The sequence below is a fragment of the Mustela putorius genome, unplaced genomic scaffold (assembly GCF_011764305.1).
Source record: "Mustela putorius furo isolate JIRA1106 unplaced genomic scaffold, ASM1176430v1.1 tig00003845_pilon_pilon_pilon, whole genome shotgun sequence".
Classification (NCBI taxonomy): domain Eukaryota; kingdom Metazoa; phylum Chordata; class Mammalia; order Carnivora; family Mustelidae; genus Mustela; species Mustela putorius.
In genome coordinates, this window is record NW_025421998.1 from 49,494,451 (window position 1) to 49,566,539 (window position 72,089).

A 72,089-nucleotide genomic window follows, 5' to 3' on the forward strand; every position below is an offset into this window, starting at 1 on the left:
TCACAGAATTTCTGCATAATGAAAATAGTCCTGAAGTCAAGCAGAAAATTACAGTATGGAAGCAGGACAGAATAAGAGAATGATTATGCCAAGCAACTAATAACTTTAAAAAGGGTAGACATTTTGTAAAAACACTAAATTAATATCAGTTCATGGGATTTAGTACATTTCATTTATCTCTTTTCTAAAAGAAGCTTTAAGCTACACAATAAATAAATTAAATTTCAATATGCATTTTTACCCCTGAGGTTCTTATGCTAGGAGGAAATTATTTATTCACACTTCATACATTTTAGATAGAATGGTGATGGACAGGAATACAAGGATGAAGGAAAAAAAAAAAAAGGTAAAATAGAGACATCAAATTTCCCTGTATGCACTGTCATCTTTGGTTCCCTCCTTTGCCTTAAACTGAAAGTTAGGCTGAGGCTATTATCTTCAGAACGGTGCCTAATTATTTTCTTTCATCACACATCCAGGATATAGGGTTGACGTCCACCGAGTTCCCTGTTGCCATTTTCCAAATTACTTTTTACTTCCTAGACTTGTAAAATTAAAACAAAAACTATCAACCACACAACATACCTGGCTTGTTTGTAGATCCTGCTAGAATACCAGCCTCATCACATCTCCTTCATCTTTCTGATCAAAAATGACCAGCCTACTACATTTCCCCCACTGTCCTCCTTTCCCCCAGCTTCTGTGGAGTAGTGGTTCTCAAATTTTATGTACACTTAAATTACCTGAGAGAACTTGTTCAATTCAGATTCAGACTCAGTAAGAACAGTAAGGACAGCCAGAGAGTCTGCCTTTCTTATAACTCTCTAACAAGCTGTGAACTTTACTATGAAGAGTAAAGCACTGGAAGAGCTATTTCCACTATTACCTAATCTTCTATATACTCCTAATTCCCCTATTCTGCTGTGGCACTCATTCCTTTCGTCTTTACTATCTTTTTTTAAAAGATTTTATTTATTTATTTGTTAGAGAGAGAGAGCACAGGCAGAGGCAGAGGGAGAAGCCGGCTCCCTGCTGAGCAAGGAGCCCGAGGTGGGACTCGATCCCAGGACGCTGGGATCATGACCTGAGCAGAAGGCAGACGCTTAACCAACTGAGCCACTCAGGCGTCCCTGGCTTTACTATTTTTAATATCTTCCATTGCTCCTTATCTTTCTTATACAGTCAATCTCAATCTCTCCTCTCTCTCAGTCACTTGAGTATCTCCCATTAACTAACACACGCACACACACACATTTTACTCCTGTCCTAGCTACCATCCTAGGTCTCTCCCTTTCACAGCCAAACTTAAAAAAAAAAAAAAAATTGTCTGTGTTTGCTTATGCCTTTTTTCATCACAAATCCAATTCTGTGTCCACCAACATAATGCTCACTACCAACATAATGTTCACTAAAGTCATCAATGACTCCATACTGAGAAGCCAACAGACATTTTCGGTTCTCATCTTATGTGACCCTATCAACATCATTCAATACTGTGAACCACTCCTGACATTTTTCCACTTTGTTCTCCATGACACAGTGATCTGCTTATTTTCCTGTTACCATTCTAGTGATTCTTTCAGTTGGTTTTTTAGGTCCATCATCTTCTATTTAGCTATAAGATATTAAATAGAAATTCTTTAGAGACTAGTCCTTCTTTCCTAGCATATATTTGTATCCTAAAACCTCCATGCTCTGTCAACTAAATGCAAACAACTTCTAAATTTATGTCTCCAGCTTAAATGACTGATTTGAGTCACAAACTTGTATATTCTATGGCCTACCTGACATCTTCCTTAGATATCTCAAAGGTACCTCAGACATGAGAGATCCATGCTAAATTAATAATTTCCAAAAAATACATGCCATGTAACATAGCCAGATACATAGTCCAGAAAACTATTAAGGTTTTGATATTTCCTCTTCCCTCACTGTCATATGCCCACTCTATCCTCCAAGACCTCTCAAATATCTATGGAATCTATTCAATTTTCTTCATCTCCACCATCCTCTCCCCTAGTGTCAATAATTGACATCTCCGGGGTAGTCTACAGCAAATGGTTTCTTAAGGAGTATTACTCGCATCCATGCTATTCTGCTCCTCCCTCTTTAATCTGTTCTATACCCTGTAGATATGATGATACTTTTAAAAAATATATATATATTTAAAAATAAACATATAATGTATTTTTATCTCCAGGGGTACAGGTCTGTGAATCACCAGGTTTATACATTTCACCATTGATGCCCTGATATTTCATTAGTCTCTCACACCTGCCAAGCTCCTTCTGACTAAAGGGATGTTGCTTGTACTGTTGCATTGGCTTGGAATGCTCTTGCCCTATTTTCTCCTAGGTAACCCTGTTTCTCCTTCAGATCTCAATTACCATTTTTTGGAAAAGCCTATCTTTGCCTTAATGAATAGGTCAAATTCCCTAAAAGATTACAATATTACAATGTTTCTGGAAAGCAAGGTACATTTCTGTTTTTTTTGTTTTTGCTTTTTTTTTTTTTAAAGATTTTATTTATTTATTTGACACACAGAGAGAGAGAGATCACAAGTGGGCAGAGAGGCAGGCAGAGAGTGGGGTAAGCAGGCTCCCTGCTGAGCAGAGAGCCTGATGTGGGACTTGATCCCAGGCCCCTGAGATCATGACCTGAGCTCAAGGCAGAGACTTTACCCATGAGCCACCCAGGCGCCCCTACATTTCTATTTTTGTTCACCATTATGTCCCCAGTACTAGCACAATTCCTGACACAAATTTGTTACCCTCAAAATAGCTCTTGATGAATTAAGGTGTGGAGAGATTAATATCAGTTTAAGAATCCCAAATAGTATGCCATTTGAGTTGGGCACTCTATTTCTGTGGAATAAAGTGGAGGGAGATGAATTAGGGATATTGCAAAGAATAAAACACAATAGCATTTGCTGTAATAATTAGAACTGGAAGGGAAGTTGGCAATATTTCATAGGTGATCTACAGAATGGCAGAGCCAATGATAAAGCAGTTTCAGCTAAACCAAACGATAAGTTCAGTTTATTGATGCACCGAATTTGAGGTTACAAACTCACCAGGTGGAAAAGGCTTGAGGACATACAAACTGTAGGAATGGATATGGCGGGAGATATCATCTTGACATATTAGTCTGGATATCCTTCTGTCCCTGACAGGTAAACATATTTCTCTCTTTGTGTTCACTATCCTGGTCATCAGCACAGACTCAGAAATCTTGGAGACATTTGAGATCGATGTCTTCTATTTCCTTCTTCCTTTCTATCATCATCTATTTGTTCCTTCTTCTTTCTGTCCTACTGCCACTTCCCTGGACTTTGACCTGGACTGTTTCAGCAACTCTCTTACTACTCCCCCTGCGTCCAGGCTTGCTCTCCTGGAATGGAGTTTGCACGTTCCTCCCAGAGTGACTTGGCCAGACACCACACGGTCACTTCCTGCTGAGTATCTTTAAAAGGTTTCCACTGACTACAGGACAAAATCTAGAGTCTTCATGAAGGCTTTGTGATTTGGTCCCAGAATTCCTGAACTTCACTTCCGGCTCCTCTGTCCAATCTACCAGATTGCTTCTTATCTCCAAATGCTGCGCGATGTCCTTCTTCCTGGCTTCCTTTCCGTCCCACTGAAATCTGACTGTAGAATAATGGAAGTTTTTCTGGCTGGGGAAAAGATACTATATTGTCTAGCATGGGGGCAAAACAAAACTAAAGGCCAGGGAAACTCTCAGCCTTCAAGTTCAACGGGTACGTGGCCTCCTGAATGAAGTCTTGCCCTCTAGGAAAATATTTAGAGCCCCATTGGTTATCTGCCAACTCGCTCTAATTCTTAGCCATAAGTTTGCTGAGTCACTCTCACGTAGGTGAAGTTAAGCTCACTATTTGGTCTGTGTGTGTTGCGCTACTCAAGCTACAAAGAGTTTGGCTACTGCATAATCTGTTGTCACACCTCTTTTCGGGACTGCAAATGTTTCCACAGAGCCCACCCCCTCGACCTCAAGAAGATGGCTACTGGAAGGGAGGGCGGGGGCGCGTCGTTACGTCTTCCGTCATCACACGCAGGGAGGGTGGGGACCTCAAGGGAATGGGCTAGAGGGGTGGGGCCAATAGGATGGGGCGGGGCTACGAAGTGCTGGGCGGAGCCCGAGAGGGGTCGGGGGCGCGTCTGCTATTCAGCCGGTGTGTGCCGCGGCGAGAGGCGTCGCAGGGGGAGTCCACTCGACGCTCGGTCCCGAGAACGTGACCAGGACCAGAGACAGCCGCGTAGCCGAGCGGAAGCTGGTGGCACCAGAGTGCGGCCAGAGTCCGAGTTCGGCAGGCGGGAAGCACCCGGCATAGGGGAAGCCCCAGGAGCAGCGCGGCGGCGCCTCCCTTACCCAAGGGGCCGCGGCGACGGTCACGGGGCGCGGCGCCAGAGCGCGCGACCCAGGCCAGGACTCCAAACAAGCGGGCCAGGCTCCTCCTCCCCCCGGGCCGCCTCACCTGCGGTCGGCGCAGCGCCGCCTCCTCCCGTGCAGACGGCACCTGCGCCGCTTCGCTCACGGGTCTCCGCCCCTCGCCCTCCGCTCCAGACCCGGGTAACGCACCTGGCCGCGCGGGGCTGCTGGAGCCCCGGTTCGGGGCGCGCGGCGTCTGAGCCACCGCCTGGGGAGGACGCAGGTGGAGCGGGCGTGACTTCGTGGAAGCCGGCGCCGGCTGCTGCAGTCGTCCGGGTTGCTGCCGGATCCCGGGCACCGGGCAGTGTCGCCCGCTCCCGGGAAGGAGCCGCCGCCGGCTGGGCACCATGAACAGTAGCAGCGCCCACATCACCTATGCCAGTCGCAAGCGGCGGAAGCCGGTGCAGAAAACGTGAGTGTCGGGAGCGCGTCCCCTGTGCTGGTGCGGGGTGGGGGTGGGGGGCGCTACCCCGCCCCCAAATCCTCGCCGTCTAGAGATTAGGTTCATTCCTGATACAGGCTGTGGAATCGAGATTTGGAGGCCAGCGGGGAGACCCAGGCCTTGGATTTTTCAATTTTTAATTACTGCATTTAAAAAATTGCGCGCCTCCCCCGTCCCAGACGCGCACGCACCCTCTCGCACCCCCATCCTTCTGCACCCTTGTTCTCTTTTCTGTGTTCCTAATTTGTTGACAGGTCTAGCCTGCCCTATGGGGCTGGTGGATTAGTTAACATAAAACCGCCTTGAAATCCCCTTCCACTTTTAATATCCTCATGGGTTAGGTTAAAGTACGGTTATTATTCCCATTCCTTGGTAGGGCCAGATGTTTTAAAGAGCTAAACACGTGCCGTCTGTAAGAAAGGCTCTGAGTTCCTGTGAAGATATTTTTCGGTCCCTGCAACTGGGTTTCTGCTGCGCTTCTATATACTTATTTGGCAGTAATTTTGTAGCGCTCAGCGTGATCTATCGGTAAAATATATAGAGGTGGTAGCGGGGATGAGTGAGTGTGGTGGACAGGATATAGTGGGGGATTTGTATGTTCAGCCACCCTTTGGGGGAACTTCCTTACACTTTAGAGGTGGTTTTAGGGTGTGTGAATTGAAAGATTTGGAGCTGGAATTATTGAGACAGACGTTTGCATTCCTAGCATCTTTTTTTAATTACCTTTTCCTCCTGCTTCCAAGTTTGTCAATTCTAATTGAGCTATTAGAAACTTAGATATTTTGTTTGTTTTGGTGAGATATTTGTGTAAGATGGTAAATACTTTAAGATAACGTTTCAGAAAAAAAATCTGTGCTTGACACAGATTGACTGCTGGGAGTTGGCTGTATTCATGTGTTTATTATTAATGATGATCTTTGGAGTTACTTAACATTTTTCAAATTTTCATAAACCATTTTAAGAACACAAAGGTTTACTCAGCACAAATCAGAAGTGTGCATTTTGCTTAAAACTTAATTTAGGTCATTAATCCAGCTCAGAAAAGTAACAGTTTAAAATTTTGATTTGGAACCAGTAGCTTGATTTTTCATTATTTTCATTATGTTTCATTATTCTGGAGTTTTAATTTCCTTTTAGAATTTCAGTTATCATAGTTCTTCAGATTTAGGGTTGGCATTAACAGAGGACATTAACCTATAAATATACTGATTAAAATTCAAAGTCTTATCCTGCAGTGGGGCTGACATTAGGAATACTGCCTAGTCAGCAGTTTTGTGTCTTGGAAGTTCTGTGACATGTGTTTTGTGGAGTGGTTTCTTATATAAAAATGTATTCGCCTAACTTAACCTTGTCTTTGATGGTTATTTAAAATTGAGAGGTATCCCAAATGCCTGTTCTATGTATTTATTAATACAGTAGTACACTTAGCATAATATAAAATAGAGACATCATGGATTTTATATGTATGGTTAGAAAACTTGAACATCTTCCTGGTGAATTTTTAGGTTTCAGTCATTGTTGTAACAAAGTATCTAGATGACTTTAAAAAAAATCAAAAGCCTTAGTATTGTATTCATTATAAAGTTTAACAACTTTGGCTTTAATTAACATTTTATTAAAGATCTTCCCTTTAAATATATTACATTTTTTATTTGTATAAGATGTACCTTTCATTATTTTATCTTAACATTTTAATAGACTTTCTAAAACCTTTTAATATATTTGTATTTAATAATCTCTTATAATACGGTGTAACTAAAGCATTTTCCACATTCACCTTCATTTTATTTTAGTTAGTATAGATGTTTATCAGATCTCTGTTGAGTGCCATGCATTGCTTCTAGTCATATAAATACATCAAAATGTCACTACATTGCTTCCTAAGAAAAGCCTACTACTGGCATTTACAGAATCAGGTGAAATTGATTATAACTTTTTACCTGAATGAAAAAATGGTTCACTCTAGAAGGCAATTAATCAAAGTTCATTTTAGGAATGTAGCCATAAAACCTAATATTAAATTTAATATTAATTTTTAGATACTAGTTTTTAGTTAATGAGGTCTAAAATAGGCCAGTATTGTCAGAAAAATAGATCGAGTCTGAGCTGAAAATGCTATAGAGATCTATTTAATTTTAATCCCTTAAGTGAGAGTCATTTTATTTTAATGAAAAAATGTGCTATTATAATTATAGGACTGTTACTTAGACAGTCATTTTAATATACAGTTCCAAAAATTTTGGTATTAAGTAGGTGATAACTTTAAGTTCTTCCAGTGCCATCTTCAGTTGAATTTATCAAACAAGATAAACTCCCTCTAGTGGCAAATCTCACATTGAAAATTATCTAATTGATAGGAAATATAACTTCTGTGTGTTCAATTTAATGCCACTAAAGTATCTTGTATATAGTGGATGCTCACTAAATGTTTCCCTTCTTTTTGGAGTAATTAAATTAGGAAATTAAAGCATATGAACCAACCTTGCACCAGACCCATGTTCTAAAAGCATTTTCATAAGATACCCTTAGCAATGGATTCTTTTGTAACTTTCCTTAAAGTGTTGCTCTATATGTAATAACCATGCTTGGAAGGCAGACAGTTTTTTTTGTTTTTTTTTTTAACTCAAATTTTTTCCCGTTTTATTTTCTTTGGAGATGAAAGTATTTTCATTTGCTTACTTTGGTTAGTTAACTTTCTTAATTTGTCTCATCAAAATAGGTTAAAAACACACTATTGAGTTAAACAATCTTTTTTCTTAATAATAACTTTATATATTTTTATAGTTTAAAAATTTTATTACTACAGAGAAAGTTTTAGTGGAACTTCAATTTACTGTATTTCTAGAAAGGTATTACTGATCGTTGGTAAATAATAGGTGTTGAGTAAATACTATCTATGCTTAAAAATGATAATCACAGTAATGGTGGTCAAATAGCCATCATGAAATGTCAGAACTGGTAATAACTTCTTAGTCTTGGATGATTCTTTTTCCTTATTAACATAATAATGTTATATAATACAAAAGAATGGTCTTTCCTGCAATATTTGCTAAATTGCTGTTCTGTTTAAGTCCAATGAGCCTCATTTATATAATACTTAGTAAAATTCTGTATTGTCTTACTAAAAATGTTTTATATAAATGTACTATGATACCATTCTAAATAGCTTTTAAAATAAAAAGATAAGTCTTTTGAATTACATAATTATTGCTTCACCATCATTTTTCTCTCAGATGGTTTAACTTAGTTTGTACATAGTGACCGTAGAGACTCTTACATATTGGAACTGTGAATTGAGTAAGTGAAAGTGTTCAGTTATCAGCATTTGTGGAAAATAAATAGCAAATAGAGGGAAAAGTGAGAAATAAATTGAAGGAGCTTTAGGTCTAAGTTAAAGAATAAGGTCTAGTTTCCTTGCTTTTGTAGATCTGAGCAAGTGATTGACCAAGAGAGCAGGACAGTCAGCACCTATACTACCACTTTCACAACTAAACTTAACAGAACAAAAGCTTGTTATACACTGTAAAGGTTGTTAATGATATAAATGAAACGGAAATGTTAAAGTCTATTCTTTAAAGAATTTCAGCTTACGTTATCATAGAACAATCAGTTCTCCTGTAAGAGGCAGTATATGATTATGTTCTCAGTTATGGTTAGACTGAAAGGTGCTACTCCACTGACAAATAAACTTACAGAGTACGTGCTTAGCATTGTATGTAGTTAGAACAAGTACTTAGAAATCAATACCATGCAAATCTCTAACGATAGTACATTTCTGCTTCCACAGTTCTTTGAAAGTGGATTTTTTTGCACAGTGGTTTAATTATCAAAAAGCTACTGTTTGTTAGGACTTATTGTAATATTTGTGTGCATGGTGCTTTATATACACTTTATTTTAAAATGGTAGTATGAAAGGTATTATTATTTGTTTTATAGATGGAAATCTGAGGTTCAGATTCGGCATTGTCGGGTAGTAAATGAAAAAACCTGAGTTTGAATATCAGATTTCAGGTTTTATGGCTCCAAAGCTTATGTTATTACCAACTTCACAGTATTGCTCATGTGAATAAGTTTAGTGATACATAAGGCACACCTGTATATTAGGGATTTCCTGAATGTCCAGTGTTTCTCCTTAGATACTTAGTGTTCTGAAATACATGACTTACCATTTCCCAGACTTTTGTTTAACTCCATACTTGCACTCATGCTCTTTCCTCTTAGTCTTTTCCTACAATCTTCTTAATTTACTCCCTCCCTCCCTCCCTCCCTTTAAAATACTGTTTTCAGTGGCTGCATAGTATTCCATCATGTGAATATTCCATAACTTAACTGTTTTTCCTTTGGGAGTAAATTCTGTTATTTCCAACCTTTTAATACTTTAGTATTTCAGAGAATACTCCTTAGATACATGAATTTCAGGCAAATCTTAGTTGTTTCCTTAGAAAAAATTCCTGTAAGTGGAATTTGGAAGTTCAAAGTTTTATATGTATACTTTCAAGGTGGAGCCAAATGTGCTCTGAAACATAGTGTCAAATTACTCTACAGAAGATTTATTCCTATTGGTTATATGTGAGAGTGTCTGTGCCCTTGCATTTTTGCTTTAAAATGTGGTTTGTCAATTTCATAGGCAAAAAAGACAGGAGGGATAGGTAATTGAACATAAATGTTGGAAATGTAAATGTGTATGTGTGTGGTATGTTGTAGTCATAGTAGTTACTAATAGTATAAATGGAGATTTTTCTTCTTGAGGTATCCTTTACATATTGCTTTGCTTTGTCTTATATTTTTCAGTTGTTTGTTGGCTTTCCTCCCTATTTTTGATTGAATTTTTTTTTTGGCAGCGTATTCCTATTAACACATGCACAGTTAAGAAAGTCAGTAAATTAAAAAAAAAAAGTCAGTAAATTGTGTATAATGCTTTCTTCTTTTTAGCCTATCAGGTATTATCTGTTGATCTTTTATTGTCATAATTAATTAGTGTTCTTTCATTTCGCCTTTGCCCTCATCTTTCTTCACCCTCCCAGTATAACTTTATCACTATTTTAAATACACTTTTGATGCTTCATTATTTTTTGACTGTAAATATTGTTTACTGCTGAGCTAAGTAATATGCTATGATTACATTTTCCTTCCTCCTGTTCTATGTTATCATTGATTTTGTTTCTATCTATTTTTCATCTTCTTATTAATATCTGGGTTTTAGTTCTCTGTTAGGTTTATTGTTTCTGTCTCATGTTTTCCCTGTCTGGCATGACTTGTTTGAAGAGAATGGTCTTTGTAGAGGGCTATATGCTTTGTGGTCATGAAGCTGGAAGTGAGTTACCTGTCTTTTAAGATCTGATTTACATGTCACATCTTCATGAAACCTGCCCTCATTACTCTACCTGCTCTTACTTTTCTCAACTCTTGGGCATCACTTTTGTGGCAACTGGATTATTGTATGATACATTGTGTTTGATTTTGCCTTATTACAGTGCATCTCCTTCTAGTAAAAAAGATAAATTCTTTAAGGTTAGGTCAGTCTTTTATTTGTCCTTGTGACAACAAGAGCTTCCTAGTATCATGCATATGGGTATTTGGGCATTGTTTACTAACTTAACGACTGACCACTTACAATTTTTGTTTTAGTGCTTTAGGTATGGTAGATATATTTTATGTGTGTTCCAATGGAAATATTTTTTAAAAAGTATATATATATTTTTTTAAAAATATATTTTATTTATTTGACAGACAGAGATCACAAGTAGGCAGAGAAGCAGGCAGAGATAGAGGAGGAAGCAGGCTCCCCGCTAAGCAGAGATCCCAGGACCCTGGGATCATGACCTGAGCCAAAGGCAGAGGCTTTAACCCACTGAGCCACCCAGGCGCCCCTTAAAGAAGTATATTAACATAAGAAGAGGTAAAAGGCAATATTTGCAGTAAGTTTTTTCAGGATTTTGGGAGTAACCAGGATTTCTAGGGCATATTTCATGGTCTGGTTTTCGCCTATAAGGTCCTAGAGACTGTAAAGTATTTGTACGTTATTGCCTCTTGCCTCAGAAGAAAGGACTTATCACAGCTATAGAGTGACAGCAAGAGAGTGACTGAAGAAATATGACTCATTAAAAGTGGCTTCCAGCTAGAATTCTCCAAAGTTTTTATAGATGTTTTTCTCCCCATCTAGGGAAATAAAATATTCACCTGTATTCAGCTTGCCAGTGAAATTTTACTTCATTTGTGTTAAAGATCACTTCTCCAACATTACATTAATCATATAATTTAAGACATCACACATTCAGCATTTACATTCAGAGATAAATAAGTGCACACTGAAGCCATGGGGTGGAAATGATGAATGAATGGCTTGAGTATAGTCACTAGGGTACAGAGATTTACTGAAGAATATTTCACTTGGCTGTTGGCTTGAGTGAAGATTATTACCATATCACATGGAGAGAAGGGGCTGCCTAAGTTCTGGAAAATATGAATGAGAGACACTGGAAGTAAAGACAAACAATTTATTAGTATATGGAATAAACATTTGGGAGAAATCACTGAGAGGAAAATGCTGATAGAGCAGACTCAGTACTGCAGTAGGTAATCTCTATTAGAAAATGTTGCTTTAATCTCAAAGGATTACTAAAGCTATATCTTTGCATGTCATTTGAGGTTTTATGATAAATGTATAAAAACAAACATTTACAGTTAAGGTGATTTTTATGACTAAACTGGGTTAAAATTTTAACTTTGCGTTCTGCACTGGGCACTAGAGATGCCCCTAAGACATTCTACACTGGGATATGAAAAAGGCTTTAAAGATGGCGCTCAAACTGGCATTGGATGTGCTGTTGGGCTTGTTAACAAGAGTACTAACAGCACACAGGGCTTTAAAACAGAAGCACGGCAGGCAGTCAACTAGAGTCTTGATTTCACAACAGTTCTGATTTGCAGGTTGGGACAAGGTTTCTGAGGTAAAGTTTAAAAAAACATAATAAATAGCTCCTTTGCTATATCAACATCAGTGGTCTCTATTTCAAGAGATAGCTACTTCAGATCTTTCAAATCTAATCTTATAGGGATGTTTGTTTGTATTTCAGATGTGGCTTTTTATTTAAATAGATGCTTGGCACTATATTTTGGCATAGATTTAAAGGCAGTAACAAAAGTAAAAGTACTAGTGTAACCAAAGTCGAGTGTAATGGATGTAAGTTTACTCTCTATATTTATTAAATGCATCTTTAAAATGTATAGATAAGGATGAAATAGTTTCACAAAATAGTTCTGAATATTTCTTACAAAATCAGTGAAAAAGCATGTCATGTCTATCACTTTAGCTTTTACAACAGTGTATTTGAAATGCCATGCCCTCTGGATACTTCTCAGCTCTGACCTTACTTCTTTTTCTGTACATTTGATTTTGTTATGTAACTTTTAAAATATTTTGCCTTGGATATTTTCCCTTTTTCTTATAATTCATCCTCTGTTGTCTTTGCCTGTGCCTCATCCTCAGCCTTATACCTAAATTTGGTATCATCAAGGTCTGTCCTCAGGTCTCTTTCTCTTTGGTGTACCATCTCTTAGGAATATAGTTATTACCTCAAGCTACAAATTTCAGTTTAGTAACCTCTCCTTCATTCAGTGTTTTCCTCTTCCATACTTTCTGTGCCCCATCAGCAAACATTTGTGTCTTGGTATACAGCAAACTTCGTGGTGGGCACAAAGTGCTATGTTTAAACATCTCATGCCAGGCCTTACTATGTGTACTGTCACTGCCTTTGGTGAGGCTCTGATTACTTTTTTTCTGGATGCTTCTGATCAGCAGACATTAATTGAAAGTTCACTCTATGTCAAGTACTGTGCTGAGCAATAGAGATACAAAAATGATAAAAGCTACATAGTAATAAGAACAACAAACAAGTATATGTAACACCGGTTATGTAACTTAGGAAATTTGATCGCATGCTAAACCTTCCATAATGTGCATAATAACACACGGGAGCTATGGGCAGTTTGACATCTTTCAGAGAAGTGTTTTGCCCTAGCTCAGGTTTGAAGTCCGCTGCGAGCCAGCATAAGATAGGCAGCAGTACCAGGTGGAGGAATATCTTGAATGCTCTTTTTCTTCTCTGTGTCCTATCAGTTTGTCTTGCCTCGAGGTTTGTTACTGTCTTCTCCCTGATGTTTTATAATCATTGCTGGAAAGCTACCAGGAGTGCAAGATTTCAGTTTCAGCTTGTTGGAAATGCTATCTGCACAGGATATTCCTTAATGGAGTGGTTGTGTAAGACATTTGCATCTGATGCCTAAGGTACAGAAGTAGTACAGGAGGGATGCGTTGTGAGTAGGGCAGGGAGGACTTCACAAAAGTGATCGAATTGAGCAGGGCTTTGAAGCTAATGGAAGAGAACAGGAGAATTCTGGAGAGTAGCATGTATGAAGCACCAAAATATATATTGGTAACAAAGTAATTTCTTCCCTCTGGCATATAATGGACAGGAAAGGATTTGGTTGGAGGAATGAGGCCAGACGACAGTGGACCGTAAAAGATCCAGAAGCATTTTTTTTTTTTTTTTTTTTTGCTAGGCTAAGGAACATGGGACTGTGCAGAGCCACTGACATGGATTTGATTTGAGGAGTGACATGGATTTGTATTTCAGAAAGCGGTGCTAGCTTGGGTGAGAGCTGCCCTGCATTTCATCCTCTCCATAGCCAGAGTCAGCTTAGTAAAATACAAGACTGGTCATTTAAATCCCAGCTGAAAGATGAGTCCTAGATACCAAAGTCTAACTTTATACCATTTCTGGGAGGAATTTTGCTGTTTGCTCGGTCTTCAACATTTTTTCATTAGATACCCACAGGGCTCACTCTTTGGCCATAGCTATGTCAGTACTGCAGCAGAACACCCGAGATCCTTCCCAGCTCTCAAAACCAGCACCCTTGTCACTCCTTAATTCCTTCTCTTGCTTCTTATTTTTCTTCTTAACACTTACCAGTCCACAAAGTCTTATGTTTGTTCATTCATTTATTTATTTGTGTCTTCCACTGAAATGTAAGCTTCATGAGAACAGGAACTTTAGTATGCATTGTTCTCTGCTGGGTCGTCTGTGATTGGCGCACGGTAGGCGGTCACTGTTGCCAGAATGTGGCCTAACTAGCTTCCCCCTTCTCCTCTCTCTTGCTCTTTAGGCTTCACACTCCACACAGGGAACTTATCACAGTTCATCATTTCTCGGTCCTCCCTCCTCCTGAAACTTCCTTCATCTTTAAAGGCCCATCTCAGATATCAACTTGTCTATAAAAATATTTTTTCAAACCTTTGCTCACATACTTTACTCCTATCATAATTTTTAAATATGTAGGAGAATGTCTTCCTTGACTACGCAGGACATGATAAGTACAAGGAAATATTTGTATTAACAAGTGATCAATCAGTAGAGAATTACTTAGTGAGGTCGGCATTCATTATAGGTAACATTTGGAATTCAGTTGAAATTAATTGAAGAAGTTTAAGATAATTTGAATTTGAGTATAAATGTAGTATGATTAGGGGAAAACACCTAGAGAAATAGTCACTAATTTCTGTTAAGTATGCACTGCAGTCTGGAGAAAGTACCTGATTTATTTTGTATTTATGCCATATACTTTATCAATTTTTTAACTCTTATTTTTGTGGAAATAAAGTAAATGGTAATAAAAATAGAAACAGATAAGTTCTAGAAATTATTTGTTAGGGACAATATTAAAACATTTAAATTTTATATTGACTTATTAATATATAAAGTATTCACCATATATGACATTGAAAACAAAGTATCTAGAAATATTTGTGATTAAATCAAATTAATAGCACTATATTCAAGCCAGTTTCTATTTTTAAGATACTATAATTTGAATTGTTGAAAATGTCTTTGTTTTCTCAATAAAAACTAGGGTGGGGGAGTCTTTGTTGTAAGAATACCCTGCATACATTTTTATTTTATGGCAAATGGAAAGGTGCAGAAGCATGATCTACTTTGCTTTATAATATCTTCTCTATATTTCAGTATGGATGTCTGATGATCTGTAAATTCATTTTAAATAGTGGATATCTGCTGTGAAAACCTGGCTAAGCCCTTTGTGTGAAGTTACCCAGTTTCTCATTTCTAAGCTCAAGTTCTACTGCTAACCATAAATATCTTTTCTGTCTTATGAAAATCATGCTAAGTGTTGGAGTTTCATTGAATTTTCTAATTGAGATATTAACTATGAGAGCTAATATTTATTTGTAATTATTGACCAGTCCTAAAAGCAAAATTTGTGAGTAATCACAGTTAACATCTGATATCTGTTAATCAATGAGTATAAATAAACAAAGTCAATTTTTTTTTTTTTCAATGTTGAGGACCCCATTAGATGCTGGATGACCATCTGGAGGTACCAGAGGGCTTTGAATACTTTTCACTTGACACTGATGAAAGTGTTAAATAGAGGAAGTTGGGGGTGATAAAGATAAGCTTTTTATTTAGGGTAGCTCTTATCTATCTACATCACAAATTGTTCCAAGATGCTTCTTGTAGAAGATAGCAAAAGAAGCATAATTTTTACATAATTTATTACAGATTTCTTTTTTTTTCTTTCCATAACAATGGCTGGGTTTGAAGAAAAATACACTAGGATTTGTTATTGGGAATCATGATACCACAAATGTATGAAGTAGAGGAAGTATAAGGTATGTAAGATGTACTCAGCATTTTCTTAAGATTCCATAAGGTTTTAATAAAACATTATGAAGAATTTTACCCACCCCCTTGTTTATCTTAATTAAAATATGAAAGGAGTATTTTGAGAGGATTTATGTTAACTTGAAGTAGATTTTAGGTGTTTGTTTTATTAGAGAAATATTTAGGAGCTATAATACAACAGAAATTTTTGCTCTATGTAGTTTAAAGTATTTTGTGGTATTTTGTTTGTTTTTCAGTGTCAAGCCAATCCCAGCTGAAGGAATCAAGTCAAATCCTTCCAAGCGACATAGAGACCGACTTAATACAGAGTTGGACCGTTTGGCCAGTCTGCTCCCTTTTCCCCAAGATGTTATTAATAAGCTGGACAAACTTTCAGTTCTCAGGCTTAGTGTCAGTTACCTAAGAGCCAAGAGCTTCTTTGATGGTAAGAAGTTTTGTTTATTAATGTATGGTAAAATTTAAGTAACAAAGCCAAAATTTTAGTATTTCTAAAAATAAGTGTTCCAGATTCATTCATCAAAAAGATGCTGCCACTTAAAGGACATGTGGTGTCATCCTTTGAAAATCGTATATTTGAATGTTATGCCCCTATTAATTTGTCAGATTCCAGTTCTCTTTCTTCCAGTTCAAATTTTGAAAGTTTCTTTCTCTCTTTTTTTTAATGGACCAAAACACATATACTATAACATATTTTTGCTGATTTCTTTCAATATGTTTTGTGTAGATATTTCATTCTTTGAAAATTAGGTATACTTCTACTTTATGTTAACTGTGTAATTTACTCCAGGAAAATGTCCTTAAATTTTTTTCCACCGGAAAGAACATGTTATTATAGGAGTCAGTAGAATTGGATTTCACTTTCCATTGTGCCAATGACAAACTATTCAATTTTAATCAAACCACTTAGCTTCCCTATCCTTCATTTTACTTAGCCCTGAAGTTAGTAATTTGAGCTAGGTGGTTACCTTTTAACCATATGTTATTTCATAGTATTTTAAATGAAGTTTTTGTTTGAAGGCAATATTTCAGTGTATCTTCTCATGTAAAATAATTCCTCAGTTTCTCCTTTTATCTGTTTATAAGTAAGACATAGTTTTTTTTTTTTTTTTTCTTTCAGGAAATGTTCAGTCTTTTAAATATATCATGTTATTTTACAAACAGCAGTAAAGAATTAATGGTAGAAATCTCAGTGGCCTGTCAGGGCTTCTCAGACTTTAATGTGCTTACAAATCACATAGGGATCTTGTTAAGATGAAAGTTCTAATTCTGTAGGTAATTTCTGGTGGTAGCCAGAAATTTTGCATTTCTAACAAGCTCTCAGATGCTGCTGCTACTGTTGCCCTAGACACATTTACAGATGCTTGAATTTATAATTTGTGTTTAGAATATTGCAAAACAGTTAATTCCCTTTAGGTTTATATTTAAATGGTTTGAGTGCTTAGTCTGGACATTTTTTTCCTTTGCTTGCTGTGTATGTTCTTTATCTTGGATCAAAGCCATGTTGTTTAACAGTTGTGGTTTGGGCAATATACATTGATATGAGAATGATCCTTTCAGGGAAGATTATGCGGTTCAGGGTTTTATAGTGACACTTAATTTTTTTCTGACTTATCAAGTCTTTGAGTTTTCCGTTTTCATCTACACCAGATTCTTCATCTTGGAGATGGATTATGTGGTATTCAGTGGTGTGCGTGTGTATGTTTATCAACTAAATAGTCATTTTGTGATAGCTCTGGGACTAGAACCCTGGTTTCTAGATGTCCTGTGTTGTTTTTCCGAACCATAGGACAGTTACTTCTCTTTTCTAGGAATCATTTATATAATGAGTCCTGAAGACTTTCCCCTGATCTGTGGCTCTCAAAGTGCCGTCCCCAAACAAGCAGCAGTAGTGTCACCTGGGAACTTGTTAGAAATGCCAGGTCTTGGGCACCACCCTAGACCTGCAGAGTCAAACTCTGGTCGAGTGGTGGGTTAGATGCATGTGGCAGTTTGGGAGCCCCTGTTGTAGACTGTAACCTTGAGGCATTCCTGGCTTTGTGGAATGCTATCCTAACCCTCAGCATTTCTTCATGTGCGGTGCTCATGGCTTGATCTTTGGGTGGAGGGGTTCCATGACATGTAGGATGTGGTCCCTGCCCTTAGAGATTTTACAGCCTAGAAGCCAAAGAGATGTTATTCCTTGACTCTGGTAAAGATGAATTGATGTTAGTCATTTTGCCTTTTTCTTTTTCTGCTCCTCTGTAATGGGTAATCAAACTATAAATGTTAAAAAGTGAAAAAAAATGTATTTTTTGTGCTCTGTTTAAAAGTGATGGATCAGGATTGAAGCAGCTTAGCGAGTAGCCAGCTGCCATTTAAGTATTAAAATCATTACTCTTTTCTAGGCTGTGTGTGTGTGTGTGCGCGCGCGCACGCGTGCACACATGCTTGCGCTAATTAAGATAATATATGCATATTTAATGTATAAATTTATATATATGCATATATATGTGTTTATATTTTTTTCATGGTTAGACATGTCTGTCCTGTTCAGTACCTCAAGTAAAGGACATTCTAAGCCTACCTTATAAAGAATGCAATAGCTTAGCAGGGCTCATTACGGAGTTCTTAGGTATTAAAAATTATTTCCTTAACTTTTGATTAATGAGTTTATTTTTTATTCTGGTTCAGTGTATTTAACAGAAGGATCTTATTACCCTGTGTCATTCCTTCATCAATTATATTACTTTTAATTTTACATCCTTTGCATTACTGATGTTTTAACTACATTATGTATGAGAATAACATGGAAAGCCTATAAAAATGAACAGATTCTCGGGCATGTTCCTCTTATGCTGATTCTGTGTAGTTCCTATGTAGAACCAGGGAATCTGTATTTTTCATATGTATCCTAGGTGAGTCTGAGGCACTGATTTAACTTGGCTTTGATTATGTTTGTATATTTATTTGATTATGTCTGAAATTATGTCTTAAAATTTTTTTTCTTTGCCTTCAGAAAGACAAACTGAAATGTATAAAATTTTGGGAAGACTGTAAATGTGTTTGCTTAGGTTTCAGTGGAGTACATACCCTAAGTAGTTTCATAGGTTGTTCAATACAGGTACAGAATTAGGTGGAAGGTGAGGGAAATAATCAGTAGAAAAGATCCCATAGTCTTCTCCAGACCTCCATGATGCAGAAAGGCAGTGCGATAGTTTGTAAGGACAAAGACAACAAATTTTTCAAGATAATTCCTAAGACCTGCACATATACTAAATGGTGCAAACAAGGAGACTTGGAGCATGTTGACTGATGAGGATTTTTATGTGTAGTTAAAGCCAGTCTCCCACTATTAGGGAAACAGTATAGCGAAGTGAAGGGAAGCTCTAAGTGAATAACAGGATGCAAACAGGGGGTGTGTGAATTCCTGCGGAAAGAACAATATAAACGAGTAATCATACAATCTTGTTAGAAAGGAAACTCAAGTTTTACTGTAACAATAGATATTTTTCCAAGAAAATACATCTATTTATTGCGAGTTTAAATAATCCAGGTTGGGTGGATCTTCTTAAACTCTGGAGCCGTGACCTTACTGCTCTGATGGTCTGAAAAGAGCACTTCTAGTTTAAGTACAATAATATCTATCCATTTCTAATTAGTCAAAACATTGTGAGATATAACTTAGAAGTACTTGAACAAGATTTAGGTATTTTTCAGTTATGGTAAAGTAAGAAGCAATTTCCTTGTAATTTGATATTACACTTTATTCTAAATAGTGTGGGTGCTGAATTCACAAAAAAGAAAAAGGAGGAAAAAGATTTCTGTTCTCTAATAGTTCTAATAGTGTCTCAGCAACTGTGACAAATAGAGTATGGGAAACCCTTTAGAAATGTACCTATTCAATATTATTAATGCAATACTTAGGTAGCATTTTCAAGGGAAGTAAAAAGATCTGAAGTTTTGTTAGATACTGGTTTTGGTTTGAGCTGAAGAACTAATTGAGAAAATCTTTGGATGTTTAATCCTTGAAAACTCTAGAACTGTGTATCTTCTAGATAATGAAGAGACTCTTCAGGGAATTATTTTTTACTTCATACTCTGTTTATGTTGCAGATGAGCTAATCATTATAAAATTTTTCATTTTTATATTATCATGCTGTGGTTTTTCTGGTGTAGTTAAAAGTACTGCGCCTGTTTCACTAAATATAATGGGAACTCCTTAGGGATATTATGTGTACTGCTGTATCTTAAGCACTTAGAGCAATGTCTGACCCATGGTAGGCGGTCAGTAAATATTATCTCAGTTTCACTAACTTACATCTGAAAGACAATGTAAAATGCAAAAATTGAAATTCTAGATTAGGTACTTAAAAATATAGGTCTAGAACTTACTGTAAGACATTAATATTTTGTTCTTTCCAGATAATCTGTTAGTAGCCAATTATAGTTATTCATTCCATCAGTTATCTTCATCTCTATTTATAAATAAACAGATGTGAGAAATATTTTGTGGAATTATAGCCATAGAATATTGTACATGGCCTCTGATTGGCTGGCTCGTACAGTGAAACATGTATAAGGACTTAAGGATGCAAATGTGAAAGCTACATACATCTTTTTAGGACAAATTAGTATCAACTGTTACTGTTCTCAAATCAGTACTCCCTTTTGCATTCGTTAGCTATCTCTTTGCTCCTTTGCCTTCTCTTTACGGGTATTATCTTGTTCGTGGTTCACTGGTTGTTTTCTTCTTCGTTGGATGCTCCCAGCAGTCTGGCAATCTTGGTACTTTTAAAATTTTTGTCAGCATAGATGGAATGTGCAAATAGACTCAGTGTTTTTTAAAAAATCACTCCCTTTGTAAATTTGATAGGTTAAAAATTCCAGAATAAGGTGATACTTTATTTCTCGTTTCTGCACAGTGGACACATGTAGACATGTTTTAAGGATTAATAACCTCAATATATTAATAAGGAGAGACTAATTAAAATAGCAAAAGCTGTTTAAGTTCTATTCAGTTTCCACAGTAACACTGCATTTCTGTGTTACCTACTTTTTTCCCTGGAAGACTTCTAGAAATTACGTATCTTTGAGGTTTCTCCGTAGAGCCTTTAGTGTTTTTTTTAGAAAATAAATACCCCAAATCCAAAATTGATGTTTTCTGATGTTAGTAATTAAACATGGTAAAGGGCCATTTTTGCCTCTCAAGACCGATTAAGTTAGTGCAGACCTGAAGACAGTTAAATGACCAAATGGAGCTGTGATCTGACAAGTCAGTGTGGACTTGGGTCCTGGAAATACAGGCTGAAAGCCTAAAATCTTTAAAATTATTTTCAGACTTTTTCACCAAAATCTAGAATGTTAAGATTAAACCTTGCTTTGTTATAAAAAGAAAAGTGGAGCCTTAAAGTCACAAAATAGGTTTTGTTTTTGGTTTGGGTTTTTTTTTTTTTTTGCACAAAATGAGTATTAAACTCAAATACCATGTTACCTCTGAGAGGGAAGATATCTAATAAGTTTAAATAATTTAATGACTATGATCAATAATAGTTTATTTGGGGAGACTAGGATTTGGGTGGTTATAGCCCAGCTTCTGAAATTGGTTGATACAAAGGGAAAGGCTTGTTTCCTCCCGTATTGTGTCTCTCAGTGCCAGGTCAAACAGTGGACATTGGGCTTGTTGACCAATCGGAATCAGTAAGGTAGTGTTTATTCTTAGAAAGAGCACTTGCAGCACATAAAAAAAATTGGGTTAAATTTCATTATCACTTTTTAAAATATGCATCATTATATAAGTGTGTGTGTTTAAATTATTTTACCTTTGGACAACATCCCCAAAATTAAAAACATGGGTATGGTTAATTCATATCTCTGCTGAGACCCAAGTATCTAATGAGGTAGAAAAGGCAAAGAAGTTTTCTTTTAGTGAGGCAATAGTAGGGATCAGTGGCATGTAATATTTGTTATTTCAGTAAAATATTCATAGTACATATCACACCACTAAAATTTAATTGTTACCTGTGAGGTTTTTTACTTCCTCCATTATATCTTAGTCATGGGTTATTCTTTGTGGCATCTTTAGAACCGAGGTCTATAAATTTAATCTGTGGTAAGGAAACTTAGAAACAAGAAAGAGTTAATTTTGTCTAGGTGTTAGGAAGCCTGACAGAAGTGAGTTTGGGGACCTGAGTTTCTAATTCCCAGCTCCTGCCTTTATAGGGAACAGTTTCTGGTTAGTTTAAGAACTAGGTGACAGAGGAGAACGACATCCGATTCTTACACATACTTAAAACAATCATTACACATACTTAAAACAATCATTTTATAAAGTGTAATATTTACTTATTGGAATGTTCTAAATTCACGAAGTCAAAAAATGCTCTGAGAGGGGACGATGACAACAGGTAATTTACATGATGTGATGAGCTCACATTTATTCGATCTCATTGTTTACCAGGGATCTTTGTTGACTTTATTTTAAATTTAAAAATTATCTGTGCTCTTTCCTTCATCTTCCTTTTTTAAGTTATTTAACAGTTCATTTCCAGTTCATTAGGTTTTCAAAAGAGAGCTATTGTGTTTATTTATCTTCAGCTTGTGTGTTTCTCTGGATTTCAATCCTGTTTTGCTGTGTAACCCAGAACACTATCTTGAGAAACATACATATGGAAAATGAGTTTGAAAAAGCAGAGAAATGAATTATATAAAAAGCACTTGTGAAGTTGAAACTTTTTAAAGTTTGGTGGTTTTATATGTATGCTTTTCATTCATGGGATTTGTATGCTACTTTTACCTGCATTGCTATACTTGAAAGTCACTGTATACCAAGTAGTTTACAAAAATTTTGGTATCAAAGTATTACAGCAAATATGATTTCTTAATTCTAGAAATATCTGTGGTGGTTTGCCTAAAAGATGAGCACATTCAAAATCATCATATAGTATTGTTTCATCTATCTCTGGTATTATCTACTTTTTTATAATTGAGCCTTTTTTCCCCCACAATTCATATTCTAAAGCATGTAACTAATTATAACATTCATGATAGCCTCCATAACTAAAGCTATAAAATTTATAAATTCTTTTAAATTCTAATGCATGGCCTTTATTCTCAAATCTCTGCAAATTGAAACATGGTTGAATAAAAAGAATAGTAGAATATTCTTATTGAGTCTAGTTGAAGTTGTATTTAAATCCTGGCTCTTACATTTAATAATATGATCTTTTTGGATAAGGAATTTAATTTCTCTTTTCTTCAAATATTCTAACGTAGATTCATTAGGTTCTATGAATTTTTTTAAAATTTACTTTTAGAGCGAGTATGAGCAGGGGTGGGGGGGCAGAGGGAGTGAGAAAGAGAGAATCTCAAGTAGGCCATGTGCTCAACACAGAGCTGGGATGCTGCAGGGTTGATCTCATGACCCTGAGATCATGACCTGAGCTGAAATCAAGAATAAGATGCTAAACCAACTGAGCCACCCAGGTGTCCCAGATTCTATGAATAAATTTAGTATTTTATATAGGATATTTTCATCACTGAGTATTCGTTTGCTTTGACAAGTATTTCCAAACAAACAAGTAGTTAATTTGTTTGATTTTTTTATGTGGCTTTGTGATCTGGTTAGTAGAAATCTACAACATCTTCCTGTTATAGTGTTTTAGAAACTGTATTCACTTAGAGAACAAACAAGAGCCTGTGGTGAATTGCAGTTATGTTACCACTAAACATTTTATGTAGTAGTCATGTTTATGTCTTATTTTTAAAGCATGCTCTTACACAGCTTTTCTACTTTTTGATCAACCATTTAAAATCAGTAACTGAAATTCATTTATTCATAGGTGGAGATTTAGATTTTGGAGTCATTGTAATATAGTGGGAATAATACTCTAAATTATGAAAGTGAATAAAATATTCCAGAGGAGAGCAAATAGAATAACAGGAAAGATATCAGAGATGAGATGTTTTAAGTATGAATAGAAGTTGAGGAAAGCAAATCTGTGTGTATATAGAATATAAAACTGTGCTGAGGTGATAGTTTGCATAAAGATGCCTTCATTTGGAGTTTCAAGTTCTTAAATTAGGGGGTCAAAAGAAAATTGCACTTGAAAGTATAAACTAAAATGAAATTAAAGTCCATACAAAAAAATCTTAATACTACAGGAGTAGTTATTATGGTCCTTGATTGTCCATAGAAGCCAGAAAACCATTTAGGTATTTGCAGTGGGAAGTTGAGAAAGGAAACAAGCGTCACATCAAATCAATTTAACCTAAAATTGTATTGGATTATTCTGGTTTCTTCTAGCCTCAAATTTTCTCTTATTCAGTGGGGGTGCCTATTATGGTCAGTTTTACAGATATACTTTTGTCAGCTGGATTGTTGGTAGTGCCTGGTGTCATATGTCTTGGTCTATATGTTATGGAGGCAGCATTCCTTCTCTTTAACTTAGCATGGTGGAGGGAGATTGTCATAGAACAAAAGCACTGACAAGCAGGAGACATGGAGGCTAATCCTGTGGCCTTAGAGATGACCTTTAACCTCACTGTTGCCCAGGGTCTTCATCTTATCAGCATGGACAGTAAGAATGCTTGTGTGCCCCATGCTTTAAGTTTGTGGTGGATTTCTCCTAAAAAATGAGATGTGTGAAATCAATTTTATAATTAAAATTATTATATAAATTGTAATTATTTCTTGTGGAATACTGATATTTTACTTGTTTTAATGGATAATTTTGTGGTCATTGTGGAATATGCTTAGAGGCCATTCAGACCTGGTTGTCATATCATCTGACAATCTCTTGAATTAATTTTGTATTTTGATTTAGAGATGGAAACTTTGCTAATAAACTTTTTCGCCTTTTAGCATAATATGTAATAACTTATTCCCCCATATTGTTTCCTTTTTCAGAAGTGGCACACACCTAAATCTAGACAATTTATTCAGGGAGAGGTGACATGGCTTGTTTTGGTGAGGCTATAAACGCTGGGCAGAGTGCCTACTTGCTGTATTTGTATACATACAGAATTCTGATTCTTTGTGTCAGTCTTAAATTTTGTGCTTCTCTTTTGATCTTTGCAAAATTGGCATTGAGTTATTTCCTGAAGACATTCCTATTAATAAGAGCACTCTTTACGTAGAGGAATGATAACTTTAGAAAATAATAAAGCAGTGAGATCTGTAACATTTCTAAGTTATTTCCAAAACTGTGAATTTCCAAGATCATGAATTTCTGATGTCACTGATTCTTAAAACATGGCACCTGGTCCTCAGCATCACTTGGGAACTTCTTAGCAATGCAAACCATAAAACCCCACCCTAAACCTCCTAAATCAGAAATTTTATTTATTTATATATTTTTTATTTTATTGCGTCATGTTAGTCACCATACAGTACATCATTAGTTTTTGATGTAGTGTTCCATGATTCATTGTTTGTGTATAACACCCAGTGCTCCATGGAATACATGCCCCCCTTAATACCCACCACTGGGCTAACCCATCCCCCTACCCCCGTCTCCTCTAAAACCCTCAGTTTGTTTCCTGGAGTCCACAAGTCCACAGTCTCTCATGGTTAGTCTCCCCCTTTGATTCTAACCCCCCCTTCATTTTTCCCTTCCTGCTCCTAATGTCCTCAAATAAGTGAAACCATATGATAATTGTCTAGGTAACGCAGAAATTTTAGAGTGAAGTGCAGCAATGTGTTTTAATAGCCATAGCCTTCCTGTTGATTCTAATGTCTGAAATTTTGAGAGTCACTGCTCTACTTGATTAAAGTCTGCTGCAGAATGCAGTTTGAATTCCACTCTTGTATATGTGGAAAGCTCAGTGCAACTCCTTCCCCACTGAAAAGGTAAACTAACTGCTCTTGTTGGTTCTGTTAATTCAGTGACCTAACACAGTTGCGTGGAATTGTGTATAATGAAATTTGAAAGTGGGAAAATGTTAAACATCTTTGGAAGTTGGTTTCCACTTAATTGAGAGCTGGAATAGGTCTAACTTTTAAGGACTTACTCAGCTTTAAGATGATGTTTTTTAAGATTTGCTAAAAAGACTGTAAACTACGGTTATGCAACCTATATTCAATCATAAAGATATAAACAAACATTTGCATTTTTGAAAGCCTGAATTTAGTTTCATTCTGCCTTGGTGATTAGAAATTTCTAGGTAGGAAAAAAAAAAAACAAAAAACCTCTTAATATCATCAGAAACTATTGTGTAAACTGTGTAGACCTAATCTTTGTGTTTTAGAAAACTTAGGCTATAGTGTAGTCTTCTTTAGTTCCAGACTCTTCCTTCTTCCCCTCAAAAGAACACTATATTTATAAATAAATAACTTTGTGTTGAAATGAAATGTCTCTCTTACCCCAAAGCACATAGAAAAACCTCTCCTTAGGTACACTTAATATATTATTTAAATACTAATTCATCCTGGACTAAGCTAGGACTGTTTTCTTTATTTTTGAGAAATATTGTATTACTTAACTCTTTCTAATTTATAGAGGTTTATGTGGTTGAATTTTATAGTGATAGCTTTGCTTTCCTTTATGCTTCTATCACTGAGGGAATGGAATTTAACTTTTTCTGCCAGAAGTAATAAAGGAGATGATAAATATTATTATAAAATAAATTTAATTTGTATCAACACAAAGAGATTTAAAAGTCTTATGCTTTTTCCTGGCACAAGATATTTACCATGTCATCTTTCTGTTTAATTGAAAACTATAGTAACATTCAAAATATAGTTTACCACATGCCAGTATTTCTCCCTTATGAAATTCTCTGTTGAACGATTCAGAGCATGTTTTTCAAAGAGGAAATAGTTGGCTTGTAGGGAGAAGTGGAAATCCAAGCTTAGATGTATAAGGAAGGAAAATGCCATATAGCAAATGGATATGGTTAAATACTTGTGGGAGAAAAACTTGAATCAGTCGGTAAAATGACCATTTGTTAATGCTGTGATAATATTTATATTCTAAATTCCTTCATCGGTTAGATCAAATTCTTGTATAGTTGCTTCACTGATCTCTCAAAGAGGGGAAATAATTGAAATATTTCAGTGCTTTATTATCTTAATATTCCACAGGCTGTCTAAAGTCAGATCTTCATATTTTGGAAGGTAGAGTATTCTTGCAGATGGGGAGGATTTTATCATATGTCTGTTTGTTATAGCAAATGCTTCTCGAGTAGCAGAATTGGCTGTGACTTATTTTCAGATACTACATTTTTTTCCTATCAAATGTGAATTTAATTCTAGTGATATAATGTTTAAAGTATCCTGTGCAATCTGATTATGCATATAATTTTTATAATAACTTACAATTGTGAAGTACTTTCAAATCTATATTGTATAGTCGTCATAGCAGTCCTAATAGATTCTCTTTTTAGTGTCAGCTTTTCTTTCTTTTTTAAAAAATTATTTTTATTAACATATAATGTATTATTTGCCCGAAGGGTACAGGTCTGTGAATCATCAGGCTTACACATTTCACAGCATTCACCGTAGCGTATACCCTCCCCAATGTCCATAACCCAACCACCCTATCCCTACCCCCTTGCTCCCAGCAGCTCTCAGTTTGTTTCCTGAGATTAAGAGTCTCTTATGGTTTGTCTCCTTCCAGATCCCATCTTGTTTCATTTTTTCCTTCCCTACCCCCAACAATCCCCTACCCTGCCTCTCAAATTCCTCATATCAGGGACACCATAATTGTCTTTCTCTGATTGACTTATTTCACTCAGCATAATACCCTCTAGTTCTATCCACGTCATTGCAAACAGCAAGATTTCATTTCTTTTATGGCTGCATAGTATTCCATTGCATATATATATACCACATCTTCTTTATCCATTCATCTGTTGATGGACATATATGTTCTTTCCATAGTTTGGCTATTGTGGACATTGCTACTATAAACATTCAGGTGCACATGCCCCTTTGGATCACTACATTTGTATCTTTAGGGTAAATACCCAGTAGTGCAATTGCTGGGTCATAGGGTACCTGTATTTTCAACTTTTTGATGAACCTCCATGCTGTTTTCCGAAGTGGCTGCACGAGCTTGCATTCCCACTAACAGCGTAGGAGGGTTCCCCTTTCCATATCCTCACCAACGTCTGTTGTTTCTTCACTTGTTAACTTTAGCCATTCTGACTGGTATGAGGTGGTATCTCATTGTGGTTTTGATTTGTATTTCCCTGATGCTGAGTGATGTTGAGCACTTTTTCATGTCTGTTGGCCATATGGAGGTCTTCTTTGTGGAACTGTCCATGTCTTTTGCCCATTTCTTGACTGGATTATTTGTCTTTTGGGAGTTCAGTTTGATACAATCTTTATAGATTTTGGATACTAGCCCTTTATCTGCTATGTCATTTGCGAATATCTTCTCCCATTCTGTCGGTTGTCTTTTGGTTTTGTTGACTGTTTTCTTTGCTGTGCAAAAGCTTTTGATCTTGATGAAGTCCCAATAGTTCATTTTTGCCTTTGCTTCCCTTACCTGTGGTGATGTTTCTAGGAAGAGGTTGCTATGGCTGAGATCAAAGAAGTTGCTGCTTCTGTTCTCCTCAAAGATTTTGATGGATTTTTTTCTCACATTGAGTTCTTTCATCCACTTTGAGTCTATATTTTGTGTATGGTGTAAGGAAATGGCCCAGTTTCATTTTTCTGCATGTGGCTGTCCAATTTTCCCAACACCATTTGTTGAAGAGACTGTCTTTTTTCCATTGGACATTCTTTCCTGCTTTGTCGAAGATTAGTTGATCATAGAGTTGAGGGTCTATTTCTGGGCTCTCTATTCTGTTCCATTGATCTATGTGTCTGTTTTTGTGCCAGTTTTGATGATATATATACTGTTTTGATGATTTACAGCATTGTAGTAGAGCTTGAAGTCTGGAATTGTGATGCCACCAACTTTGGTTTTCTTTTTCAACATTCCTCTAGCTATTTAGGGTCTTTCCTGGTTCCATATAATAAATTTTAGGATTATTTCTTCCATTTCTTTGAAAAAAAAAAAGGTATTTTGATAGGGATTGTGTTAAATTGTGTGGATTGCTTTAGGTAGCATAAGCATTTTCACAATATTTGTTCTTCCAATCAATGAGCATGGAAATTTTTTCCATTTCTTTGTGTCTTCCTCAATTTTTTTCATGAGTACTAGTCTTCTGAGTATAGGTTCTTTGCCTCTTTGGTTAGGTTTATTCCTAGGTATCTTATGGTTTGGGGTGCAATTGTAAATGGGATTGACTCCTTAATTTCTCTTTCTTCTGTCTTGCTGTTGGTGTATAGAAATGCAACTGATTTCTGAGCTTTGATTTTATATCCTAGTGTCAGCTTTTCTTAAAGATTTGAGGGTATATCAACTCAGCATATAGCCCATTATCTCTATTCTGAGCTGTAAATTGTGGCTTCCAGGCATTACTTAGGTACTGTACATCTTATTTTAGCTCTGACAAGAATTTGGTATCATTGTCGTCACATTCAGATGAAGACACTACAGGTCACAGGTGGTTGGCATAGGGAAGAGGTCCAGTAGTTGGTTAGTAACTGTTTGAACATGTAGGATCAGGCTACCTGGGTTTAATTTAGGCTCTGTTACTTCAAACCCTGTGACCTGGAGACAGTTTCATAACCCAAGTCTCAGTTTCACTGAAAGGACAAAATAACATCAGTCTCATAAAGTATTATTATAAAGATTAATAAGCTCTAATATATGGAAACTTGCTGGCATACAGTATGTGCCCAGTAAGTATCACATATTATTACTAAAGAAATTATTTAAAGTCACTTAGATGGTAGGAAGGATACTGGTGACAGTACCCCACGTCATCTTACTCTTCTTTTCCTTTCTAATCAAGGCAAGAAATGTATACATGAAAGTGGCTAGTATTAAGGTGGTTTTAACAATTTTAAGAAGATCAAGAAATAGAGGAAAACTTCAAGGAAGGGCAAAAATTGCATAGTTTGGGTCAAGAGGTCCCAACATAAAATAAGATTACATAAAAGTCACATTAGTGTATTTTTAAGATGAGAATGCAAAGGGAATTCATCTTTCCTGGACTCATCTTTGCACAGTATTTACCTAAATCCTTTACTAATTATTAACCTTGAAAATATAAGAACAACAGAAATATTTTTAGAAGAACTCCGCAGTGATCCTTCCTGAGTATGCACTTGTCACTTCTCCTGCTTAACATATTAAATATTTAACCTCCCAACATTTATACCTGTAAGCACTGTTGTTTAAAAAGTTCTTTATTTTTTCATTCAAGTTCCTGTGATACTTTAATTAAATCCCATTGTGCTACTTAATGTTTCTGACTTTCTTTTCTAGTTCTTTATTTCCTAACTTATATTCCCAACTAAAGGCAGAGTCTGTCTGATGTCTTATTATGTTGACCAGTATCCCCAATACAAGGCCAGAAAGAAATCATTAATTACTCTGAAATGAATGGTCTTAGTGGTCCTGTAACTCTAGTTGGAACTGACATTGATTCTATTAACTGAAGATTAATTTTAAATGATTCCTGGTAAGATAATTTCGACATTTTAAAATTTGATACTAGTAACATCTATCCATTTTTACAATTATTTTGCTGCTTTTTGCAGTGTGAGGGATTGGGTTTTGTTGTTTTCTTTTTAATGATAAATCTTTCTGCTATTTGCTATAACACTTAAATGTTGCCTCATACTGGAGCTTTTGGAAAAGTAACAGTGTAGTTAACCCCGACATTTTGAGGTTTTAATGGATTCAGTGAAATTTGCCCATTAGAGAGCAAGCAGCAGCAGAACAGGAAGGGAGAAAAGCTCTTTTTGTCTTCTTTTCAGTGAGAAATATTAAGCATTTCCTTTGGTCTTGATTAACTGTTAGATCAATTTATGTACTTCAAACTATTTTTTTGGCCTAAGGAAATATGTTCTCTGGCCTTTTGAAATTGTTACATTCAGAGGCCAAACTTTTGGCCTCTTCTTTAAAAGCGGTATGTTTCAGGTTCTGCAAAGGCAAGAACTTGGCATAAGATTACAGTGTGACACATGCACTGATTTACCAGAAAATAGACTTCACCATGAACATGTGTTATATGTGAGGCTTTGCTCAAACTGAGAGAAAATCTGGTTATTAGTAAATCTCGTTTTTCACCGAGCCAGATTATCTTTGGCACAATAAAAATCTAATGAAATAAGTCTTAAAAGGAATGTCAAAGTCCATTTCATTTAATGATTTCTCTTATTTAAATAGTGAAGGTTAAAAAATAGATAAGAAAATTGGAAATATATTGTAATTGTATTGAAAAGGTTATACTTTATAACAAGATAGTCTACAGGATCTGGGAAATACTGCTAATAATTAAAGTTACCATTTATTGAACTACTGCTGAACGTATGCCAGGAACTTCACATATATTCTCATTATTTTTCACAATAACCTGGCAAGATGGTTTTTTGCTGTTTGTTTTCAGTTACCAGTTCAAATATTGGGACATAGGCTCAGAGAGCCTACACATTTAGTAAGTTGCAGAACTAAGATTCGGACTTAATTCTGTCGTTTACCAATATTAAATGAAATGATATTTGAGAGTGCTTGGGAAAATTCTAAGTAAGTACATAGTGGCTGTTATTACTCTTCAGAGATGTTGCCTCCTGGACTAGACATGCACAAGCAGGTACCCACATCCACACCCATGTGCAATGAAGAAGAGAGATGGGAGGGAGGAGAGAAAGTCTTACAACCTGCTACCTCCAGAGACATCCCGCCAGGACATCAGACTTTGCCTTACATACACAACCCACAAGCACTTAGAAGATAATAATGAAGAATAAACCACTTTAGAAGATGGAATATGTAGGAATAATCATAAAAACTAATGTTCAAATCTGTCTTGAGAACAACTTTAAAATACTCTGGTGAAACAAAAAATGCAGATTTGAACAGAAGGAAACACATATGTGTTCTTGGGTAGAATGATTCAAAATCATAAATATGTTAATTCTCCATGAGTTGCAGCCATCAAAGGAAATGAAATCTTTCCATTTTCAATGACATTGATGGAACTAAAGGGTATTATGTTAAGTGAAATAAGTCAATCGAAGACAAACAATTATCAGATGATCTTATTGTTACGTGAAATTTAAGAAACAAAACAGGATCATAGGGGAGGAGAGGAAAAAATAAAACAAGATAACAGTAGAGAAGGAGACAAACCATAAGAAACTTTTATTTATTTTTTTTTAAAGACTTTATTTATTTATTTGACAGAGAGAAATCACAAGTAGGTAGAGAGGCAGGCAGAGAGAGAGAGAGGAGGAAGCAGGCTCCCTGCTGAGCAGAGAGCCCGACGCGGGACTCGATCCCAGGACCCTGAGATCATGACCTGAGCCGAAGGCAGCGGCTTAACCACTGAGCCACCCAGGCGCCCCATAAGAAACTTTTAATCATAGGAAACAAACTGAGAGTTGCTGGAGGGAAAGGGGTGACTGGGTGATGGACATTAGGAGGGGACATGATGCAGTGAGCAATGGATATTATATAAAACTGATGAATCACAGACCTGTAACTCTGACACCAGTAGTTATATAAATAAATAAATATAAAAGCAAAAACAAAAAAAAAAAACAAAATAAATCCACCTTTAAAAAGAAAAGTGATACCAACACTTTGGAAAAAAAATTCTCCATGAGTTGATTTATAAATTTAACAAGCTTCTAGTAACAATACTAACTGCTTTGTACTCTAAGCTAGACAGGAGGATTCTAAACTTAAAGGAAATATATTTCATAATAAGGCTGATGGCTGATTCTTTCTCCTCACCACTACAAGGTCACTGTTTAGATCTATATTTAGATACTTAAATCTTTTTTACAGTTTATGTTCTGAGGAACCTTATTCTCATAAGTAAAGGAATAGGAGTGGAAAGAGTTTGTTTTTTTTTTTAATATTTACGTTTTATTAGTGTTATTATTTGACATAATTCTATACAAAAAATTAGCGATGTTAATTAATGCTGCACTAATGGAATCATAATTACTTCCATTTATTCTAGAACATAGTGAATTTATAAATTTATTTATTTGGAATTTGAGTGACTTATTGGATTCACATTTTATTTTAATTTTTTTTTCAGTGTTCCAGAATCCATTATTTATGCACCACACCCAGTGCTCCATGCAATACGTACCCTCCTTAATACCCACCACCAGGCTCACCTAACCCCCACCCCCGCCCCTCCAAAACCCTCAGTTTGTTTCTCAGAGTCCACAGTCTCTCATGGTTTGTCTCCCCCTCCGACTTCCCCCAACTCACTTCTCTTCATCTCCCAAAGTCCTCTGTGTTATTCCTTACGCTCTTTCAGAAAGTGGTTGATTTTCTCTTTCTAGAATTGCGGTTCTTCTTCTCTTCAGTCTCCCGTTGGATTTGGAGGTGTTTGCAATCTTTAGATAAGCTGTCTAGCTGATCTCCTGCTACCTGATGTAGTCTCAGCCTGCTACTTCTCCGCCATCTTGACTCCTCCCCGGGAAGAGTTTTTATAGTGTCACCATGCAATTCTTTAAAACTCTTAAGTTATATATAATGAACTCATCACCAATGATTTTTAATAAATTATTTTATTATTTTTTATAAATTAATTATTTGTAATTATTTTTAGCAATCTGTCCACTGATTTGGAAACCACTCATTGACAAAGGATTATTTACTTAGTACTAATGGGCAACAATATTTTAGATTGTGTCTTTGTGAGGTATATAGAGATTTTCCATGATACTCCTTTGAAATCAGTTATTTGGGTAACTACTTACTATTATCATTGCTTTTCCCTTTTCTCCATAGTTGCATTACAGCCCTCCCCAGCTGACAGAAATGAAGTCCAGGAAAACTGCCGAACAAAATTCAGAGAAGGCCTGCACTTGCAAGAAGGAGAGTTCTTACTACAGGTAAATTCTGGTAAATAGAGTTTCTCATAATAAAGACATGGTAAATGAAGGATTAATGAATCAGTCTTTTAGTTACTCTAGTTTATTTAGAACTCACCCAGTGTTTTATGTCACTTTTATCCTAACTGCAATAGTGGTGTAATGCTAGTATATGAAAAAATGTAATTGTACCAAATAGATTAGAAGTCTACTTAGCAATTTCCCTGTCATATTTCTTTAACTAGCAAGACCTCCTACATTATTTTAAAGGTTCTCACTTAAGACATTGAATTTATCTATGCTTTTTCAGGAATAAAGCTTTATTAAAAGAGTTAATTGTATTTAATATTTCAAAATTGTTCTTAACCTCAATTTTATTTTTCAATGCATTTTGTAACTGTATTGTCTCTTAGCTATGGGGTCTGTCTTATCAACATGCTAAAGATTTTCTCAATAACTAGAAGCCCTAATTTTTGTTTTAGAACTCAGAGAATATTTTAATTTTTTTAATTTTTAAAAATATATTTTAATTTTTATGCTCTATTTCTCAAAACTAATATGATGTTTGATTCTGAACTAAAATTCTCAGGTATTTATTTTGTTGAAAAAAAAGATGGAATGGAGATTTGTGCTGTGATATATTCTATTACTCTTACATGATCATTTTTGGTTCCACGCAGTGAATGGAGTGAAGAACCTAATTTGCCATCATGACAAAAGTAGCCACAACTTTTAGTAACTCCATTGATGCATTCTGAAAATGCTTATGTGTAACCCAACAATTTGTAACATTTTTTAATTATTTTTATAATCGTGAAAATTAACTCTTGTCCTCATTAGGTTAAACAAATTAAATATATTCAAGCATGAGTCTTCTTTCTATCCCTGGCTGAGGATTTTTAAGCATATAATAGCTTGAAACATAAAGATTCTTATTCAGGTCATAGGAAAACATTTTTATAATAGCTGCTTTATGTGATTAAACACACACCTTGGGTTATAAAGTAATAAGGAAGTCCTTTATTTCAAGTGAAAATAAACAAATATGGAATGCTAAACATTTGGTAAAGCTGTTTAAATTATGGGCCAATGATTTTTTTCCCTCCTAGAATATTTAGGCAAATTATAAACATATTCTATGTCAAGGACAGAGAATAAAAATAATGCTAATGCAAGACTGGTATCTTTTTTAATTATCTAAAAATTGGAAACATCTAGATATTTAAAATAAATGCATCTGTTATGAATTATATTGGTTATCACTTGTAAATTGGTTTCCAATAGGAAGCATCGCATATTATGTGATTTGCTAGGACCATGGTTGGCTGGATCTCTTCTGGAAGAGATGATCAAAAACACTGTAGACATATGAAAATGGCATATTTCATTACATGCAGTTGCCGTAATGGCATCTAACTTCATACTTTCAACACACGATTATCAACTGAGTATCCCTGATACTTAGAGAATGTTTCCAGAGATACAGTATACCACTTGCATTAAACTTTAAATGACAAATCATTTCCTTTAGTTTTAAGAGAGGAGGTACATGAAGAAAATGTTAGTTTTATTAAAAACTTAAAATACTTTCAAGCTTAGCTTAAATTTATTGCTGTTCTATAAAGAATAAAAATGAAAATAAAAAGACTTTTGTATCTTTTCATTATCCACTATTTATTTTAGTCATTTTCATTTATTTAACCATGTTCTGCCCAGTGCTGTTTACTACTGTGCCTAGCAGAATCCACAGCTTCATTTTTGAGTTAACAGCAGTTGAAACTGTAAATAACACTATCAATTGCAGCTTATTTCTCTTATATTAAATAGTAAGTGAGCCTCATTATGACGTTCAGCTAAGTAGGGCACATCTTTTTGACTAAGACTAAAGAATGATAATCTCTTTAATATGTAATGACCATATTCTTTCTGTTCATTTACTAATAATTCAATATAAGTAATAACCTTGCTCCATATGGTGTTTAAGATCATTTGGGATATACATAAAATTGGTGTATGTATATTCTTTTTAAAGGCTTTTTGGTTAATTTCTGACAATTAATATTTGTCTAAAAGTGTGCAGTATTGTACCTTAAATTATCTTTGTGCTTTCTGGCATGATGAGCTTATAGGAAAGTACTAAATTCATTTGACTCTTTGAACAAGAATCACACTTTACAAAATAAAATGCAGGGACAACTGGGTGGCTCAGTCGTTCAGCATCTGCCTTTGGCTCAGGTCATGATCCCAGGGTCCTGAGATCAAGCCCCGCATCGGGCTCCCTGCTTTGTGGGAAGCCTGCTTCTCCCTCTCCGACTCCCCCTGCTTGTGTTCCCTGTCTCGCTCTCTCTCTGTCAAATAGATAAATAAAATTTAAAATTAATAATAAAATAATATGCATACAATCAGTGGCTACTCTTCTCTACAAAGAAGATATTTTCAGAAGGAAAAAATACAAAAATGGGTGTAATTGTTATTGCCAACTGAAATTTAAGACAATTTCATTGTGAAGGTGTTAATTATTAAATACTTAAGTTTCCGGTGGGTGCCACGACCATTCATCCTGTACTACATTTATAACTGCTGAAAATCCAAGGCAGGAGAAAGAAGAAACCAATTTTTTATTGAAGTTACTGTGATTGAGCATGAAGTTGAACTGTACACTTTTCCTTATCTAAATCAAAAGGTATGAATAGATCCCTCTCATTCCACAGTAGATGGGTATGTCTGTGTTTATGAGATGTAATCATTTTAACCATTTTGAAGAGAAGAGTTTCCAGCAGTAAAAATAATAGCCTTAACTGAAGTCAGTATTTATGAGTAGCAACATTGTTATTTAGTCACATCACTAATTTTAAAGTTTTTTTCCTCGTAGGCTCTGAATGGCTTTGTGCTGGTTGTAACCACAGATGCTTTGGTCTTCTATGCTTCTTCTACCATACAAGATTACTTAGGGTTTCAGCAGGTAAGCGTATTTTTCTCAAGCCATGTGAAAAAATTTTTTCCATAAAATTAACTCTACTTTTTTGTATCATATGTTTTACAGATATAAATGATAATTTGTATGTATAAAATATCTATTAAAATATGCTATAGAATAAATTATATATTTGTAGCTGATAATTTTTATATTATTAATAATTTTCTTAAATATTTATGAAATTCATGGATATTGTGTTTCATATATATAAGAAACTTTCATGTTAGGTGCAGATAGGCTCTGGATGGGCAGGGCAGCGGGCGAAGGCTGGCAGACAAGAGAGTATTTGCTGTCACACTGGTTATGGATACCAGAGGGCATGTGGCCTCAATGAAATGAGTGAGGTCATATGTAAAGGTGCAGGTAAAAATATCATGGCTCATACCTTTCATTCTGACTTAAGCTGATTAGGGAAGCTTTCCTGAAGGAAGTGGTATTTAAGCTAACCAGTTGAAAGCATAAGATTCAGATGGGTAGACAGTTGTAAAGGGAACAACAGGAAAGAAAGGATGTAAGTACTGTAAACAGTAGACTAGAAAACTTGAAGAGATGAACGTGTTTGGTTTGTTTAATGTTATTGAATAAATGGTGCATATACGGAGTGGTAAGGTATGTGTCATATTTAAAGGACAAGAACATCTAATCTGAGAACAGTTTTTGTAAGTGTACCTGAATGCTAGCTATTCTTACATATCAGTTATTTTTTAAATTCTAATGTGTATAAGACTCAGTTGAAGAACTTCATATAAAACTCTAAAATCTTTGGGCCTCACTTTCCAGATATTCTGATTTGGTACGTCGGAGTGGGACCTATGATTTTATATTTCTGACAAGCTCACAGGTCATGCCAAAGCTGCTGGTTTAAATAGCAGTGTCTACTATGATTTATGTTTATAAACTATGTGATATACACAGTGGAAATCTCCAAGAGTTTTTGTTAAGGGAATGTGTGTGCTGCAGTCTGTGTTTTAGATGAGGACTCTGGCAATTGGGTAATGGGTGGCATCGAGATGGTTTAATGCTAGATTAAGTTCACGGGGAGGTTTGAGTCTAGATGGCTAAACTAGATAGATAGTGGAACCTGGCCTGCTACAAAGCCTGACTTGCTGAGAGGCAAGAGGGGGAGGAGGGTTTTTGAGCTTGTCAAGGCATAATCCATCACTCTCTGGAGTCTACCAGAAGTAAAAATTTAATATAAAGAAAATCATTAGAGGACAGTTAAATACATAATACTTCTAAGCTTCAGAGAAGTGTAAGATGGCTGGATTTTCAGACAAGGTTTTGTGAAAGAAATAGGATTTAGAAGAAGTTAAAAATAGAGCTGCCCTACAACCGAGCAGTTGCACTACTGGGTATTTACCCCAAAGATACAAATGTAGTGTCCGAAGGGCCACATGCACCCCAATGTTTATAGCAGCAATGTCCACAGTAGCCACATGGTGGAAAGAGCCCAGATGTCCACTGACAGATAAATGGATAAAGAAGATGTGGTATATATATATACAAAGGAATAGTACTCAGCCATCAGAAAGGATGAATACTTAGATTGACATTGACATGGTTTGAACTGAGCATATCGTGCTATGGGAAATAAGTCAATCAGAGAAAGACAATTTATCATGTGTTTTACTCATACATGGCACATAAGAAACAGTGCAAAGGATCATAAGTGAAGGGAGGAAAAACTGGGAAGTCATCAGAGAGGGAGAGAAACCATGAGAAACTCTCTTAATCATAGGAAACAAACTGAGGGGTTTCTGGAGGGTTGCCGGAGGGTTGGTGGGTAGAGGGATGGAGTTAACTGGATGATGAACATTAAGGAGGGCACGTGATGAGCACTGGACGTTGTGTGCATGTGATGAATTATTGAACTCTACATCTGAAACTAATGATGTACTATATGCTACCTAATTAAATTTAAATTTTAAAAATATTTTTTAATATATATATATTTTATCAATAAATGGATAAAAAATGAGAAGTTAATGTGTTGCAAGTAAGGAATAGGGAGGTGATCTACTTGATTGAAAAGCATTCATATAGGGAAGTGATAGCAGATAACTTTTGGCTGACCAGTCACAGTGCTCCCCTCTCTCTGGCTGCTCCCATCAGGATGTCTAGAGAGCTTTGTGACCATTTGATATGTGTTCCTCACCACTGACAAGCACCCAATAATCCAGCTACATTTTGAAATTAATTTAGTAACCTACATTGTTTTAATCAGTGCTTTAAAAAAGTTTCCTGGTATCTTTTTTCTTTAGTCTGATGTCATTCATCAGAGCGTATATGAACTTATTCACACTGAAGACCGAGGTGAGTTTCAGCGTCAGCTACACTGGACATTAAACCCTTCACCATGTACGGACTCTGGACAAAGAATTGATGGTAAGAATGCAAAGGAAAGTGCGGTGGTTTTAAAAGATTTATTTATTTTTTTTAGAGACAGCGTGCCAGTTGGGGGAGAGGCAGACAGCAGAAAGAGAGAGTAGACTCCCTGCTGAGCAGGAGGTCACAGGGCTTGTTCTCACACCCTGAGACCATGACCTGAGCCGAAATCAAGAGCCGGCCACTTAATGGGACTGAGTCATGCAGGCGCCCCTCTGAGTAGAATATTTTATAAAAATCACTTATACTATTGAGAGAGATTGGAAGAAATGTATAAGGTTGATACTCAAATATGTATAAATTGTTCTGTCTGTAAAATGGACCAAATACAAAAGCAAACTAGAATGTGCAAGTATACAAAAACTTTTCTCAGTGCAATGCTTTTACTTTAATTTTTTATTGAAGTATAACTACCATACATACAATGCTTTTAGAAGTCTCTGAAAGTCTTAAGATGAAAGGCATTGGAAAATACGGATACTGTTGACAATAGAAATAAAAACAAAACTGAATAAAGTTCTATGCAGTAAAAGCGATACTCCGTACATTTTGGTTTCTTTTCATTGGCTACTCTTCTGAAAATTAGTGATCATTCGTTTTTGTGTTCAGAATAGAATCCAGTTTAGAAATTAACACAGATTTCAGCTATCCAAACACTTGATTATACAGCAAAATGACATGTAAATTTGTGTTGGTATTATTTCTACAGAGGCTAATGGCCTGCCACAAACAGTAGGCTGTTATACCCCAGACCAGCTTCCTCCAGAAAACTCTTCCGTTATGGAAAGGAGCTTCGTGTGCCGACTAAGATGTCTGCTGGACAATTCATCTGGTTTTCTGGTAAGGTACAAAATCTTATGATACTGGCAATTACTATTAAGTTTCCGAAAGCGAAAAAGGAAACTAAAACCATTTTCTTTGGTTAGATTTGAGTATGGTTTTTAAAACTCCTTTATAAAATAATTTCATAATGGAAAGCAACTTAGATTACTTTTTTCAGATTTCTAGTGTCTTCCATATCTCAAAATCTCAATCTTTGGGGATGTAGTAACAAAGACAAGTGAAATAATGTAGAACCTTGTATTTTGCCTATTTTTAAGACTTTTTATTGTAGAAGACCAAGAAGTTTGTAGCTCTGTTTAGCAGCAGGTGCTTACTCTCTTTGGATTTAGTCCTTGCCAGACAGAAAAATCACCCTGGCCTTCTCTACACAGCTGCAGTAGCTGGCATCTAGAAAAATGGTTGCATATTCGTGATTGCAGGATCGCCACACGGTGCGAGCTGCCAGCGTGCAGCCTGAACCGCTGCAGCAGGACACTGGCAGTGGGAGTGGTCTTTGTCTTTAAGACAGTGCTCTCCACTGGGTACAGGAGAAGACAACTGCAAGCATGATGCATATTACTTTTGTGAATTATCAGGAATTTGAGATCCATAGTAAAATCTTAAACATTAGCAAAAAGTGATTTTGGTGATGTGTTTATTTCTGAAGATAATTTGGCTGACCCAAAAGTACAGTTATGCTTGGAGATGGTTTTCCTAGATCAGTTAATAGATCTTCTCAGATGGAATTTGTAGCACTGGGTCTTGTCTTCTTTGTTTTGCTATCGTATACTGAGTCAGAATCATCCCTTAGCCTGGTTAATACATTTTTAAGCAACTAAACGGATCATGTTCCCATTTAAATTATTTTTGTTTCCTCTGTCTTCTAAAAGTGCCCTTTACTATCAATAGAGTTCTGGATTCTTGGCGTGATTTTTTATTATTCATTGTAGTGTTTTAATAAAATTACATTTTTATCTCTACATAAAAGTTTACCATGTGTTATGAAATAGACAGTGAGCTCTGGACTATAGCTTATCTGACTTTGAAAACTAGTGTGTACTTGATGACTTTATCACCGTTCATTCATTGAGGAACAACGTACCGAATGCCAAGTGTGTGGGGACCGGGCTAAGTGTAAAGGGCAGGGCGGTTGTGAGCTTGGAAAATGACAGGGGATTTTGTTGTGGCAGTTCCCTCGTCGGCCCTTTTAGGATAGTGTTCAGACTACCTTTGGGGATAGTTGTAATGGGCTTCATGTGGATAAAGTCTTTTTATGACAGCGTTAGTCAGCCTCAGGAACTTCTACGGAATCACAAAGAATACTGGAAATGGCCATGATTGGGCCTTTTGAAATGAGCAGTTTTCAAGTGTTCATAGTAACGAACTGGTTTTGGTTTTTTAAGGCAATGAATTTCCAAGGAAGGTTAAAGTATCTTCATGGACAGAACAAGAAAGGGAAAGATGGATCGCTACTTCCCCCGCAGCTGGCTTTGTTCGCAATAGCGACTCCCCTTCAGCCGCCGTCCATCCTTGAGATTCGGACCAAAAATTTCATCTTTAGAACCAAACACAAACTAGACTTTACGCCCACTGCTTGTGATGCCAAGTAAGTAGAACTCTTGCAGTTTCATTTCACTAAATGTATATTTTGTTGCAGTAAATCTCTCTTAGCATGTATGACACAGAGTGTAGTTTATAATGTTTGTTTGTTATTATGTGAACTGTTCCTTCTTACTCTCTCAGTATAGGCTTTTAAAGTAATTTCATCAGGCTCACCAATCATCTTACAATTTTTTATAATACTTATCACAATTTCTGTATCCTAGAGATGATTTGCTTATATTGGTGAGATTCAGTATCCTCATGACTTTTACTGTTGGTTTGCTTTACATTTTTAAAACATACAAACTTTATTTGATTTTTAGCCCTAGAAGTTTAGTAACTTCCAGAAAATTATGAAGTGGACTGTGATAGTAGCCTTCATCTTATATCAAAAATGTGTCATTGTTTTTCTTCTAATACGCGATTACAGATAAGTTTTAAAAATTTTGCCCCTCAAAATGGAGTATAAGCATTATCCATTTTTATTAAAGATTTTGTTTTATCTACGTACTTTGTTCTGTTAGATTCATCTTTGGCCATGCTAATTTTCATTTTCTTTATTCAGAAGAAGATCATCTAAAACTGAAGTTAGCAGCCATAAACAAAAGAAAGTAGTTACATGAATGAGATTGACTCCTTGTACTTGCTAATGTAAAATTCTGAATGTCAAGGAAAACATAGTGCAGAAAATTGCATATAACCAATTTCTTCTATTTTTTTTAAACAGAGGAAAACTTGTTTTAGGCTATACTGAAGCAGAGTTGTGCATGAGAGGATCAGGATACCAATTTATTCATGCTGCTGATATGCTTTATTGTGCTGAGTACCATATACGGAGTAAGTTGTATTTCCTTATAAACATGCCTGAAGACTGGCATACATTCTTGTACATACTTCAGAGTATTACACAGTGTTTCAGGCAACTATTTGAATAAACTTAGACTCAGTGTCATACCATTATGATTAATCTGAATTACACTCGTTATTAACTGCTGTACATCTGCCACTCAAGAGTATACAGTAGCTTAACTACTATGAAAATGACCATTTTATCCAGTGTTTTTCTCCATTTTAATAGTATTTTAATGGTATCACTAATTTATAAATTTGCTAGTATATATTAATATTTTATTACACAATTTTAAAGCATCAGTGATAGAAATGTTCCCTTTTTAAATGAAAATAATTTTGATCTTTTTATTTTCCCCAAACTGGATACTCTCCCTCTCTAGTTTCATGTGTTACAATTTTCTGACCTAATCATCCCTTTAACCTACTGAATAATAAATTTAGTCTAAAACAGAAAAAAACAGTTCTGAAGAACTATTTCCATGCATTTTAATATGTTTAAAAGTTGTCAAGGCATTTATCTTTGGTGATAAATGAAATATATTCAAAAATATGTTAGAGAGGCTTTGCTTTAGAGATTTTCTTTAATATGTTGATTTTGGGTTTGATAATTTTTGTATTTGATTTTAGTGATTAAGACTGGAGAGAGTGGCATGATAGTATTCAGACTTCTTACCAAAGATAATCGATGGGCCTGGGTTCAGTCTAATGCACGCTTAGTGTATAAAAATGGAAGACCGGATTATATCATTGCAACTCAGAGACCTCTAACGTAAGTATGCAGACAGAATGTTTCACATCTTCATTTTATTTTTAATAATACTTTGGTTTATAAATTCTCTTACATGTAAACTTCCAAATAAATTCTATGAGAATTTTCTAGCAAGTAAAAACTGAAAAGATAATCTGTATAGAAAGAAGGCATAATGAAGGACATTGACAAGATAGAATTGACAAACTTTACTGAACAACTAAATATATAGAATTATAGAAATAAACAATGAAAACTCTAGGGTTTTACTCTATGAAAGAAGGACAAAAAGGTAGTGCCAAGTGAGAAATAAAGAATGCTGTGTCTACTATATGCTTTCTAAGCAAACTAGTTTCTGAGTTTCTTACATATTATGTAAATTGAGTGTTTTGTCAAATACCATATTGAAAATATTTTCTCCACTCTAGAGAGCTGATGTTTGTATTTCCTTGAGGTAAGTATCAACATTGATAAGTTTTTTTGAAAAGGCCATCATTTCCCTGCTGTACTGTATTTTAATTAGGGGATTCTGTCTGTGGTTCTGTTTCTAGGTTCCAGGAGCCTAGTTATCTTTTTTCACACCAGCAGCACATGGTTTTCATTGCTCTGCCTTTATAGTAAATCTTGATCTCTCAGTGTATGCTCTCCATCATGTTTGTTGAGGATTTTTGATTGTTCTCCTTCAAGATTGTCTTCTCTGTTCTTTATCCTTTTTATTTCCATACATATTTTAGAAATCAGTTGTCACTTGTCACCAGAGTATCTGTTGAGATTTTGAATGGAATTACATTGAAACTATAGTTTATTTTGGGAGAGTTAACAGTGTTACAGTATTTTTCCAACCTGTGAAGATGGTGAATGGATGTATGTATATAGGCATATGGGCACATGAGTATGTACCTATCTTTGTTTCAATAATGGGTTGTATTTTTCCTACCCGAGTCTTCCATATTTTTCTTAATTTTACTTCTAGATATTTGGTCTCTTGTGATAGTATTCTAAATTTCTAAATGCTCTATGTGTATAACAATTCCTAATTGTTGATTTTTTAAAATATTGGCTTGTATTCAGTGACCTTCATAAAATCCACTTTTTTCTCCTAATTTGTCTGGATTATTCCAGATTTTCTAACACATACTATGTATGTAATTTCTTTCTTTTTAATCTTCAGACATTTGTTATTTCTTAAAATTCCTTTATTGCAATGGTTAGGCCCTTAGTAAAATGTAAAAGAAATAATGATTCCAGGTTTCATTTTTGTCTTCTTCCAAGCCTAAGAGAGAAACCCTTTAATATTTTACTGTTGAGGATGATGTGTGTGGCAATGTCTCCTTTTGTTATTTAGACATACATACATTTTTTTTAATTTAAAAGTTTTCCTTCTCTCAAGTTTACTAAATATTATCATCATGAAAGGGTATTGAATTTTGTCAAATACTTCCTCTGGATTCATTGTCATGATGATGATTTTTCTCTTTTGTACTCTGTTTTCTTTTTAGTTAAGACCTATAGTGATTAGGAAACATTTCCTGATACTAGAAATTTGTGCTTTCTCTCTTAATATTGCTAGAAGGCCATTGTTTTTAGTCTTCTCAAGGATCCAAATTTGTTGATTTTTCCTATTTTATGTTTGTTTTCTACATCAGTTAGGTCTTCTTATTTCCTTCCTTCTCTCTTTGAGTATAATTTGCTATTTTTCCAACCTTTTCTTTAAGGTATTGATTTCCCTTTAAGTACAACTTCAACTATTGTCTTAATGTTTTGATAGGTCTTGTTTTTTCCATTCATGATTTGTTTAGAAATATAGAGTGGTATGTACTTTATACGTTGGGGATTTTCTAGTCTTTTTGTTACTAAATTTTAGGCCAATTTCACTGAAGTTAGACAACATTCTCTGATTTCATTTCCTTGAATTCTGTGGTAGCTTATTTATGATCTAACATATGGTCATTGTTGGTAAAAATCCCATGTGCTTTCATTAAGAATGTATGTTCTGTTGCATGTATGGTGTTCTTCATATGTCAGTGGTCTAGTTTGTGCTGTTCATATTTTTATTATTTGAGTTTTGTATTTGCTTGTTCTGTTAGTTATTAAGTAGTTATTTGTTGCATTATCTCATTACTAATGAGGCAGGACGTCTTTTTATCTCTTTCTAGGGCATTTTCCTTCCATGAATTTTCAGTTCCAGTCATTTGCCTGTTTTGTACTGGTTTGTTTGGCTCTCTCTTGGATGTCATTGGAGCTGTTTACTTAATAATATGGATATTAAATTGTGTATATTTATACATACACTATAGTATAAATATATGAAATTATAAATATGACATATTTTCTCCATGCATTGAACTTGATTTATGAATTCTTTTGCTATGCAAGATTTTTAATTTTTAGGTCAATTATACCACTGTTTTCCTTTAGAGAGCCTACTAAGTTTTTTACTTAGATATGACTCTGCCCTCTCAGATTTCTAAAAATTTAAGTATAATTAACATGCAATGTTAGGTTAGTTTCAGGTGTACAACATAGTGATTCAACAATGTTATACACTGTGCAATTCTCACTGTAAGTGTACTTACCACCTGACAGCATATAAAGTTATTACAGTATTATTGACCGTATTCCCCATGTTGTACTTTTCATCCCCATGATTTATTATACCTGGGAGTTTATACCTCTTAATCCCATTCATCTGTTTCACCCATCCTCCTACCTCTTTCCTTCTGACAACGACCAGTTTATTCTCTGTATTTGAGACTGTATGTGTCTGTATGTGTTAATTTTGTTTTCTAGACTCCACATAAGTGAAATCATGTATTTATCTTTCTCTGGCTTATTTCATTTAGCATAATTTCCTCTAGGTCCACCCATGTTTTCACAAATGGCAAGATTTCATTCTTTTTTAAGGCCGAGCTTTTTTAAGAAGATACCATATCTTCTGTGTCCTTTCATGTAGTGATGCACACTAGGTTGCTTCCATAATTCAGTTATGATCAATAATCCCGCAGCAAACATAGGGGTGCATTTATCTTTTCAAATTAGTGTTTTCATTTTCTTTCGGTAAATACCCAGCAGTGGAATTACTGAAGTGTATGGTATTTCTGTTTTTAATTTTTTGAGGAACCTCCACACTGTTTTTCCACAGTGGCTGTACCAATTTACAGTCCCATCAACAGTACACAAGGGTTCCCTTTTCTCCACATCGTCAACACTTGTTACTTCTGGTATTGCTGATTTTAGCCATTCTGACAGATTTGAGGTGATACAGCATGGTAGTTTTGATTTGCATCTCCCTGATGATGTTATGCTGATAATCTTTTCATGTGTCTGTTAGCCATCTGTAGGTTTTCCTTAGAAAAATGTCTCTTCACCTCCTCTTTTTAATTAGATTGTTTTTGATGCTGAGTTGCACAAATTCTTTATGTATTTTGGATATTAACTCCTTATTGGATATATCATTTGTAGGTATTGTCTCAAATTCAGTAGGCTGCCTTTTCCTTTTGTTGGTGGTTTTCTTCACTGTGCACAAGGTTTTTTTGTTTTGTTTTGTTTTGTTTTGGTATAGTCCAAATTGTTAATTTTTGCTTTTGTTTTCTAATTTCTTCTACTAGCCTCTTATAATCATATGTATTTTTCTATTGCCTGCAGTTACTTTTATTTCTGTAATGTCTGCTGTTTATTTCTGATTTGGTTTTGTTTTGTTTTTTTCTTGTTCCTGGCTAAACGCTTATCAATTTTATCTTTTCAGAGAACCAGCTCTTGGTTTCAATAATCCTTTTTATTATTTTTATAATCTCTATTTCATTTATGTCTCCTCTGATCTTTATTAATTTCCTTCCTTCTACTAACTTGGGTTTCATCTTTTCTTTTTCTAGTTGCTTTAAGTGAAAGGTTTTCTTGAACTAGGCCTATATTGGCATAATCTTCTTAGAACTATTTTGCTATGTCCCACCATTGTGTTTCCATTTTCATTTGTCTGTAGATAATTTCCTTTTTCCTTTTGTTTTCTTGGTTGACCCACTGGTTGTTTAATAGAATGGTGTTTAGCCTCCATGTGTTTGTGATTTTTCTAGTCTTTTCCCTTATAACTGATTTCTAGATTCGTAAAAACAATATGCTTGGTTTCTGTCTTAAATTTATTGAGTCTCCTTTGTGACCTAACATGAACTTGGAGAAAGTTTCATGTGTGTGTTTTGCTTCTTTTGGATGGAATGCTGTGTGTATACAAGAAGTACATCTGTCTAAGGTGTCATACAAAGCCAGAGTTTCCTCATTGATTTTTCTGCCCTAATGATCTATCCATTGATGTAAGTACAGTGCTAAAGCCCCACTGCTATTTTATTATTACAATTTCTTCTTTTAGGTTTATTAATGTTTACTTTATATATTTTAGTGCTCTTGTGCTAGGTACATAGATGATTAGTTATTGTATCTTTTCTTTAGATTGGTCCCTTTATCATTATATAATGCCCTTATGTCTTGCTCTAGTCTTTGTTTTAAAATCTATTTTGTCTGATAAGTATTGTTACCCATCCCCCCTTTTTCCCTTTCATTTGCATGGGGTATTTTTTTTTTTCCATCCCTTCACTTTTAGTCTGACTTTGCGTTTAGGTCTGAAGCTAATCTCTTGTGGGCAGCATATTAAAGGATTTTTTTTTTAATCCCTTCATTCACCAATCTTTTGAATGGAGCATTTAGGCCATTCTGTAATCAATAGAGATGTACTTATTGCCATTTGTTCATTTTTTTTCTTATTGTTTCTGTAGTTGTGCTCTCTTCCTTATTTTCTTGCTCTCTTCCCTTGTGATTGATACCTTTTTTTAGTGTTACACTTGGATTCCTTTCTCTTTTCTCGTGTGTATGTATCTAATATACATTTTTAGTTTGTGGGGACCTTCAGATTCACATATAACACCCCAAGTATATCCCAGTCTATATGAAGTTGGAACATGTCATATAAGCACTGTTTGTACTACCCCTCCCATTCTTCCATCTTTTGCAATTCCCAATTTTATAGATAATTGATTTTACCACTTTTGTCTTTTAACAATCATAAGGTTAAATCAATAATTTACAAATGATTGATTGATCAACCTCTACTATAGGTTTCTCAGTGAAATTTTTTCCTTGCAAAATTGTCTTCTGTTATGCTTTATTCTTTTTTGCTTAAAGCACTCCCTTTCACATTTTCTTGTAAGACTTGCTTAGTCATGATGAATTCTCTTTTGTTTGGGAAATTCTTCCTCTCTTCTTCAATTATGAGTGATAACCTTGTTGGGTATTCTTGCTTATAGGTTTTTTTTCTTTTTAGCATTTTGAATATCCCATGATGCTCCCTTCTGCAAAATTTGTGCTGAAAAAGCGACTGACAGCCTTTATGGGGTTTCCTTTGTATATAAGTAGCTGCTGCTACTCTTGCTGCTTTTAACTTTGATAGGGCTTGGTGTGGAGCTCCTTGGGCTTATTGTTTTTGAGACTGTCCTTGATGCTGTTTCCTTTTCCAGCTTAAGGAATTTTTCAGCTATTATTTCTTTACATATGTTCTCTGCCCCTTTCCTCTTTCTCTTCTACTGGGATCCCTATACTGTGAACATTTGTGTGCTTGATGTGGTCACAGAATGCCCTTAACTCATCTTCTTTTTCTTTTTGCTGTTCGACTTGGGTGCTTTCCATTGCCCTGTCTTCCAGGCCAGTGATCTATTCTTTTGCATCTCCTACTGTGTTGCTGATCTCGTCTATTTTTCATTTTAGTTATTGTAGTCTACTCTTATCTCTTTGTTGAACTTCTCACTGAGTTCGTCCATTCTCCCAATCACCTTGAAGTCTTTAGCAGACTATTTAGTTTGTTACTGCTTTTGCCCTACTCTTTTTTTATTTTTATTTTTTTTAAAGATTTTATTTATTTATTTGACAGAGAGAGATCACAGTAGGAGAGAAGAAGGGAAGAGATCACAGAGAGAGAGGAAGGGAAGCAGGCCCCCTGCTGAGCAGAGAGCCCGATGTAGGACTCGATCCCAGGACCCTGAGATCATGACCTGAGCCGAAGGCAGCGGCTTAACCCACTGAGCCACCCAGGCGCCCTTGCCCTACTCTTTTATTTGGAGCATATTCCTCTGCTTTCTCATTTTTGACTTTCTAATTAGGTAAAACAGCTCCTCTCCCAGTCATGGAGTAACCTGTAGGAACCTCTCCAGTGTAGATTGCAGGTCTCTGGCACCTTCCATGGAGTGACTGCTGCTGTAGTGGGCACAGAATCCTGGGTTGCTCTGTACAGGGGGCATGCTGGCCAGGATGGTTAATTCTTAGTTTGTTTTTATATTTGGATCTTTATTCCATTCAATTAATTTTTTTCTGCAGGATGTCAGGGACGAACACTTGAGTGTGGAAATAATGACTGTACTAAGTTTTGGGGCAAATTCTAAATCACTTCAATTTGTCGAAAAAGTTTTATAACACTGGTCATTAGGAAAAATATATGTCAATATTAAGTTCATGCTCCCTACTAGCAAACTCATTAGAGTGGGTTTTGCTTGCTGTTTTTCTTTTAAATTTTTTATGTTAAAAACTCTTCCTAATATATACCAATTTCTTTATACCCAATTTTAGAGAGGAAGAAGGAACAGAACATTTACGAAAGCGAAATACGAAGTTCCCTTTTATGTTTACTACTGGAGAAGCTGTGTTATATGAGATAACCAGCGCTTTCCCTCCTATGATGGATCCCTTACCAATAAGGACTAAAAATGGTACAAGTGGCAGAGATTCTGCTACCAAATCAACTCTCAGTAAGGATTCTCTCAATCCCAGTTCCCTCCTGGCTGCCATCATGCAACAGGATGAGTCCATTTATCTCTATCCTGCCTCAAGTAGCACACCATTTGAACGAAATCTTTTTAATGAACCTGTGAACATATGCAGTAATTGGCAAGACACTGTCACACCAATGGGAAGGGATAGTATCCTGAAACATGAGGAAATAGGTCATTCTCAAGAAATGAACCCAACACTCTCTGGAGGTCAGTCAGGGCTCTTTCCAGACAACAGAAATAGTGACTTGTACAGCATTATGAAACAGCTAGGCATTGATTTTGAAGATATCAAACACATGCAACAGAATGAGGAATTTTTCAGAAGTGACTTGTCGGTTGAGGATGACTTCAGAGATATAGACCTAACAGATGAAATCCTGACATATGTCCAGGATTCTTTAAATAAGCCTACCTTTGGGTGCTCGGATTACCAGCAGCAGCAGTCCGGGGCACTGAACTCGAGCTGTATGGTACAAGAGCACCTGCGGCTGGAACAGCAGCAGCAGCTCCAGCCCCACCAAAGCCACAGAGCAGTGGAGCAGCAGCAGCAACTCTGTCAGAAAATGAAGCACATGCAAGTGAACAGCATGTTTACCCAATGGAGCTCTAACCCGCCCGTACCTTTGAGTTGTCCTCAGCAAGATCTACAACAGTACAATGTCTTTCCGGACTTAACTGGGACCAGTCACGAGTTTCCCTACAAACCAGAGATCGATCCTGGGCCATACACACAGAACTTGATTCCCTGTCATCAGTCTGTGTTACCACAGCATTCCAAGGGGACACAGTTAGACTTCCCCATAGGGAACTTTGACCCATCCCCATACCCTACTACTAATTTAGAAGATCTTGTCACATGTTTACAAGTTCCTGAAAATCAAACACATGGACTAAATCCAGAGTCAACCGTAGTAAGTCCTAGGTCCTGTTATGCCGGGGCCATGTCCATGTACCAGTGCCAGCCAGAACCGCAGCCCAGCCATGGGGCTCACATGCCGTACAACCCAGCAATGCCGGCTCCACAGGCATTTTTAAACAAGGTAAGGGTTTTAGCAGATTCTGAATAAACTCTTTCTGGGATTCTTCTCACATTAGAAATACATATGAGTTATAAACTTTTTATGTCTGTGACTACTTTTTTATAAGCCAGGACTTTTCCAGTATTGCTATGTTACTAATACTAATAGATTTTTTTAAACCCAAATTGTAAAGGAAAAACAAGTCAAGGGCTAAGGCAACATGAATGTGTCCATAAGTTACCAGGTGAAGTTAGTGAGAAGTTTTTGTTTAGGATCCTTGTGTTTCTCTTTCTTCTTTTTAACTATATGTCCTTTAAAAATTCAGAGTTCAAATATATATTTGCATTTTTTAAAGTAATTTCTTTAGGGGCACCTGGGTGACTCCGCTCTTGATCTTGACTCAGATCATGATCTCAGGGTCACGAGATTGAGCCCGGAGTTACACTCCATACTGGGTGTACGCGTGCTTAAGATGCTTTCTCTCCCTCTGCCCCTCCCCACCCCCTTACACTCATACCCTCTCTCAAAAAAAAAAAAAAAAAATTTTAAGCTCAATCTTTTTAAATGGGCTATCATCAGTGTAGTTGTGCTTTCTTCAAATGCTTTTGTCCTTGCTGATCCCGGAATTCAGTGCTCATTTCCTCAGTATTCTCTGGCAGTATGCTCATGTCATCTGCCAGACCCTCGGTTTATCCTTTAAGATGCAATGTTTTCTTCTGACATTTTTTAAAAAAGCTTAACTCATTGGTTTTCTCTTATGTGGTCAAACTTGAAACTGTATTTTCATTTTATTTTTTAAATTTTTACTTATTTTTTTTAAGTAAACTCTATACTCAACCTGGGGCTTGAACTCAAACAACCCCAAGATCAAGAGTTACATACTCCACTGAGCCACCCAGACACCCCTGTATTTTTTTCAAAGTGTCATTAAACTCTACCAGCAATCACACTTTAAATTTAAAAGTAATCACTTAAAAAAAAAGTTAACAATGATGATAGCTGCTCCCTATGGCTCCCTGGGAATGTAGGTTTACATTCATGCTTTTCCGTTAGAAAATATTTAGTTCATTTTAAAGTTTAATTAAGTAGGCTTCTGAAGAAAATCCTGTTCCAAATTCACTGGTCTCTATTTACTATGTATTAAAGTTATAGATTAGCAACAAAGATTCAAGTTCATATTTGTAATCATTTTTTTATGACATCTTTCAGACATTTGGTCTGTAGATGAGCTTTGTAGTAGGAAACAGCAGTGGAAGTTTTCCCTTTGATATATGTCCAGTATATCCTCCTTCCCAACATCCTTCAATTACCTCAAAATTTAGTTTTTGGTTACAGTCTACCTCACAACCTTGCTGTGATGTGGCATAGGTGGGTAACTGGAGTAAACTGTTGACAACCTGATCATTGAGTTTAATTTTTTAGTTAATCATAGTTTAAAATTTCATTACCACGGGTTCTTCATTTTCTCCCTCTACTTTCTATTACTTCTTGATGAATAGTAAGATAATAGGAAATCTCTGGACCTGTAGAAAGTTTTAAACTTCCCTATGTTGTTCACATTATGTTTCTACTGGACAGCACTTCTTATGACAACAATTTAAAGAGAATTGCTGACATGCATCATGTTATGACTGATAAGTGTCATTCATTCAAAGCTTACCATTCTCTGAACAGTAGTGGCTTCCATTTGAAGACGCCACATGGCTACCATTCATTGAAGACCTAGACAATGGGACTTTTACTGTATATTTAATATATGTTCTGGAGGACATTTTAAGTCTAATGTTAACATCAAGCCTAATGTTACATAGGCTTTATCTGAAGCAACTGAAGGTACGATTTCAACCTATTTGAAAGTTTCCACAACTTTCATGATGTTCTAGAATACAAAGGTTCTAGAATCTATATAGCCCTGCTGAACTCTCCCCCAAGAGCATTACAGACTAATTAGACTAATTTTATTGTAAGAGGATGAGAGCGCAAATTTTATTTGGTAACTTAATCTGTAATTAGGACCATTTTAATAGTACTTGTTAAAAGCATGTAACAAAAAATTGGTTTCAGAAATCCTACCCCTTTCTATAGTATTTTAAGAATATTAAGACATCTCCATCAGAGCTGACCTCTTAACGGGAAAGTCCTAGTTCCTTAATTTTGAATGCAGTTCATTTATTGGTACCCAGAACTTGACTATGTTGAAAGCTGGGTAAAGCAAACCTATTTATATCAGAAAAATATAACTGTGAGTCATAACTGGTATTCTCTGATCCATCAGTTCCTATCCAAACCAAAGTCAGTTTGTTCATCAAATAGTCTTCTAATGTATGGAATGCCACATCTGCGCTGAGACCAGTGTATCACACATCTGTACCATCTAATGGAGAAGCCAAAGGTTATAAATGTAACACATAGTATGGGCTCGGTTGGTCTTCACTGAATGACTTAAAATGTAGCAACGGTAAAGAATTTGAAGTTTAACTATGCAAGGCAATTATTTTAAAAATGCATTTCACTGTACCATTTAGTAGCTTAAGATGCTTTAAAGATCTAGTCTAATTGATTGTACTGCTATTTTTGTTTTACAGTTTCAGAATGGAGGAGTTTTAAGTGAAACCTACCCAGCTGAATTAAGTAATATGAACAACACTCAGACTCCCACACATCTTCAGCCCCTTCATCACCCATCACAAGCCAGACCTTTCCCTGATTTGACATCCAGTGGATTCCTGTAATTGCAAGTCCATTTTAAGCACCTTGGTTTTTGGAGGAGTTTGCAGAAGATTACAGAATAATAAAACTGTCAGAGTTGGTCATCAGCAAGTTTACATGGAGGCATTGTTGTGTGTTGTTCATGCTCTTTCTCCAAATCAACCTTCAATGTTTTTAAGAGTTAAAAAAAATTATCGAAAATACATATCCTATAGTCATTAAAATAGAAAGTGTGCTGCCACAGAGGCTGAGATTCCATCTCTATGTCACGTGGTTCGGAGTACCAGAGAATATATAAAACTTACATAGGGGAACTTGAGGACACTCTTTAAAAAGTATTTCATCTTTTTCTCCTGACAAATTTCTGAGTTTTCAACTTCTAAGTTGTCAATACACCAAATACAAAATTAAACTCTTTCCTTTTATCTTTAATATCTGAGATACAAGCCGAAGCTAAAGTAAGTGGTTTGGTGCTGTTATAAAAGATAATCTCAGTGCTTCCCTCCTTCATTGTTAATGTAAGTGCCTCACAGTTTTTTATACCTGTAACACTGTAGGATGTATATTTGATAGAAAATATACTTTTTTAAATAACATTCTGCACACAAATATTATTTGTATTTCTTAAATTCAGTCATTTTTATTATTCCAAGCATGTTTTAACTGCACTACTCACCCACTTTCTTCAGGAAAAGGGCAAATAATGATTAAAAAGGTATTTATTTTATAATCTAGCTGCTTCTAGACTCTAAAGGTTGCTCTGTGCCTTATGTTGAAAAATTTTGGAAGTCAAATGTGTTTCCGAATTATAAACATTAAGACCGCAGCACTAAAATTTCAGCAGTGTTTTCAGATGAAAGAGATATACTACCGTTTACCTTTACTCAAATCTCCATGATCATTGAATGTTGCAATGTGGAAAATCTGCTTGAATGCAACGGTGTTTATTAACTTGCAATGGGGAGAGGTAGCTTTATTTCTAGCTCTTTAATTAATCCCCATTTCAATGTGTATAAATTCTTTAAAAACTATTTTAGATCTAGAATGAGCTTTAAAGTATAGTATATTGACTTTATAAATTTCACTTCTTAGTACAGTGGAAACTGTTTTTCTCATATTTGAGGAGTGTTAAGATTGAATATAGCAATGTTTGATGCAAAGTATTGTTATGAGTGAAATGAATGGTGCATTTATAGTTTATAATGAACAAAGTTATTTGTAAAATATTTTCAGTCATTCATTTAAAAAGTCTATACCATATATATGTACCTAATTTGGGTCTTACATATTTTCATTATCTAAAACATTTCATAATTTGTTCTCAGCATGAGGTATCATTAAAGATTTAGACCAGGGTCTGCATTAATATTCCATATTTTTTTTTACATTTAAGCCTTTCATTAAGAGTCTTCATGTAACCATTTCTGTTAGTCTTTTCCACATGTTATTGGTTGAATTATTTAGCAGAAAAATAGGATTTTAAATTGTGAATAGAATAACAGTTATGCACTTATACAGTTAAAAAATTTAAAGCAATAGTGTATATTTTTATCATATAAAATGACTAAAATGTATCTAATAAAATCACATTAAACCAAGTACACTTTTGTCTATATTGCTAAGTGCCAAACAAAGGATGCTCTGTGTGTACCCGCTCTAACGAGGGATTTGTTTCTATATGATGTGCACTTCGGAGGATATGGATGTGTCTAACTTGAATTTCTCCAATACCAGGTTGTTCTTACAGTATCTCAAGATTTGTCAGTGTTCCAGTGTATTAGGAAGCTTTCAATCATTACCATGCACCAACTCCTTTCTCAGTATTACCAAGTTCTATGTAGATGTTTTCACAACTTTTCTCTTTTCTTCAAAATGTTACTGCTTACCTATGCCATGCATACGTTTTTGTTTAAAATATGATTTATAACATCCTTATTAAACAAAATTGTATACAATAATATATGGTAATAAAATAATCACTAAGTATAAATAATATGCTTTAATGTAAATTCTTTCTGGTCCATATAGAGGAAATGAGCATGTTTAGTTAGAGTATTCTAACTATGTTAGCTGAAAGCAATCTACACTATTTAAGGATACATTAAACAATAATTTATAAACTTACTAGTTTCTGCCCCCGGATATTTTAGCCTTCACCTGAATTTATATTTTTTATAAATCACTCTTCAAATAACTTCATAGATTAAATAAAGTACTTCTGAAATAGAATGTTCTTTTAAATCTTGTATTAGTGTTATGGATATAGTGATAGCTCAGATTAAATTTTAAAATTCCATTTTCATATTTCAGGAATATTTGACAGATTTTTAAAACAACTTGTCATGTGCTTAAGTATGGATCAAGCCTATATATATCCTCTAACAGACACAAATGATACAGTAAGACTTCGGCATTAAATTCCTGACTGTTAAAACATTCACCAAAAGTTCTGCAGTTAGAATTACTTGAAGAAAAAAGCATGAGAAAATGAAGTTTTCATTCTAACATTTTTTTACGTTAGTCTTATGTTCAGCCTTTCTAATTATTAGGTTCATGTATCAAGATGTTGACAGAAATCCCTAACAAGTTAGTACCATACTTAATTGTGAACATTTTAGAAAGACTGAGTCTTTTAGCTAAGGGTGACATAAAATAATGACTTTTAACCATCTGACTTGAGAACATTCAGTACAAATCCAGATAATCGTATTTCTCATCTTCGCTTTCACTCACCTCACTTCCATTAGCAGGAATGACTTCAGCTTGCCTCCTTTCTCCAAGCCTACCACACACTGACCCGGCAGTTAGCTACTCACAGGACTGGGTAGATACACCTCACTGATTCTTCCCCCAGTGCCTGCAGATGACCTTGCTGGCAGTTTTACTAATAAAATTGCAATCACCAAAACTACTCACACATCCCCAGGGTGCCTGCCACTTCAGCTCAATCTTCTCACTGTCCTTGATCTCTGAGGCTTATCTCTGGTATGTGAGGAGAGGCTCCCCTAACTCCAAGGTGAATACCCTTCCTTTCCAAGCCTTGCGCACAGAGCATCTACATTTCCCCGTCCAGTCTTGGCTCTCCCTCTCTATAAACTCCCCTGGGTGCAGGTTCTCCCTATGTCCTGGAAATAACTCACTTGACCCTGCCACGTTTTCTTACTAAATTATTTTCTTCTTTTCTCTAAAACAATTTTTGATCTCCTGAAATTTAGTTATATTCTCCACCCTTCTTTTATACTGCCTTGTGGAAATTCACTTCTTTCCCTCCTTGTTGTAAGCTGATTTGCTGTGGCCCAGCAGCCAAATTGAACCCTCAGTGAACTTTTTTCCTTCCTTAGTTTCTGTGATACTTAGTTTCCCCAACCTCCTATCCTTTCTTTTTTGTGCTACTTTCCCCCCTTCCCATCTGGCAACAGGCTTACTTCTGACCATTTGTGATTTTGTTTCTCTCTATACGGTACCTTTGGAAACACATGTATTCTGCAACTCCTCCCTTTATGAATTGCTTCCATATCTGTTATTCCACGTCTAAAAAAGGGGGTGAGCTATAAGACACCTCATAACTGACTGACATTTGTGGAACATCCTTTTCCTCTGAAAATGTAGCAAAGCTAAGCACACAGACCCTGGAGTCACATTCCTGGCCTTCCACATGTATGATATGAATTGTTGGGAATATTTGTTACTGAGTCAGAGTTTCTACAAAATAAGGGTAATACCTGCCTCCCTGAATTGTTGGAGGATTCAATCAATAATTCGTGTAAAAATATTTAGTTCCCAATGGCAAAAACTGGAACAATTTGACCAACAAATAATTGCATTGGATTAAAACCTAAAGAATAAATATCCAGGAGTCCATCCTCCTATATATAAGTGATTAAATAAATAAGTGAGCAAGAAGGGGTAAATCTTCCTGAAGAAGCCCGAATATTTGTAGATACGATACTTTCCAATCAATGAAGATTAATACCTCCTCCTCCTGGGTAGGGGCTAAACTCAAGAACTTGCTTCCCAAGAACAAGGGTAGAAAAAGGGGGTGACATGATGAGTTTATAGAAATCTGGCAAGCACTGCTTAATGATGGAGGTTGGCATCACCAATGGTTGAGTCATTGTAGCCTCTCTAAAGGACGCTGGGACACACACACTTCCTCTCTATGATAGCTTCAGAAACACATAATCCCAGTCTAATTGTGAGAGAATATCAGGCAAAACACAAACAGAGACATCCCACAAGAACTCCTTGGAGTTTTCTTTTAAATGTGAAGGTCAATGAAAGCAGAGATGGAGACACTATCACAGACCAGAGGAGAGGAAGTAGGCATGGTGACCTAATACAGTATGGTGTCTGGGACTGCATCCTGCCACAGCCAAAGGACACAGCTGCAAACAAGTTGGGATCCAACTGCACAAAGAAGGCAACAACCACCGAAATCCCAATAAAGCTTGACAGTGGTATGCGACTATGAACGAATCTCCTAGTTTCACCCACGTCCCATGGCTGTGGGAGACATTAGTGTTAGAGGAACCTGAATGAAGGGCATATAGGAATTCCAGATTTTTGCATCTCTAATGTAGATCTAAAATTATGCCAAAAGAGTTGATCTAAAAATCATTTTCCTATTTAAAATAAACCACATCGTTTTTTGATTGCCACATAGTAAGTCCTCAATCAATAACTACCTGCCATTCCTCTTTCCCTGTGATAGTCAATCTCTTCTCAGTCAGAGGTTAAATCTTGCCCATGACATCAATCCTTCTCATTCTGTTTCTCTGATGCTTTGCTGACTATCTTGGTTTTTAGTCTCCAGTGTTCCTTTCCACGTTTACCTCCTGACATCATCCTTACCAATGATCCTCCTAGCCTTATTCCTGAAACTTCCACACATCAAATACCATAGTCTCCTTTTCCATGCCAGGCGAGGACAGCCACAAATCAGACTTGCAACATTTGTGAATGCCTCATCTCCGCGAACTTGAAATTTCAGTTTTTAATCACTATCTTCTCTTCTTTCCCAATCCTGTCTTCTTTGATTACCTCGCCCTTCTGTCTCTAGTGATCTCCAGTCCCCAGAGGGCACATTATTCTTTTTCAGTCCATCAGCCTGGACCTCGCTATCAGGAGTTCAGCAAAACTACCACTTGTCTCCTGGAATGGCTCACTTCCTTATGGGTAATGGCCCCTCCAATCCATAGTCCTCGACATAATACCTTCTTTTCCTCGAAAGCTGGAAAAAGTGACAACGCGGAAGGGCCTCACCACAAACTCTAACCATGCTTATGGCAGAGACTGACAGTTACCAACACTGATAGCATTTCCCCTGCCTTCTTAGTCGGAGAACCCCAGCTTTATTTGGATCACACTGAGGGAAAGGGACTACATTTTCCAGCCTCCTTTATAGAGAGGTTAGCTAATGTGAGTTTTGGCCAAAAACAGGAAAGCAGCATGTGTGGGATACTTCCAGAAAGTCTGCTTAAAGAGACCTAATGTGGCAACAAGGAGCCTCCATTGCCTTTTTCCTTTCCTCTGCTAGCCTGCGCATGGCATGTGACAAAGACAAGAGCAAGCAGCTCTCTTGAACTGGGGAAAGAGAAGTGGGAAACTGGAAAGGTAAAACAAAACTAGGATGAGCCAGGGCTCCTCAAGGTTTGGAGCCACAAAACCACCCCCTGTCTGCCTACCTCTGGACTCCCTCCCTCCTCTTCTTTCCCCCTCTCTCTCTTCCTTTCTTCCCTTTCCTTTTTTTTTTTTTTTCTTTCTTTCTAGAGAGCACATGTGCTTGGGAGGGGGGAGTGGAGCAGAAGGAAAGAGAGAGAGAGAGAGAAAGAATCTTAAGCAAGCTCCACGCTGAGTGTAGACACGGGGGTCGATCTCACAACCCTGAGACTATGACCTGAGCAGAAATCAAGAGTTGGACATTCAACTGAATGAGCCACCCAGGCGCCCCCAGACCTCTTTTACAATAAAGATAAATAGACTTCTAACACAGTTAACTCATCTTTCTAATATCTACCCCACCCCCCACTCAATAGCATCCCCATTTTCTCTCTCGCTACCATGACAATATCTCTAAATTGACTGAAAATAGTCTGATTCAAACTTCAGTTTTCCACTCTTTGACTTTTACAGTTCTTTCAACCATCCTCTCAGATTTCCCTTATTCCATTTCTTCACATCTTCAGGGCACTGGCTTCTTCAGCATACAAGCATAACCCGTTCTCTCCTAAGAAAAAGAAATCGAACTACTCTCATTCTCTTGTTTTGTGTTCATTACCTTATATCTGAATAGAGCAGCTAGCTCAGACTCATTTGCTTTACTTCATCACAGACCTCTTATGAAATCTTCACACTCCAAATTTCATGATTCCCAATTTTATGTGTACAAATGTGCTATGGAGTCACAAAGTTTATCATCCTCGATACTTTCTTTTCTTGGGTTCTATAAGCTTGTACTTGATTTCCTTGACTTCTGCTGACTCTTGGTCCTGCTCTTCCACCTTCTGTAACTCTACAGACCTCTCTTCTGAGTGCCTGCCCCAGACTTTCCATGGTGTATTTTGTATAATAGATAGTATAGTCTTTTTTTTAATTATTTTATTTATTTGACAGAGAGAGAGATCACAAGTAGGCAGAGGCAGACAGAGATGGGGGTGGGGTGGGGAGAAGGCTCCCAGCCCAGCAGACAGCCCAATGCAGGGCTTGATCCCAGGACCCTGGGATCATGACTTGAGCCAAAGGCAGAGGCTTTAACCCACTGAGCCACCCAGGTGCCCCTAGATAGTATAGTCTTAAATACCCTACCAGTACCTTCGACTGTCTGAATGAACCATTTTTCCTCCTAAGTCCGGTGATTCTCCATCATTTTTGTGTACACCTCTACCTCTATGCTTCTAGTAGCCTAAACCCAAATCCTTACATCTTTCCTGCTCCATTCCCACAGTAGTCAGTTCCACTGGGCAATGGAATCTTTTGCTTCTGTCCTTAAAAGATCTTAGACACTTTTGACTGAAATCTTAGTTAGGAACTCAGCTAGAATGGTAGGCTGATCCACAGCAAGAAAAGGCAGACTAAGAGAGAAAATCACTCTACATGAGATAGGAAAGGAGTGTATGGGAGTTACAGAGATTGAGAGAAGTTTTAAAATTAAAAACATGTTTTTCTCTACGTGAGATAGGAGTGTATGGGAGTTACAGAGATTGAGAGAAGTTTTAAAATTGAAAACATGTTTTTTAAAAACAAGGATTTAGCAATAGTTAGAGAGGGGGAGCAAGGAATCATTCATTCAACAAACATTTAGCTAACTAGCACTATAGGAAACAGGTCTAGGTTGAAGATAAGGCATCCAGTTAGAATAGTTTCTTTGATTCCTTTCTGGTGGAACCCATCTGTATCCCTAATGTATGGTCCAGGACCTTAAGGACTTGCTGTCTCTGATTTCAAAAGAACCAGAAGTCATGTATTTTATTATCCATGGGCCAACTTGCATCTGTATCATTTGAGGAGTACTATAAAAATTATATGTCTGAAGACACTCCATGCTCAAAGTCCTGAGAATCTTATTGTTAATAAGTATCTGTGATGATTCATATATGTATTAAAATGTGAAAAAACAACATAGTCTTATGATGGAATTATTAGACTATGGAGGCTGCCATAGGCTACATGGTCTTTAAGATCCTGATTGACCCTCTGACTCTCACCTGAGGAGCAAAATCACCTCATTAGGTGTATTGCCCTTCTCTCCTAATATGTGATCTTTAGGATATTAATACTTCTTTGTATAGAATTTAAGTCTGCCCAATTAGCTTTCCTGTGCTGTTAGGCTTAAACATTGAAAACTCCACCTGAGGCAGAATCAATTTTGACTTGTTTCCCCCCACCTCCAGAGCCACCACCAACATCTTGGACAGGCTCCATAGCCCCTAATGATCAGTTTCTGACACTATGCCCCGTACCTCCAGCAAAATTTTTCAGCAGGGGGAAAGACAGAATTCTATTTATGGTATCTGATGTACAGAGTCCTACATGAAACAGCTCACATTTCAAGACCAACTAGAACCGTGAAGAAACATAAATTCACATACTGAAGAATTAATAAGAATCAGCTATTAAGACATTAGAAGACAAAAGAATGGTCTGTGATATGACTGCCTACTTCAAACAGCTGACGTACTATCATGGGAGGACAGCATATTTTTGTTTTTTATTGTATAAAAGTTAATCAAAGATCAATGATAAGAGTTATAAGTTAATAGATTTTACCTTGTTATAAAAAGGACTATTATTAAAAGATGCTTGGCAGCACATGGGTGGCTCAGTCAGTTAAGTATCTGACTCTTGATTTTGGCTCAGGTTATCATCTCAGGGTCATGAGATCAAGCCCCACTTTGGGCTCCCTACTAAGCATGGAGCCTGTTTAAGATTCTCTTCTCTCCCTCTCCCTTTGCCCCACTAGCCCCCTGCCCCTTGGCAGAAGGAAGGAGAGAAGAAAAAAAGAAAAAGAAAGGAAAAGGGAAAAGAGAAAGAAGAAAAAGAAGAGAATGGATGGATGGGAAAAATGGATGGAGATAAAATAGATGGGTTTGAAATTGAATGATCTTCCCTGTCTCTAAAAATGACAATTTCAAATTTATGCTGAGAAAATAATTCAAAATTCTGATGTCATATAAACTATCACTACTAAAATTCCTTCTGAGACTCTGATTCCTTAATTTCTATGTTGGATATGATCTTTGAGATGATGAATTTCATGGAATCTGTTTTACATCTGAAAAGAACAAAGGCCCAGAGACTATCCTGTACAAATTTCATAGTTGGTGATAAAATGACCTCATGTATCTTGAATTCTGATCCAGTATTCTTTCCCTGACACAAGAAGTTGGCTTTATTTCTACTTAGGAAAATCAAAATTCTCAGGGTACCTGGGTGGCTCAGTTGTTAAACGTCAGCCTTTGGCTCAGGTCATGATCCCGGGTCCTGGGATCAAGCCTGAATTGGGTTCCCTGTTCAGTGGGAAACCTGCTTGTCCCTCTCCCACTCCTCTTGCTTATATTCACTTTCTTGCTGTCTCCCTGTCAAATAAATAAATAAAATCTTTTTTTAAAAAATCAAAATTCTCAAAAACATTTTTAACCTTGATATATAAGATTTTTTGTTTTCTTTTATTAAGAATTTAGTTTCAGGTAATACTGGATATCCCAATGTTTGAAGAGTGTCTATAAATTCATTCTCAACTCCATTTTCTCAAGATGCTGTATCTTGAAAATGTTTTAAACTCTTTATTGACATTTTAGGGTATTAAAATCTAATTTGGGGACTTTGGCATAAAGATTTATAATTGCAACTGAGATCTGTGCTGTAGAATTAGGCTAACATAATTAGAAGTTATTATCAATTCTAAGTGAGTATTTTTGTGGGTATGAATTTCTGTTGCCTTTGAAGCCACTTCCCCTCCTCCTTATTACATCTCCTAATATGTAAAAAATCTAGACTAACCATATTTGGATACTGACTGAGTCACTGTATCTAGAAGAAGGAAGTTTTACATTAATGTCATGAACCGTGAGTGGGCTGAGATTTAACCCTACATTCAAACTAACAAGTGAGCCCGCCACAGCCTTATCAATGCTGGCAGAAAGACCTAGGACAACTGCATCAGAGGCCAAGGGAAGTTTACTTCTTACAACAATAGCAGCATTTATGTCTGCTGGTTCCCCACAAGAGCAACAAACCTCCTCACAAGCACTTACAGGAAAGGAACCCTGAATGCAAGGACTCCAAATCATCTTTAGTAGTGGTACACACACCTCACCCTTTGCTCAGAAGGGAGGCACTACCTGTATCTTTTAAGGCTGGTCACTATTCAAACAACTTGAAAAGACTGTTCAGAACAAAAGCAGTCAGTGCCTTCTTTAAGATGTGCAGAAACACGAGAGACCCATAGAAACTCGTTTCCATCACTTATGATTGGTTCCACTTGCACTTTCAAGCACACTGCCTTCCTTGCTTGACAGCCTCCCCATTCTTAATTGCAGAGACAACTGTGTTTTGAGATGGAGAACATGGTAAACCAGAAATATTCTCCATCCTCAAAAAATATTATCCTAAAGTTCCATGGAAATTGTTCTGAAACCCTGACTTTAACGCTCCATCCCAAGTCCCTATGCCAAGCCAATATGCCAGGGTACCTTAATTTTCAACTGTGTAGATATATTATATGAGGGTATTATTTCAACTTTCTGTGCCTTTACTCCCTTCTCTGTAAAAAAAAAAAAAAAAAAAAAATACAATGAATAACTTTACCTTATAGGATCCTTAGCAGAACTATTGAATTAATATATGTAAAGTGCTTGGCATATTCACTGGCATGTGATAGTAAGTGTTAAAAAACTACTAGCTCTTATTATTAGTAGTAAATAAATTTATTATATTTGGAATCTGTATGAGCTATGGTAAAGTCCAAACTAGTATAATAAAGAGATCAAAAATGCATTGTGTCAAAAAAAGATGTTTGTCAGAGAAAATCCTAAAAGCGGCTCAGGAAAAGAGGTCTGTAACATACAATGGTAGAAATATTAGATTGACAGCAGACCTATTCACAGAGACCTGGCAGGCCAGAAAGGACTGGATGATATATTCAGAGCACTAAATGAGAAAAATATGCAACCAAGAATCTTATATCCAGCTAGGTTGTCATTGAAAATAGAAGGAGAGAGAAAAGCTTCCAGGACAAACAAAAACTAAAAGAATTTGCAGACACCAAACCAGCCCTAACAGGAAATACTGAAAGGGGTCCTCTAAGCAAAGAGAGAGCCTAAAAGTAATAGACCCAGAAAGGAACAGAGACAATATACAGTAATAGTCAACTTACAGGCAAAACAATGACACCAAATTCATATCTTTCAATAGTTACTCTGAATGTAAATGGGCTAAATGACCCAATTAAAAGCCACAGGGTATCAGAATGGATAAAAAAACAAGATCCATTAATATGCTGTCTATAAGAAATTCATTTTAGACCCAGAGACACCTCCAGATTTAAAGTGAGGGGGGTTGAAAACAATTTACCATGCTAAGGGACATCAAAAGAAAGCTGGGGTGACAATCGTTATATAAAATAAATTAGATTCTAAGCCAAAGACTATGATAAGAGATGAGGAAGGACACTATATCATACTTAAAGGGTCTGCCCAACAAAAAGATCTAATAATTTTAAATATCTATGCTCCTAACATGGAGCAGGCAATTATATAAACCAATTAATAACAAATCAAAGAAACATATCGACAATACAACAATAATAGGGGACTTTAACATCCCCATCACTGAAATGGACAGATCATCTAAGCAAAGATCAACAAGGAAATAAAGGCTTTAAATGACACATTGAGCCAGATGGACATCACAGATATATTCAGAACATTCTATTCCAAAGCAACAGAATACATTGTTCTCTAGTGCACATGGAACATTCCCCAGTATACATCATATCCTGGGTGCAAATCAGGTCTCAACTGGTACCACAAGATTGGTATCATCCCCTGCACATTTCAGACCACAATGTTTTGAAACTAGAACTCAACCACAAGAGGAAATTTGGAAAGAACTTAAATACATGGAAGGTAAAGAGCATCCTACTAAAGAATGAATGGGTCAGCCAGGAAATTAAAAAGGAACTAAAAAGATTCATGGAAACAAATGAAAAAATGAAAGCACAAATGTTCAGAATCTGTGGGACACAGCAAAGGCAGTCCTGAGAGGAAAGTATATAGCAATACAAATCTTTCTTAAGAAATAAGAAAGGTCTCAAGTACACAACCTAACCCTACACCTAAAGGAGCTGGAGAAAGAACAGCAAAGAAAGTCTAAACCCAGCAGGAGAAAATAATACTATTTATTATTATCTTTAAGTAATAAAGATCAGAGCAGAAATCAAGGAAATAGAAACCAAAAGAACAGTAGAACCAATCAACAAAACTAGGATCTGGTTCTTTGAAAGAATTAATAAGATTGATAAACCCCTGGCCAGACTTATCAAAAAGAAAAAAGACCCAAATTAATAAAATAATGAATGAAAGAGGAGAGACCACAACCAACACCAAGGATATACAAACAATTATAGGAACATATTATAAGCAACTATACACCAGCAAATTTGACAACCTAGAAGAAAAGAATATACTCCTAGAGACACATAAATTACCAAAATTGAATGAGGAAGAAATAGAAAACCTTAACAGCCTAACCAGTAAGGAGATTGAAGCAGTCATCAAAAATCTCCCAACAAACAAGTGCCCAGGGTCAGATGGCTTCCCAGGGAATTCTACCAAACATTTAAACAAGAATTAATACCTGTTCTCCTGAAACTGTTCCAAAAAATAGAAATGGAAGGAAAAGTTTCAAACACATATTTTTTTCATGTTGCATAGTACGGCCATTTCACATATTCTTTTTTTTTTTATTGACATATAATGTATTATTTCAAACACATTTTATGAGGCCAGCATTATTTTGATCCCAAAACTAGACAAAGACCCCATCAAAAAGGAGAATCACAGACCAATATCCCTGATGAACACAGATACAAAAATTCTCATGAAAATACTAGCCAATAGGATCCAACAATACATTAAAAGGATTATTCACCATGACCAAGTGGAATTTATTCCTGGGCTGCAAGGTTGGCTCAACATTCACAAAATCAATGTGATACAATACATTAATAAAAGAAAGAACAAGAACCATATGATACTCTCAATAGATGCTGAAAATCATTTGAGAAAGTACATCCTTTCTTTTTTTTAATTAAAGATTTTTTTTTATTTATTTGACAGAGAGAGATCACAAATAGGCAGAGAGGCAAGCAGAGAGAGAGAGGAGGAAGCAGGCTCCCTGCTGAGCAGAGAGCCCGATGCGGGACTCGATGCCAGGACCCTGAGATCATGACCTGAGCCAAAGGCAGCGGCTTAACCCACTGAGCCACCCAGGCGCCCAGTACATCCTTTCTTGATCAAAACTCTTCACAGTGTAGGGATAAAAGGTATAGAACTCAATATCATCAAAGTCATCTATGAAAAACCCACAGCGAGTATCATCCTCAAAGGGAAAAAACTGAGAGCTTTTCCCCTAAGGTCAGGAACATGGCAGGGCTGTCCACTGTCACCATGGCTATTCAACATAGTACTAGAAGTTCTAGCCTCAGCAGTCAGACAACAAAAAGAAGTAAAAGACATCTGAAATGACAAAGAAGTCAAACTTTCACAATATGCAGATAATATATTTTGGTGGAAAACCCAGAAGACTCCACTTCAAAACTGCTAGAACTCATATGAGAATTCAGTAAAGTGTCAGGACATAAAATCCATGCACAGAAATCAGTTGCATTTCTATACACCAACAGCAAGGCAGAAGAAAGAGAAATTAAGGAGTCAATCCCACTTACAATTGCTCCCCAAATCATAAGATACCTAGAAATAAACCCAACCAAAGAGGCAAAGAAGCTTTATTCAGAAAACTATAAAGTATTCATGAAAGAAATTGAGGAAGACACAGAAAAATGGAAAAAATATCCATGCTTCTTCCATTGGAAGAAGAAATATTGTGAAAATGCCTATGCTACCTAAAGCAATCTACATACTTAATGCAATCCCTATCAAAATACCATCCATTTTTTCAAAGAAATGGAACAAATAATCCTAAAATTTATTATATGGAACCAGGAAAGACCCCAAATAGCCAGAGGAATGCTGAAAAAGAAAACCAAATTGGTGGCATCACAATTCCAGACTTTAAGCTGTACTACAAAGCTGTGAATCATCAAAACAGTATGATACTGTCACAAAAACAGACACATAGATCAATGGAACAGAATAGAGAGCCCAGAAATAGACCCTCAACTCTATGGTCAACTAATCTTCGACAAAGCAGGAAAGAATATCCAATTGAAAAAAAAAACAGTCTGTTCAATAAATGGTATTGGGAAAATTGGACAGCCACATGCAGAGGAATGAAACTGGACCATTTCCTTATACCACATATGAAAATAGACTCAAAGGGCAAGGACCTTCAAGAAAATAACTCAGAAATCACACACATCACTTCTGCCCACATTCTATATCCATAAACTTAGTCATGTGGTCACACCTGGTTGCAACCACGTGTCTAGCTACAGTTCCGTTTCTATGGAAAAAGAACAGATTTTGGTGGACATAAACTATTCAATAAAAAAATAAATAGCACTCTTTTTTCCATTAATATTTTGAAGCTATTGAGAAATAAGGGGAAAAAATATCAGCAGAGAAAAAAATTGTCATCATAAAGCACAAGACTCAAGCAGAAATCACCTATTCTATTCCTTAGAACAGACTATTCTGGGATACTTTAAGTCGGCAAAGCCAGCCACTTTTCTATGTCATTGCCTTTTACAGTCCAGAAAGAGGGGAGGAAAACAATCGAATCTCTCATGCCCGGCACCACTGACAGATTTATTTCCCATATTTGAAGAAGGCGGACAGTGCCTGTCACCCACTTGGCCTTTCTGCTCTGGAGAAAATCAAGAGATGAGGCAAGAAAAAATGTTGGCAAATGAAACAGGACCATTGAGAGCAGATAGACTGGCGCGACATAGAAGTAGTGCCTTTGGGCACCTGGGTGGCTCAGTGGGTTAAAGCCTCTGCCTTCAGCTCAGGTCATGATCCCAGGGTCCTGGGATTGAGCCCCACATCGGGCTCTCTGCTCAGCAGAAGTCCTGCTTCCTCCTCTCTCTCTGCCTGCGTCTCTGCCTACTTGTGATCTCTGTCAAATAAATGAATAAAATCTTAAAAAAAAAAAAAAGTAGTGCCTTAAGATCAAGTGATGATAACTATGAATAAGGGCTCCAATCCTGTCTGCCTCTCCAGAAGCTATGACATTTTCTTCATGGTCATTCTCTTTGATACTGCTAATGTAAAATTACTTGCAATGTCCATGAAATTGTTTGCTTGGGGCCCCTCTAAGATTCCCAGTCACAGTGTCTTGCATATTCTAGTGTTTCCTATCCTACAGATCATCGGTTATCTTTACTGGACCAGAATAAACTAAAAGAGGGCACAGTGGGGGCACCTGGGTGACTCAGTGGGTTAAAAGCCTCTGCCTTCAGCTCAGGTCATGATGCTAGGGTCCTGGGATCGAGCCCTGCATCAGGCTCTCTGCTCAGTGGGGAGCCTGCTTCCTCCTCTCTCTCTGCCTGCCTCTCTGCCTCCTTGTGATCTCTCTGTCAAAGAAATAAATAAATAATCTTTAAAAAAATTAAAAAAGGAGGGTACAGTGGGAAGACTTGAGAGCTGCTATGTGGAGACATGAGAAACAATGCTGTAATATTCCTATAAAGAAGAGGGTGGGGCTGTGGGGAGGGCCTAAGTCTTGTCTTTTGTTGGTGGGGTCTTACTGAAACTTGAGTCATTACGGCCCATCTTCACAGGCTGATGAGAAAACTCCAGTGACACAGAGAGATGAGGAAACTGACAGAAAGAAGCAAGGCTGCCTGACTCACGTCCCATAGGCAGTAATGGATCCAGAATCCAGGCTTTGCACTTTTGAATTAAGAGTACTTTCAAAGAGGAAAATTTTCTAACAGCCATTTGAAAACGTTCATATTCAAATCCTCAGACTAGATGTCCAAAGGGTCTTCCTAGATGTTATTAAGTTCAGGACCTGGGAAGAGGAAGGCGCTATCTTTGATTATCTTGGTGTACCCAGTGTAATCATGAGTCCCTATAAGAGGAAGGCGGGAATGTCAGTGTCAGAGAAAGAGATGTGATGACAGAAGCAGAGGTGAATGAGAGAAAGAGAGAGACAAATTTGAGGAAACTCTGCTGCTTGCCTTGAAGATGGAGGCCCACAGGCCAAGGAAGCTTCTGGAGGCAGAGAAGGCAAGGAAACCAATTCTCCCCTAGGGCCCTCAGATGGAAGGCAGCTCTACTGACACTTTGATTTAAGGGCTTCTGACCTCCTGTGCTGCAATACATTTGTGCTGTTTTAAGTCAATAGAAAACTAATACAGTGGTTATCAATTTCTAGTAGGCAAGGGAGGTACTGGGGGAAAAAAATTCACTCCTCCATTGTAATCACATTTAGAGGAGAAAAGAAAAGCTGTTCTCCATATCTCTCCTTGGCCTTTCGGGTGGGTGGGGTGGGGAGGTAAGATCGGGAAGATCTGGCAGTGTTCCCCATCCTTCCTCTCCACCCTCAGATACATCTGGGGCTACAAAAGGACCTCCACTTTATGAGGATGATAGTGGTGCCTGATAGGCTCCAGTCTTGCCTTGGCATTGCAAAGAAATGCGCAAGAACACAGCCAACTCACAGTTTCATTACAGCTTGGGTTTTGCCAGATGTTTCGCTCATGTCAGAAGCCAGGAAATACATTGCTTACAGCCCCACATGTGTTTCTGAAGAAGGGTCCTGATAAATGTGTCTGGTCTTTCCAAATAACCCTAAAAGTTGGCCCAATTCCTAGGAGAAAGAATGGCTTCACTTTAGTAAGTTACACATTACACAAGTAGTGTCAGATAGATGTCCGTAAGCATTTTGTTCTGCATTTAAAATTAACAAAACTATTTTAAGCATGCTTTTTACAGCTATGTATCTAAAGTGCTTATGTGTGAAAAAAATATTTTTTACCTATACCTGAAGTTATCAAGTAGTACGGTCTAAAAAAGAACATCAAAAGAGAGTAAGGGGCAAGAAGCATGTGTTCAAGAAATGGAATTTTTTAAAGCCATCCAAAACTGTCAATAAACCTACTCTGTTTCTGAACATGGTGCAGCCTATGTTTGTTCAATGCTTTATTTGCATAGCAATTTCACATTCATGTTCAGAATTGATTCTGCCTACTACAGTGTAAGTTGAGTTTTTATGGCAAAGAAAGAACTGAAAAGGTAGCCACACAGCTACTAACTGAAGGTATCAAAGACTCTGCTCAAGACATCTGTCTTCCAACTTCCAACTTTGACTTTTTTTTCCCCCCAAGTTCAAACTTGGAAAAAAAATATTTCAGGGTGGCCTCTGATAGGATACAGCAAGAGTTGAATCACGGATTTGACGACAAGAACCAAGCTGCTACAAGTTCCCTTGAAGGTCAGGTGCTAAACCGGGTTAGTTCTCAGAAAGGCAAGATTACTACTTTGAAATCTATTAAGGAATTACTACAGAGGAATTATTATCCCTATAGTTGGGGAAACTGAGGCTACAGTGGGTGACAGTTAATGCTTGGTCTACCTCAAGCGCCCCTTATTTGTCTAGCAAGTAACACTAGATTAAGAATTAATTGACCATTTAACTGACCCATCATTCAGGAGGTTTCTCACATTTGTCCAAATGAGATATGAACTACGATGTCTCCCACTGAACATTCTTGTTAGCTAGGATGTTCAAGTTGACAGAATTTAATCCTTCCTGGAAAATTACTGTATTCCTTTGCACAAAGGCTCTTTACAAAATTTATTCTTATTTTCATATGTGTATCAAAGTCTTTAACTGCAAACGGGACACTGAAAATGTTTTGAGATCATTTCAGTCTAAAACAAAAGTATGCAAATACTTTAGATCATAGGCGCTCACGCTTTCCTTGAATTGACTGACAGCATTTAAACATTCAACCAAACAGATTTAATAGTATAGAAAGGAACTCTGACTTCTGTTTTCCATGTTCTAGATATAAAATATACAAATTTTCATTAGACTTTTGCTGTTTGGAGGAAACCATACTTCCATCTTCTTATACTTGTTTGAAGTAGATTTACCAGAATCCCATTCTGGCTGTGGTATGCAAGAGCTTGGAGTTAATGGTCATTGTTTCATTTCCTAGAATGTTCTTCACAAGGACATTTTTAAAGCTATTTGAATCTTAAGAGCACACTGAGTCAATGTCTTCCGCAACTGTGAAATATATTTTGTATATATTTATACATATTTTTATTATTATATAAATTATATATTATATAAAATATATATTATATAATAATATTTTATTATTATATAAAATATATATTTTTATTTTATATTATATATATATTTATATATATATATATATATAGAGAGAGAGAGAGAGAGAGAGGCAGGCAGAGCGAGAGGAGGAAACAGGCTCCCTGTTGAACAGAGAGCCCGATGCGGGGCTCGATCCCAGGACCCCGGGATCATGACCTGAGCTGAAGGCAGAGGCTTTAACCCACTGAGCCACCCCGGCGCCCCTGAAATGTTTTTCAATGTGTGTTTCATAGAATATTAGTCACAAAAGATGTTAACATGTGGATTTGATGATCAAGTAAGTTTGGGAAACATTAGGCCAAGAAAAGTTAATCAGATTCCTTGATTACAAGTCTCTAATGTCTTACTGTACATCATAATTACCCAAGAGATGGAATTGGTGTGTAATATTTTCCAAACTTAACTTGACACTGGGACCATTTTCAGAACGCATCACATCATGCTAGTTATTCCAAGGAAAATAGTTTGGGGAAAATCAGAGCTATGGCAAAATTTCCCAGGTTCTTCTCTTGGGTTGTCTTATGGTTCAGAGTCCTTATTTTATAGGTAAGATTATCATACCTATGACATGCTCATTTACATTAAACTTAGCTGCCATTTCTCTGCCTAAGTACACAAAATTCCCCAATCCAGCTTTTCACTACATGTAAGAGCTGAATGCTACTTTCACACTCCAAGT

At 36.3% G+C, this 72,089-nt stretch overlaps 1 protein-coding gene across 1 annotated transcript; it reads left to right on the forward strand.

Annotated features, from left to right (window-relative positions):
- Positions 1-4,647: 4,647 nt before the first annotated feature.
- AHR (aryl hydrocarbon receptor) lies at positions 4,648-55,373 on the forward strand. Its single transcript, XM_004743389.3, has 11 exons — positions 4,648-4,858; positions 15,825-16,012; positions 33,381-33,484; positions 36,336-36,425; positions 38,702-38,825; positions 39,535-39,665; positions 41,051-41,253; positions 41,977-42,086; positions 42,729-42,870; positions 49,453-50,695; positions 53,260-55,373. The coding sequence occupies exons 1-11, from the start codon at positions 4,794-4,796 to the stop codon at positions 53,404-53,406; spliced, it is 2,547 nt and encodes an 848-aa protein (XP_004743446.1). The 5' UTR covers positions 4,648-4,793; the 3' UTR covers positions 53,407-55,373.
- The last annotated feature ends 16,716 nt before the right edge of the window (positions 55,374-72,089 follow it).

Excerpts from the sequence above, each read along its gene's own strand:
- AHR (XM_004743389.3), top strand. The coding sequence starts at position 4,794 with ATGAACAGTAGCAGCGCCCACATCACCTATGCCAGTCGCAAGCGGCGG. Across the intron at positions 33,485-36,335 it reads AAGGAGAGTTCTTACTACAG|GCTCTGAATGGCTTTGTGCT; the intron begins GTAAATTCTGGT and ends TTTTCCTCGTAG. Across the intron at positions 42,871-49,452 it reads GCAACTCAGAGACCTCTAAC|AGAGGAAGAAGGAACAGAAC; the intron begins GTAAGTATGCAG and ends ACCCAATTTTAG.